The sequence below is a fragment of the Dendrobium catenatum genome, unplaced genomic scaffold (genome assembly GCF_001605985.2).
Source record: "Dendrobium catenatum unplaced genomic scaffold, ASM160598v2 fragScaff_scaffold_207, whole genome shotgun sequence".
NCBI lineage: Eukaryota > Viridiplantae > Streptophyta > Magnoliopsida > Asparagales > Orchidaceae > Dendrobium > Dendrobium catenatum.
In genome coordinates this window covers 236,511-308,599 of record NW_021318669.1, presented here as the reverse complement: position 1 = coordinate 308,599, position 72,089 = coordinate 236,511, and the positions used below count along the sequence as shown (strand labels likewise).

The 72,089-nt window shown below is 34.8% G+C and overlaps 1 protein-coding gene across 2 annotated transcripts; it reads left to right on the top strand.

The window, feature by feature from the left end:
• The first annotated feature begins 17,910 nt into the window (after positions 1 to 17,910).
• LOC110094271 (pentatricopeptide repeat-containing protein At1g74850, chloroplastic) lies at positions 17,911 to 51,349 on the top strand. Of its 2 annotated transcripts, none has more exons than XR_002302852.2 (5): positions 17,911 to 19,452; positions 19,558 to 19,970; positions 49,579 to 49,893; positions 50,427 to 50,508; positions 50,725 to 50,866. XR_002302852.2 is itself a non-coding variant. In XM_020819464.2 (5 exons), exons 1-5 carry the CDS (start codon positions 18,016 to 18,018, stop codon positions 51,062 to 51,064), a joined length of 2,613 nt encoding a protein of 870 aa, XP_020675123.1. In that variant the 5' UTR covers positions 17,913 to 18,015; the 3' UTR covers positions 51,065 to 51,349. The 2 variants fall into 2 exon arrangements, 1 of the variants encoding a protein (XP_020675123.1); XM_020819464.2 differs by having other exon boundaries at positions 17,913 to 19,452; positions 50,401 to 50,508; positions 50,725 to 51,349.
• Positions 51,350 to 72,089: the final 20,740 nt, after the last annotated feature.

The following is a 72,089-nucleotide window of genomic DNA, read 5'->3' as shown; positions in this document are numbered from 1 at the left end:
TATCACATTTTTTGTTTAATTAAATTGTATACTGATGTATGCCAAAATTTTAATATCACAGCCAATACAATATATACACAGTGGTATTTAGTAGACTTTATTTAAGAATGTGGTTTTCTATTATCGGTGGTGTCTTTGTTTTTCAATAATCATCTATAATGAAAAAAAAAAACATAAATAAAACAAAGCATCTTCATCTTCCCACTAAGTTTATAGAAAAAAAATTAATATACAAATAATACTTCAAAATTACATATTTCCTAAGTGTACATAAAAAAATATTATTTCACATTTCTTCATCGACTTTTCCTCCAAACCAATCTTCATTTTCATCAGCTTCTCCTCCTCCTAACCAATCTTCATCTTGGAAAAGCAATGATTTCAGAGTATTCCACTAGATATGAAGAAGAGGATGGTAATTGGAGATGGTTAAAGAATCTGAAACTAAGACCAAGGGTTGAAATTTTTTGGTGGAGATTGATGAACAAGGTAGTTCCTTCAAATGAGTTTCTCATGTATAGAAGAATTAGTAAACAAAATGGTTGTCCGAGAGGATGCACTGCTGTTGAAGACTCAGAACATATTGTTGTCCATTGTTTTTACTTGAAATAAGTTTTAAAGTTAATAAACAAATGGGGTTACACAATTCCCAACATACATATTTGAAAAGTTGTTATAAGGAGCTGGAGGATTTATCTAAATCAAATCCTTTCATGGGAAATTTGTATTGCTCTATTGTCTTCTTCTCTTGGAAAGGTAGGAACAGGTTAGTTCATGGAGATAAGGAGGATTGTCTTCAAGTAATAGAAGCCAATGTTATCAGCTTTGCTTCTTCTTCATTCAATTATGATCTTATTACGGTCAACTGGGATTCTAATCAGCTTAGGCTGTTTTCTTCCACTTGGAATCCCCCCCCCCCAACCGAATGGATCAAATTAAATGTTGATGCTTCTCTTCATAAGGATTACACGGCTGGAATTGGAGGCGTTATTAGAGGTAGTAAAGGAAGATTTTTGTTTGCTTTTGGTTTCAAAAGGATTCATTGGGATATCATGGATTTGGAGATGAAAGCTTTATTGCCTTGAAGGAGGTAGTCCAAGAATGGATGTATGAAGCTAAAGGAATCATCATAGAGGGGGATAATTTCAACGTTATAAAGCACATCCAAGATGTTATTAAAGAAGGAAAAGCTGAAGGTAACATTCATAGCATAGAAGATTTTCTCTTTCTTAGAAATTTCAATCAAGTCATTATTCAATTTGTTAATAGGGATTGTAAAAAGTTAGCTGATTGTTGTGCTAACTATGCTTGTGTAGGTAATTTTGTTTGGGATAGTTTGGTTAACTGTAACATTCCTCCCCTTTTTCACAAAGTGTTGAAGGAGGAATGTGATAGATTTTATCCTTCCTAGGATTTTCTTCTTGATGTAATAATATTGCTTTTTGCATTTCTTCAAAAAAAAAATATAAAAAACCAATCTTCATCTCATTAGCTTTTCCTTTATCCAAACCAGTCTTCACCTTCGTCGGCCTCTCCACCTCCAAATGAATCTTCATCTTCATCGATTTAACCTCCTCTGGACCAATCCACATCTTCGTTCAACTTGACCTCCTCTAGACTAGTCTTTATCTTTATCACCTTGACCTCCTCCAGACCAGTCTTCAACTTCATCTTCATCAATTTTTTCTCATTTTTCTTTCTCAACAACTATGAAATATTTTTTGAACTAAAATCCTAAAAAATAGGATGTTTTCATAGTATTTCATTTAAAAAAAGAGTGACAATACTCAGCCCTAAAATTTGAACATGATTTGTCTAAGTTGGGTTAGTCAGGCTGGCAAAAATATTTTAAATAAGAAATATAAAAGAATATCCAACTGTACAGTGCAGGTGTCATGATTTTATTGGAGTCTGGACATGAATCTATGTCCAAACTCTGAACCTAATAAAAAATCCCTCGCTGCACGGAAGAATTATTTAGTGCGGAGTTCATACGTAGCTCTACATCTAGACTCCAATCAATGATAAAAACATAATTTGTATTTTAATTTATTAAATTCATCCACGTGGATTTTTTTCCTAACAATGTGACCTGAAATAATGTTCACTTACACCTCATTATTTTGTAAGAGAACATAATATGGCATAAGCCAATTCAACTCTAATTAATGCCATTTTATCTTGCCAATTCTTACATTGTTCCCAATCGACATTTTCATGCTTGACAAGCTTTTCCATGTACTTGCACACGAACAAGCAATCAATGCTATTTGTTTGTGTAGGCACACCACTGGGATACTTAATAGGCCATGCTCTTATATCTGTATCAAATGCTTCAGCAACATCTTCATGTAGTTTATGTACAACGTCATTAAGTATAGCCCTATGGGTGGGTTTGGGCAAAGAATAAAAAAATGCTCAATATTTTTCTTTAACTATTCCTTCAACTAATGTCCAATGTTGTTCATGACATAATGTGCACCTAATATAATCAACTTCCTTTACTACATCATGAGTAATATGTTGTACGTAGAGGATGCTACCGAACTTATAATTTTGTATTGTGTAACTCTAAAAAAACAAATAATAAGAATTGGGTGATTATTTGTGCAAGATAATATAACTTTTAAATATTAAAGATTAAAAACTTACATAATACAAATAGGAGATATACAAAATATTTTATATAAGCCAAGTAATAATTTATTTTTCTTAGTTAAAAGGTAAGAGAAAGCATCAACGTGGGCATCTCTGAGGTATTTCCAGTTATTAGTTCATCAATTTCTCCCCTTGAAACAGAGATGTTCCCAGCATATAATATATTTTAATGCTTGAAAATTGTACATTAAATTGATAAAAATTAGTTTTTAATATTTAGAAAGTTGTACACAATACAGTGTGTACAAGTTACAAACTGTGTACAGGTTGTATACTGTGTACAGGTTGTACACAGTGCATATAAGTTGTACACAGTGTGTACAGGTTAACAAGCTCTTAGCAGCATTTATAAAACAAAAAATACTCTACTTTCATTAGTATGATGTTACTTGTCTGTATGTTTAGCAAAACACGAATCAATATAAGCAGGCATTATCTCGCTTATAAGTTCCCTTCCCTTAAAGTCCATAAAAGAACTTGAATGGGTCACATTATAAGGAAGAGCATCAATATTGAACAAATCTTTAAATTGTACACCATCTTTAAATACATCAGGGACATGTAAAGACATGATGGGTCATATTCAATTGAGCATCAATATTGAATGGGTCACATTCCTCAGAGCCTCTTCTTTCTTTCACACGAAGATGAACAGGGTCATGAGGAGATTCATTAAATACATCAGAGACATGTAAAGACATGTCAACAGGTTTTAGACTATCAACAAGTGGAGAAGAGTCATAAAAAGCAAGATCAGAAGATACATTAATTGGACTGGTGGTTAGGTCAGTAGGATGATGAGGTATAGAAGTGGTAGCCGGGCCAGCATGCTTAGGAGGCTAAAGAGGAACATAAGTGGCAGCCAGGTCAGTAGGATCAAGAGGCTGAATAGGTACATAAGTGGTAGCTAGGTCAATAGGCTCATGAAACTAAAGAGGTACAGAAGTGGTAGCTAGGTCAGCAGGCTCATGAGCTTAAAAGGTACATAAGTGGTAGTTAGGTTAAAATGAGGCTTTAAGATCAAAAAATTATATTTAAATTCAAAAAATTGATCATAAATAGAGGCTTTAAGATCAAAAAAATGAGGCTTTCAATTTTTCAAATTTGCTACCAAAATGGGTACACTTAGTATCTAAACGTGCAAGCCTCATATTAACATAATCAATTTCATTTGTTAGAATATTAATAAAAGTATAATATCAGTTTGTTCTTTCTGAATGTTCTTGTTGGGTAATTAGGGTACAAGTGGAGAGTAAGTGTGATGTTTTGGAGATTAAAGAGGGGATCGAGGAGATAGTTCTGGCAGATGCGAAGGAGACTACATTGCACCTTTCTCAGGAGTTTCATAAATAGGTGTAGCTTTTGAAAGTTCGTTAGGGATGTTAAGCCCTATGAACTAGTCCCAAGGCTAACCAAGAGGGGGGTGAATTGGTATTTTAAAAATTCTTTAAAACCAAAAGAACGATTATCACAAACCAAAATCACCCCCTCACAAGATCCTCTCTCTCTCTCTCCTTTAGGTTTTCTCAGGTCATGACAGTAGCCAAGGATGTTCAAAAATAATGAACAAGAGCTCTTAAATAGAAGAGCTTCAAAGGAGCTCATTAATTTTAAGTTGCCAACTTTATCGTCAAGGATGATATGTAAATCATCCTGGCCGATCAGCACAAATCTTATAAGATCGGCCAGAGCATCGCCCTGAATGCAAACTGGATGATTGAAAATTTGCTTGATCATCCCGGACGATCTCACGATCGTCCTGGCCAATCAGTTCAAATCAGAGGAAAATCATCCAGAGCATCGCCCTGAATTTGAGATGGCTGATATTTATCGTCCAGAAGAACTAAGGATTTTTAAATAGATCGTCCTGGCCGATCCTGCGATCGTCCAAGATGATGTGATCGTATCAATCATCCTTAATTACTTCCTTAATTTCTGGATCAATTTAGGCATAATTGTGTGATATCGTCCAGGCTGATCTCATGATCGTCCTGGTCGATGTCCAAAAATACAGAATACCTAAATTGATCATGGTGGCAATTTCTTTCTGTATTGAGCATATCGTCCTTGCCGATACAGGTATCGTCCATGCCGATCAGTTAATTACAGCTGCCTTAACTAAGAAATCCTGATTATATCTTCTATTTTGAACTCGATCGTCCGGGACGATGTGAGTAAAAACACAAGTTCTAAATCTCTGAAGTGTGTGTGTAGGGTTACTTAACATCGGTCACTTCAAACAATTACAATTGACTCAAGAGAAAAAAGAAAATTACATACTGACTCAACCGTAATCTACCCAGTCTTGAGTTGGTTCCTATTATCGTCCAATCTTTGAGTCCTGAAAAGTCAGTAAAAAAAAAAGACAGACGTACTGAAATAAGATTTGTTTTCTATCATCAAAATCATAATCCAAAAAACATGTTTGTAACAGCTTTCTTTGTAGTTTTAGAAAGATGGTAAACAGGAGAAACATGGGAATTATGGGAAACAAGAGAAACATGAGGAAGAGTTTATGGGTTTGGAAGGGTGGGATGTGTTGGGAATGTTTGTGGGGTTAGGAAATCTTCAGCAATTAATGTTGCTTCTTCTTTAGTAACATCTTGAAATTATTCAAAAATATGGAAAGTATAAGATTCATTAAAACTATACACAACATTATCATAAGGATTTAGATAATATGTAATGTTTTGTACACAGTGTGTACAAATAGCTTGTACATATTGTGTACAAGTACAAATCTCTGATTGTAATTTAAAACATGAGCATTCTATAGCTAAGCTCTATATACATCTAAACAATGTGTACATGCTTTTTAAATATAAAACAAGAACTATATTCAAATTACCTATAATGAAAAAAAAGTATAGTGAATGAATATACCTATTCATCATTAACATTGAATATCTCAGAGATCTGGACAGCCGATAAGAAAATATTACTATCTTATCGAATGAAATGTTGCCTTGCTTCATGTAGTGTAGGTTGCATATATGATTTGTGCTCTAGAAACCAAATCTACATTAATAGGTAATATTAGAAAAATAAATAAATTCACATGTAGTACATAGTGTGCATCATTAGAAAGATAATTTACTATTAACAATGGAACAAAGACACTAATATATCGTAAGGGTGCATCCTCAACATAATTTACTTTCATTCGATCAAATTGACTAACCAAGAAATCTCGTATTGAAATAGCCCAATTATAACCATTAAACTCATATTCTAGGCAATGGAAATGAGTCTCCTAGGGGCTCTATAGTTACTATTTGGAAAATAAATAAATTGGACAACAAAATTTTAATATGCATGTCAACAATAACTTCAGGTGATGTTAATTTGATAATATTCTTCATTTCATTCCTTATTTGAATCCTAGTATAGCTTTTTAGTGGTTATGCTTCCTAGTCAATCAAATCATGTATGTTTGGTAATCCTGTCAGTAGAGCCACCTCATTTGCTGAAAATTTAAGCATGTGTCCTTTGATGTCAAATGATTGCTTACTCACATTCTAGCATAAAAGAAGCATGTAGATCAATGGCGTACTCTATTAAAATTGTGGGAACTCAATAAATTGTAATATATTAAGTTTCTTTAAAATGTCCTTAACTTCATCAGTTAATAATTCTTTTAAACTATGGCAGACATTTTCTGAATGTTGATGATCTGCAACAAAATGTAACCTTTGGGATATACATCTGCAAAAAGAAAATTGAATTTATAAAAAGTAAATATTCTAAATATTTTTAAGGTTAAAATTGTCTACTGAATTTCTAAACAATGTATACAAGTGCCTTTTTTTTTTTAAGAAAAGCAAAAATGCTTCAATACTAAATAAAAACCAGATTACATCCTAATGTCATTTTATTCCTCCTTTAACACCTTAATAAAAGCGGGAGGAATCTTATTCATCACTAAGTCATCCCAAAAGAATGAACTAAAAATTGCATAGTTAACACAAAGATCCGCTAACTTATTGCTTTCTCTTTTAACACAATTGAAAATGACATAGTTAAAATCTTTGATAAATGATAGATCTCCCAAGTCATTGCTTCCTTTCCTTATGATGCCTTGAATAAAATTGATCACATTTTGGTTGTCTCCTTCTATGATTTATCCCTTGTAAGCATACATCCACTCTTTAACCACTTCCTTGATGGAAAGTATAGCTTGAAGCTCCAATGAAGAAATATCCCAATGAATCAACTTTTGACCAAAAGCCATAAAAAGTCTTCACTTATGGTCTCGAAAGACCCCACCGATCCCGGCCTTATATGAAGAACATAGGGAAGCATCTAAGTTAACTTTTAACCAATCGGGTGGAGGAGGATGCCAATTATCATTAAACAACCTTACCGGTTGGTTAACATCCCAGATACCTGAGTTAACACCATTTAAATGCTTAGACACCGCATCATAACTCACAAAAACCATCATGAACAAGCACATTCCTAGCTTTCCATGATAAGTAGACAATGTTGCAAAAAAGATTAATCAACCACTGATTTTGGCTATGCAACGATATGCTACAAGTTTCGAATGAATTGAAACTAGGAATACCAAACCCCCATTTGTTTAAATGCTGAATGACTTCATTTAATCTCCTGTATTTTATGACTACGTGCTCAATGTCTTTAACAGCCTCACACCCCCATAGGCAACCATCAATACTTTGTAATCTTCTGTAGCTTAGGAATTGATTTGTTGGAATTGCCTTATTAAGGACTCTCCACCAAAATGTCTCCACTTTTGCACTGAGTTTAGCCTTTTTAAACCAATCCCATCCATGAAAAACTATAATGCACTTTTCCAAATACTCGGTTGTCGTTGCTGCAATTGATTTACCCATAATCATATGAATGAATTCCAATTGATCCTCAGCATAATCTGAAGAGATCTGAATATTAGGTATCAGCTTTATAAGATCTGGACCAAAGAACTCTCCCAACTTCTCTTCATCCCAGTAGCCATTATAGATAAATATGTCAACTGTGAGTTCACTACTTTCCCTTGATTGCACAAATGTTGGCCATTTATCAATACTTCTATCCAATAACCAAGTATCTTTGATGACATTCACAGATTTACCATTTGCAATTCTCAATTTGACAATTGGTTTAAGGAATTCCACTCCATTGCTTATCAGTTTCCAAGCCACTGAACCTGATTCATCCGAAGACTTGCCATCAATAATTGGGCCATATTTAGGGAAAAGAATCTTATGTATCAACGATTCTTTATCTTGGCAATACCTCCATGCCAATTTTGCTCTCAATGGCCTAGCTTTCTTTGAATAGGGGACTAATCCACGTCCTCCTTGGTATTTTAGTTTACATAATGAATCCCAGCTTACATAGTGAAGTCCATTTCTTCCATCACACTTGCCCCATATAAATCTCCTGCAAAACTTGTCAATTTCATTCAAAATACCTCTTGGTACCAAAGAAAGGGGGGAGTGAAAAGTAGGAAAGGATAGAAAAACTGATTTGACAAAAGTGATCCTACCGGCCAAAAATTGCGAAAAAAAAAGGGACCCCCGCCCCAAAAAAAAAACCCCCCCCCCCCCCCCCCCTCCCATACACTTAACATACTCAATGCTTTATCTAAGGGAAACTGAAAATCAGCTTTAACAAGTCTCCTCAAAGAAACTTTGATGCCCAAGTATGAGAATTCCTTGATCTCCTTTAAGTTCATGAATCTAGCTATTGTTTTCCTCTTTCTTCTCTTGACTGATTTCCCAAAAAGAATTCCATATTTTTTAGAATTCACCCTTTGACATGTCCAACCACAAAAGTCCATAAGTATGCTTTTAACCTCCTTAAACATCTTCATTCTTGCTTCAGAAAAAATAATAATATCATCGACATAAAGTAAGTGAGAGATCTTAGGCTCATTAGGAGAAATACGAATACCAACCGAGTCCTTTTGATAAAAAGCATTTGAAAGTAGTTGTGCACATAAAATGAACAAAAATGGAGACAACGGGCATCCTTGGCGAAAACCACTCTTTGTTTCGATCCAATTGGAGAAGTTCCCATTAATAGATAAAGAAAAGCAAGGACTATAAACACAATCCATAATAAGATTAGCAAAATTAATTGTAAAACCAAAATACTCCATTGTCTTGCATAAAGTTGGCCATCCCATTGAATCATATGCTTGTTCCATGTCTATCTTGAAGGAAACTAAACCTTTAGAAGATTTAGAGTACCTAAACTTCTGGAAGACTTCATGAGCTACCAAGACATTATCCGAAAGAGCCCTCCCTCTCAAAAAAGCCACCTGCTCTTCCAAAATTAATTTAGGTATAACAAGAAGTAATCTGTTTATAATCATCTTTGCAGCTATCTTATAAATAAAGTTGCATAAACTTATCGATCTAAACTTAGAAGGAGATAAATGATTCTTTACCTTTGGAATCAATACCACAATTGTTTCTTTCCACTCCTTACACATCTTCCCAGTTTTGAAGAAGTGATCCACAATATTCCATAAATCTTCCTTGATTATAGACCAATATGATTTGATAAAAGAATACAAAATTCCATCTTGACCCGGAGCAATGTTCCCACCAAGTTCTTTGATTACCTTCTCCATATCTCCCAAAGAAAATTCTCTATTTACCACAAGTAAGTCTTCTTCATTCAATGTCTTCCACGGAATTGGCCATCCCATCAAAGAACAATCCCTTTCTTTCCACTTATCCTTGAAGTAGCTGAGTAGTACATTTTCAACTTGGTGTTGCTCTTCAACAATCAAACCATTCTCATCCTTTATTTTGTGAATGAAATTTAAATTCCTTCTCGCACTATCATATGCATGAAAAAATCTAGTATTTGAGTCTCTTTCCATCAGCCATTTGACTTTGGCTCGCTGCCTCCACCATGTACAAAGGCGAGCCAAAGTAGAATTCAAACCGTCTATTTTTATTTTCAGTAGCCATGTTTCCTCCTCTAACAGAAAACCGATTTCAACCTCCTTTGTTTGCAATTCTAGAATTTGTTTCTTCAGATCATATTTAAACTGATTTAAGTCTTTATATTTGTCTATACTCCAATTAAACAAAGCCTTTAATGCTCTATTCATCTTCTGATTCAGAATTTGAGGTAGTTCTCCACCAGCTTTTCTCCCCCATGCTTTCCTAACAACAGCCGATGAAGCTGGAATTGAGGCCCATAAATTTTCAAACTTTATATTCTTCTTACATGGCACATTGAAATCCAATAAGTTCAAAAAAATCAAACAATGGTCCGATGCAACCCTGGCCAAATGCCTCACCACCAATCGGTGAGAAGAGTTCAAAGCTGATGAAATTAGAAGACATCTATCCAACTTCTCAAGGATCCTCTCAGCCCCCTTCTTATTGTTGCACCAAGTGTATTTGGGACCAATACACCCAACTTCATGTAAATCATTACATGTTATAAAGTACTTCATTTCCTTAGGACCAAGTGAATAAACAAATTTCTTTGCTCCCTTCTTCTCCTCCCTAGATAGCAAACAGTTAAAATCGCCACCCACTACCATAGGGATATCTTTAGACACATGATATTCCAATCTTTCCCAAAGAGACATACTTTTATAAATATCCCTGCTTCCATATACTGTAGCAATCTTCCACTTTCCTTTATTAAGAACCTCTAGCTCCCCTACCACAAGTTGGGAAGAGGATTCCAATACCTTGAATGAAGCCATCTTGTTATTCCATAAAACCATGATTCCATCAAATAATCCTTCAGATGGGACATGAAAAAAGTCCCAATCCATGCCTATCAACAAATTCACATCTCTTCTATCAATAGAAGACAACTTTGTTTCAAGCAACCTAAGAAAAGAACACCCCATGGTAGAATTTACCGGAGACTCCTTCAACCCATACACCCAAAGGCAAACTATTCTCTAGATTGATCCTTACGCAAATTCTGGCAAACTCCCTTCTTCCCCATTGAAACATGTTTTTATCAATTAAATACGGAGTTCCAACCATTGAAGCAATTCAATAAACATTAACTTCATCCCAACACTATAATGGGAGATTCGGCATCATAATCCAAACTGGTGTCGTTAAACCTTTTAGAGAAGTTGGCTGTAATGATGGAGTCCATTTGTCCAAACCAATGATATGCCCATTCACATACCAAGGTCCGCTAGAAAGAATAGACTCAAGAGCCTTTAGATCTTCAAATGCACATAAAACCCATCCCCCTCCAAGTAGAGTCATATGGAACTTCCCAAATTGAGTCCATTGTCTCCTTAGCTCCATCCCAATAGCATGATAAGGTACAAAATCTCCAAATACTTTCACCACCAAAGATTTCATCAGTTTGTTTGTATTTTCTAACTCTTTTGCGTGTTAAGCTTTACAACACCATCTTCAGATAAATAGTCTCCAAAATCAAAATCAATTAATTTGAAATTTGTTTTCTTATTCCATGCATTGGTGATCACCTTAGTTGATTGTAGAGGTAAATCAGAAATCAAACTATCCACTGTATTACAATTGCCCAGACCAGCTGAAATGCATTCGCGTACCTTAACCGAATCAACAGAAGAAATTCACACATCATCAAGTTTCCCTATTACAGAAACCTTCTCGACAGCTATAACTTCAGAAGCATGGGATGAACATCCACATACATAATTCTCTTTTCCCATATGTACCAAGGCATCAACAGACAGGACACCCTTTGACATTATCAAATCAGATTTTAATACAGAATAATCATAATCACTATTAGAAGATTGGAGACCAAGTTTTACTTCTTTTTGCAAACCAGACAGATTATGGACTTTATCCGGGACCTCCATAAGCACCTTTTTACCCTTTCCAACACAATCCAGTTGTTTCTTTGGCTGAATTAATCCTCCTTCATTAATAACCAAGGCTCCGGTAGATTTAAACCTTAGTTTGGCCTCATGATCAATCATCAAAATTGCATCACCAAAAGTAGGGGGAGACGAGCCATGATTTGAACGTGGAAGAATACGAATAGCATTTGTTGATGGATGACGACCATCAGTGGCGTTGGAGGGTGGTGGCTGACGACCCTCCACCGTCATTGGTGGATTACAAATTTTACGAGAATCAGAAATTCAAAATGAAGGTTTTTATCTCTCTAGAGAATCCGGGACTCTCTCTCTCTCTCTAGACAATCTGGGACACCATTTATATCTAAGAAACACTTTTTCAATATACAAGTGCCTATTTGAAATATTAAAAAAGGAGTATTGTATAGCTTCAAAAAAATAAATAACACTTATAATCAGTGTGCACACTATTTCAAAGTATATGTTAAAATAAATTCTATTTGTACACACTGTCTACAAAGTTAATAGCAATAAAAAATTTTAGAATACCCATACATAGTGTGTACTAGGCTTTGTATATACTGTGTAAAAAGTTTTATTTGCAATGTAAAAATTGGACAATGTTTTAATGTATATACTATGTAAAATAGTTGCAATGTAAAAATTTGAAGATTTTATAGCAACAAAGAAAAATAGAACATATGTACAAAGTTGTATACTGCTTTGTACATACTATGTACAAGGGTTGCAATGTAAAAAAATAAAAGATTTAATAGCATCAAGGAAAAAATAGAGCACTTGTACATAGTGAGTTGTAGGCATTGTCCAGAACTCCACACATAACTCAACAAAAATACTTTCAATTACACTTAATACAAGTTCACCATTCATTGTTCTACTACTGATATTACAATATTTGAAGAAAATAAAAACGTTGAGATTTAGAGATTTACAGTATGGTGAAAATCAAAATTATTATGAAAAACATTTTCTTAAGAGCGAGCTTGCCCTAATCAGTAAGGAGGATGGATTGAGCTTACCTTCTTGAATAAAAAGAATGATTTCGAACATTAGAAGTCATTCATTCTTCGAGATACAAAACCAGCTTCGAGAGAACTTCAGGAGAGCAAAAACACTAATTTTTTTTCGCGTGAATTCTGGATGATGACAACACTTTAGATTTTCTTCAAAAGATTTACCATAGTATCAAGTTGAGTCATCGAGTGTTGTTGTTGTAAAAATATTGACCCACCCGCCCCTTTAAGACCCGTCAAAAATCCCCCCTCTAGCCTCATATTCCGTGAGGAGGAGGAGTAGGGGCTCGAAAGAAAGAGGCGAATGAGGAGCTGGGGAGAAAGATATTGTAACCGTGAGGAGAAGGGTAGGAAATCAGAGTCGTAGTATAAGACGATTGTTTGGGACAAGTAATGATCTTCGAGGATAGACTAAGGAGATTGTAGATAAGAAGAGAAGAGGAAGGTTGCAATATTATAGCGAAGCATAAGAGGTTGGAAGAAGATGAAAGAAGCTTGTAGGAGGAAGAAGAGGTGATGGTGATGGTGATGGGAAGCTTGTGCCATGAATTGAAAGGAGTTGTTCTAGTAGCCGGCTTCAAATAGGCTCACTGAAATCATTTGAACTGAAGTCATGGAGAATCAAAATATCACCACCCAACACTAATCCAAATGGATTAGCTTCTTCAACACTATGAAGATAATTTTTGTAGTAAATTTTCAAAAGAATATACTTTTTTGTGCAAATCTTGCTAGACAATCCAACAAGAGATCTCGAAAGAATGTTTTGACAGGCACTAAAATAGGCCATGCACTACACACTTAAAGCAACAGGAACTGGACCCTGCAGATTGTTCAAGCTCATATCCAAGTAAGTAAGATTCCATCAAGGTTCGCCTTTGTAGTCCAACAAATCTCCAGGCTGGGAATTGAGAAAATTTTAGGTCGGATCGCCCCAATGAAGGCATTAAACTCCTCAGTGTTATTCAAGTACAATTGTGAAGAGCTACCAGTAAGGGAGTAGTTAATCAAATTATTGCCATCAAGAAGCAAAGTCTGGATATTGGAGCATTTCCCAATATCTGGAAGAATTGCACCAACTAAAAGATTGCCATAAAGCTTAAGGTGATTTAGCAAGTTGTAATCTCCAATGGGACTTCAAGTTACCTATCTGATCGAGGACCCACCCAGAGAAAATGTTGCAACAGAGATCCAGAAGCTCTAGTTGCCGAAGCGCGCCAATCGTCGCCGCAAAAATCCTGCCGGATAATGAATTGTAAGGAAGAGAGAGGAACTTGAGCTTCTTAAAATTCCCGATGTCAGAATTCAGCATTCCAGCAAGCAGTGAAGCCTTTGTGCCAAAGATTGAGGCCAGTGACTCTGCTGGAAGTCGTGTTACAAGTAATCCATACCGCTCGCATTGGTTACTCACTGTTGGATACCATCTAGAAAGAATTTCAGAGGGATCAAAGGTGACAGAGCTCTTAAATGTTAGGAGGGCAGCCTCATCCCTCGCCTTTGAGTCCAATGCCGGCAGCCTCTTCCCTTTGTGTGGAAGAATGGATTTCACGTGCAAAAGGCAGAGTCGGAGTGAAGGAGTTTTGACTGGGCGATAATTTAGATGAAACATGATGTATTTGAGTGGTAGGTATGTAAATAATATACTTTGGATGTTAGATACATAAATATAATAATTTAAAGTATTATGTAAATAAAAATCATTAAATTAAAATACAAAATTATGTGTCTATCGTTCGCACCGAATAATGCTTCCGCTGCACGACTCGTATTCCACAAGCTATGCCTTTGCCGGGAGAAATTATTCTGTGTGGAATCCGGTCACAGAGGTGTGTTCGGTTGCCAAAAAAAACATTACGCGTGTTGTGCTTACGTGGAAAGTTAAGATCTGACCCGTTTACTGCATACGACAAGACACCCGCCCGCCCATCGAATTTAACAGTAAAAGATGAAAAAGGCAGAAAATTTTCACATTTCGGCCATTCGCTCCTGTTCTCTCCCGAGGTTCCTGCAAAAAAAATATTCTCAAAAATTTCCAGCAATCTCTTCTGCTCAAATGGAGGAGGGGAAGGATTCACCTGCAAAGAAAAAGGTACGTTATTGCTTACTTTAACATAAAATGTTCTACGTATTTCTTTGGTATTCAATGCGTATTTGATGAAAAAAAAAAAAAAAAAAAAAAAACATTCTGAGAACTATAAAAGATTATATTTATCTCACCATTTACGTTCTTTCTGCGTATTTTATTTGTATACAATGTGTATATTTTGCGTATATTTTGCTTATTTTCTGCGTATATGTTGAAGACAAACCCTAACATTTTATAATAAATACTTTGGATCTTTAAATCATAAAAATAAACTTCCAATAAAGAAAAAACGATTAATGTAAAAAACCCTAGATTTCTGCAGATATTTTTCATATATTTTGCGTACTTTGCGTATCAACTGCGTATGATTTGCGTATGTAATGCGTATAGAATGCGTATACATTGCGTATTTTATGCGTATAATATGCATATAATATGCTTATGCTTTGTGTACTTAATGCGTATCACCTACTTCTCTAAATTAATTTTAGTTTCTTAATTTACGCAGATTTAAGTCCGTCCTATATCTTATCGATGCTATGTTTCGACATTGAGAATAATTTGTGATACTTTTTCCGAGATAATTCCTCTTGAAATTGAAGAAAAATTGAAGGACCTGAATATTTACCAATTTCTTCATTTTTCTGGATTTGAGCAAAACGCCCCACTAGTCTACAAGCTGCTGACAATGTGGAATATTCAAAAGCAAAGTTTTATTATATAGGGTCATGTTGCACCTTTCACAGCTGATGAAATGGCCCTCCTTACTGGTCTTCCAAATAGAGGTGAGGAGATTACCTGGATGACCTTGCCCACTAAAGTTGTACGCATCCCTCCTTGTGAATCTAATATTTTCGACTCCTCCAACTTCATCAGCAATGAAGGAAAATGCATCAATGGTTCTTATCCCAGCATCTGTCATTGCTTTAAGAACGAAAGCTTTTTCATCACACATATTCCTGCATGATCTAAGAAGATGCCGGTCTTCTAACCTAGGCAAATCATGATAGTGATTTTCAATAAATTTTTTCACCTTCCAATATCCAGCTTCATCCACTGTAAACCTAATCATAGCTGGACAACCAGTTTGGGTATCTGATTTTCGATATTTTCTTTGGATATTAAGATCAGCCAACTTCTTGAAACCAGCTTTTAAACAAACAAAGTTCTTGGATTTTAAATTTCTGGAATTTGGCCAGTAACTGTGATGATCCTTACGAACACTAAAACCAAGATTTTGGCCATAATTACGATAAGCCTCGTATGCCTCTTTCGCATTAACATAAACATCATGATAAATATGCAATAAATGAATTATCCAATCCGCAACCAATAAGCAGTAATTAAGCAAAATAATACGCACGATAAGCCTCGTATGCTTCTTTCTCATTAACATAAACATCATGAGAAATACGCATTAAGTGAATGGTAAAATACGCAAAAGATACGCAAAAGATAAGCAGCAATTAAGCAACACAATACGCAATGTATACGCAATGTTTACGTAATATATACGTAGAAAATATTCAATGTATATCAAATAGATACAAAATACATACGCAAATAATACGCAACAAACCTTTGAAATAAAAAAATCGAACTACAAAATCTTTATTGTAGCCTAGATCAATAATGCTTTAGAAGAAGAGAACATCGAGTATTCTTTTTAAATCAATTACAATCTTACATTATGCACATTATTGATAAAAAACCGCATCTTTATTAAACAAAATAAATGAACAAAGAAAACTTGGAAGGAGGCGAACTTTTAGAAGAAGAGAACATCGAGTATTCTTTTTAAATCAATTACAATTTTACATTATGCACATTGTTGATAAAAATACGCATCTTTGTTAAACACAATAAATACATCAAAAATCTTTATACCCTAAAATAATTACATCAAAAAAATGGCTATGTAAAGAAATTTAATTGCAACATTGCTATAAAGAAAACTTGGAAGAAGGTGAACTTTACCGATAAGCTGAACTTTTCGTCTAGTCGCACTGGTTTTAGGTTTTCTGCTTCATGTGCGCTTGTTTTCTGGACGTCGGCATTCTCTAGGTTATCGGCTTCCTCCGAGACCTGCGAAAATATTGTCTGCTCATAAAAACCAACATCCTCCTCCAGATCAATCTCCATCTTCATCGTCATTTTCTCTGCGAAATTTTTGGCTTCTCTGCGAAAATTTTGGCTCTAAGCATTATATATTGCGGTGATTCGCGCGCGCCTTAAATTCTGAAAAAAGAAGCACCAACCTAAATCTCCCGGGTCGGGCTAGAAGTCGGGTCGGGTTTATGAGGTTTACCCAAGTCAATTGACTGTTTAACCCTTTCCACGTAAGCAACCGAACACATCGTTGTGATCGGATTCCACACAGAATAATTTCTCGCTTGATCGAGGAGCTGCTGGTTGATGGGATTTGATCAGAGCAGCTTTCGACGGATTTTAAGGGATTTTCAGGATATTTGCAAAGATTTGCAGATAGCTCTCGATACATACGGGGTTAGCAATAAACTCCTGATCTGATCTCCATTTTGACTTTTGATTTTATTTTATTTTTTTAAATTGAAAACTAATTTAAAGTTTTACCATGATTAATCCATGGCAATTATTAGTAACTTCCACTTCTCAATATCTGCCAAGAGGGATTAGGTTGGGGTAATTTGTGATTTTCAAGCAACTCAGTGACGGTAGCCTTGTTATTTCCTCGGTTTTAGCTTAGAAAGCATAATGGGAAACTCTTTCAGTCTTGGGTATTTAAGTAACTCTAGTTTAATTAAGCAAGTGAACGAATGCCCATCTTCAGCAGCTGTTCTTGCCTGTAGCCAGTCCTCAAACACTTTTTTTAAAATTTCAAATAGGTGAAACCTTTAGCATGCATCCTTCCCATTAAATTTACTCTCAAGCCATTTTTTCTTTAAACATCCTATTTAAATTTTAGTGACTTGAGAAAAAAGAAGTCACCCAAAAGCGGAAGCCAAATCGCGCCAAAAAATGAGAAATATCGAGCAAATACCGAGCAATACCAAACAATAACGAGGAATACCATCACGTGAAGACTCAATACCGAGTTATACTGAGCTATACCGAGCAATACCGAGTTATATAAAAGTTGTACTAAGTTTTTCCTAGGAAAAACTCGGTACAACTCGTATTGCACGGTATAGCTCGGTATAACTCGATATTGGTCTTTACAGAGCGGTATTCATTGTTATTATAAAATAATACCTAACAATACCGAGCAAATATCAAATTTTTTCGCAGGATTTTGCCTCCAACTAAACCTTCCTCTACGTCCTTACACCGGACCTAATAAAAGTGCCAAAAGAATAATTTCTCCTTTGCCGGAGTTATTCGCACATTCCGAGTTAAGATCTCATCTCCATCATCTTCTCCTCCACTGAAACAATCCAACTCCCATGGCTCTTGTCTTCCAGACCCTACCTTCGATTTCCAACTCTCCTCCATTCTCTTTCCAAATCCTGCGCAATCCCAACTTCGTTGACCATATTTCACTCTCCCGCCGTCCATTGATTCTTCCTCCGGCATCCACATCTGCCGCTGCGCTGGCCCTGTCGCCTGTGAGCAGAGCGAAGCCAAAGGAGCTTGTCCTTTCAAATTCGTCGGCGCAGGTCGAGAAGGGCAAGTACAGCTACGAGGTGGAAACCCTAATAAACAAACTCAGCAGTCTCCCTCCACGCGGAAGCATTGCCCGGTGCCTCGAGACATTCCGCGGCCGCGTCTCCCTCTCCGACTTCGCTCTCGTATTCCGTGAGTTTGCCCGCCGCAGTGACTGGCAGCGCTCCCTCCGCCTCTTCAAGTACATGCAGCGCCAGCTCTGGTGTCGCCCAGATGAGCATATTCACGCTATCCTTATCGGCGTTCTCGGCCGCGAGTCCCTCCTTGATAAAGCCCGTGAGGTGTTCGACGATATGCCTGCCCATTCCGTTCCCCGCACTGTCCTATCCTATACCGCAGTAATCAATGCCTATGCCCGCAATGGACGCCATGAATCCGCCCTTGACCTCCTTGCCCAGATGAAGGCTGAGCGCGTTTCTCCCTCTGTGCTCACTTACAACACTGTCCTCAATGCCTGCTCTAGGGCGAATCTATCGTGGGATGCTCTTCTGAGCCTGTTTGCTGAAATGCGGCATGCTGGGATTCATCCTGACATTTTTACTTATAACACTCTGATTGCTGCTGCAGGGGCAAGGAGGCTTGCCGAGCAGGCGGAGATGGTGCTAAGGACAATGCTTGACGCGGGCGTTAACCCTGACAATTCCACACATGCATATCTCGTTGATACATTTTGGAAGCTCGGCCGGCTTGGACGGGTGTCTGATCTCCTTGCAGAGATGGAAGCTGGCGGCCATCTCCCAGATGCTGCAGCCTACAATGTGCTAATGGAGGCTCATGCACGTGATGGTGAGGTGAAAGAGGCAATGGCTGTGTTGCGGCAAATGCAAGCAGCTGGTTGCAATCCTACCGCTGCCACCTACAGCATCCTGCTTAATCTTTATGGTCGCAATGGGCAGTATGAAAATGTGCGGGAACTTTTCCTGGAAATGAAGGTTGGAAATACTGAGCCTGATGCCTCCACCTACAATATTCTCATTCAGGTTTTTGGAGAAGGAGGATATCTTAAGGAGGTGATTACTTTGTTCTATGACATGATTGAGGAGAAGGTGGAGCCAAACATGAAAACTTATGAAAACCTCGTTTTAGCTTGTGGTAAGGGCGGCCTTCATGAAGATGCAAAATTTATTCTCTCGCATATGAACAGCAAGGAAGTTGTGCCTAGTTCCAAGACTTACACAGGTGTTGTCGAAGCTTATGGACAGGCGGCTCTGTATGAGGTGAGCCTCCTTAATGATGTGGATACATTGTATGTATAATTGAGCATTTTAAATTTAATGACCTATATTCGTCAAGCATATAATGACCGGTTCTTTTTATGCCAGGAAGCTCTTGTAGCCTTCAATACAATGAATGAGATTGGTTGTGTGCCTACAGTTGAAACATATAATTCCCTTATTTTTTCATTTGCAAGAGGTGGGCTGTTCAAGGAAGCAGAGGCAACGATGACGCGCATGAATGGTGTTGGGATTCAAAGAAATGAGGATTCTTTTAATGGTCTAGTTGAAGCATATTGCCAGGGTGGGCAGTTTGAGGACGCTGTGAAAACATACGTTGAAATGCAGAATTCTAGTTGCAATCCTAACGAAAGGACCCTTGAGGCACTTCTTAATGTTTACTGTACTGCAGGGCTTGTTGATCAAAGCAGAGAGCATTTTCTGGAAATCCAGTCAGCTGGAATCATGCCTAGTGTTATAGCACATTGCATGTTGCTGTCCGTGTTAGCCAAGAATGACAGGTACATCTGAAGAAATTCGAGCTTTCTGGTGAAATGCAATTTCTTATGTCAAGTATTATTTTGCATCTGCGTCAATTTAATCAAGAAAATGTGTTCTTATATAGTTTATCTTTAGCAGCATTTAAGGTTTTTTGGTTGGAAGTGAGGTTTAGTAAATCTGGATTGAATAAAACAAGCTAATCTATTAATATAATAGTATTTGTGAGTTAGTCTGTAAATCATTTTGGTGGCTGATTTCTATAAACTAGCTAATTTATTACTTGCATCATGAATTCTTATGTAGTAAGTGGAAGACTTAATAGGGCACTCATGTTTGATCGAGGTATTAGTAATTATGTTGCTAATAATGTTAGTGTTCAAATTTATTACTCAAATCATAAAAGAGTTTCAGTAGTAAAGACAATTTTATAGATAAATCAATAATGATTAAGGTATGAAATAGCACTTAATGCTTCTAACTATGTTGTTAGTACAACAACATCAAGCATTTATCTCATTGTGGGGTCGGCAACATGAATCCTTTTTCTCTATTGTATCTTGTTAAGAGTCAAATTCTCAGTTAAATATAATAAAAAAGGGTCATTTCTAATACTTTTTAACGAAGTTTTTTTAGGTCTATATTTATATTTTTTAACATTGATAAAATCTAATACATCTACTCTCCTAATCGGGTCATTGGAAGGCTGACGTTTTATGTGACTAAACTATCTAAGGCGACTCTCTCTAATCTTATCTACCATTAGAGATACTCCAACCTTTTCATGTATATACTCTCACATTCTATCTCAAAGTGTAAAGCCCTTCATCCACCTGAGCTTCTTCATTTCTACAACACTTAACTTAATTTTATGCTTCTCTTTTAATGGTCATCATTCTGCATCATAAAGTATTGTAGGTCTCACCACCATCTTATATAATTCTCAAGTTGTAGAGGTTTTTTTCTATCACACAAAAGGCCTGATGCATTCATTCATTCAACCATCCAACTTGAATTCTATTAATAATATCCCCATCTATTTCATCTTCACTTTGAACAATAGACCCGATATATCTTAAACATGTACTTTTTTTAATGACTTTATCGCCCAAAGTCACAATCCCCCACTAGGCCTATTACTATTAAAATTACACTCCATGTATTCAATTTTAGATCTACTTAAATAAAAACCTTTAGACTTTAATGTTGATCTTCATAATTCAAGTTTTCCTTCAGCTCCCTCTCTAGTCTCATCAACAAGAAGAATACCATCAGAAGAAAAATACATCAGGATACATCCTCTTGCAAATGTCTGGTAAGAATATCCATGACTAAAGCAAAAGGATATGAGCTGAAAGCTGATCCTTGATTTAATCCAATTGAAATTTGAAACTACTTGGTCAAACCACCTTATGCTTGAACACAAGTAGCAGCACCTACATAAATATATTTAATGACTTCAATATAAGCATTATTAACTCCTTTCTTTTCTAAGACTTTTCAGAGCACTTCTCTTGAAACTTTATCATATGCTTTCTCTAAATCAATAAATATCATATGAAGATCCTCCTTATTCTTTCTATAACTCTCCATCAAACTTCTCAATAAATGTATAGCTTCCATAATAGGCCTACCTAGTATGAATCCAAATTGATTTTGAGAAACATTAGTACTACGCTGTAACTTATGCTCAATAACTCTCTCCTATAGTTCTAATGAATAACACATTTAACTGAATTTCTCTATAATTGAAAACTCTTGTGCATCACCTTTATTCTTAAAATAGGAACCAACACACTCAACTCATTTGACATTTTTTTAGTTTTCAAAATAATATTAAAAATTTTCATAAGCCAAGCAATTTCTTCATCTCCTAAACATTTCCACATCTCTATTAGAATATCATTAGGTCCTACAGCTTTTCCACACTTCATTTTCTTTAAAGCATCTCTAACTTCGGTTTTATTATTACGATGATAAAAGCAAACATTTCTATTTTCATTTAGGGTGCTAACATCACTAGGTTGTTAGTCTTTTAATAAAATTAGAACTCTAGCTAATAGAGTAATGATATGGTTTTAGATATGATGGATGAGCAAATGATTAAAATTTTTAAAAAGGTCATAAGGTCATTCATTAATTGAATATTTATTAATTAATTTTTCTTAGTAAATAATGCATGGATCTGGGTGTAATAATCAAAAAATGAATTATGCCCCTTAATAAGTAAGTTGTGAATAAGAAAATGACCATACACTAATTTAAATATTGATTGATTATTTTTTAGCACCCAAACTAATGTACTACTTAATTAGTTAATTGTAAATCAGGCTATTAATTGATTAGGTTCCTTTGCTACCTTTATAACAACTACTTTAGTTTTAATATACAATTAGTAGTGCTAATATGATTATTAGGCAATTAATTACTATAAAATAGATATTGGATTATTATTTTTATTATGTAATTTGCAAGTAGTTAGTTTTTAAATCTATAGGTATGCAAACTACGATGAGTTAATAAATTTGATAAGTAAACATCATAAAAGCCTTTATGAATTACTTTTAATCACCAATGCTTTCCCTTGGATGCAAAAATAATACCAAAATAAGGTGAAGAATGGATCAAGAACTCAGAAGAACAAGCTAAAGACTACAATTCAAATGCTATGGTATTTCTCCGAAGAGGATGGAAGAAGATAACTTCAAAGGACAAGCTACTAGCTATATGAAATTATCAAATACCTCAACCAGTGCCGCAATACAATAACTAGCGCAGGACAAAGAGACCAAAACCCATCAGGCCTGTTTAGGGCCGAAACCAGCCATGGTTCTCTAAGTAGCTGGTCTATCACTTGTAATTTTGGTTTATTTTTGTTTAAGCAGCCGACCCACCCTTTAAACGCTTATGTAAAAACATATAAATAACTCCAATTGATGTAATTTTGATTCAGAGAAATAAAGTTCTGTTTTTTTTTTTTTTTTTTTCTCATTTCCTCTCTAAGGAGTCCACGTGCACTCTAAAGGTGCCCCATCCTTCTTGAATCATCAAGAAGCATATCAATTACCTACCATGAATCACTTAGAGCACGGTCGTGATCACTTTCTGTTTTTATTTTGTCTTTTTTTTATGTTTTAGTATAAAATAAAATCATGTTTGATATCCTGAATAAGTTGTTTTTATTTTTTATTAAATTTTGCATAAGGTGATGATAGCAGCCTGCAGCGAGGTGTAGTTTTCATTTTAAAAAATAAATAATGACATTTAAAAACACCCAAAAGTTGTTTTGAGTATTTTAAAAAATCAGTGATTATTATAAAAAAATAAAAAAGAAAATGGAAAAAATAAATCAAATATATTTTTAAAAAATAAAAATAAAAAATTATCTCAAATAGCCCTATAATCTTTTTTGTAAGCAATATCTATAACTTTTTATTGTTCTCTACTCGCCATCAAATTATTATGCCCACATACAATTTCCAATCTGTCCCACTGCCATAATAGATGAAAAAATGGAAGGCCCCAGTTCCCCCCCCGCACGGTCTTCTATCATTTATCGAAAACAGGTTTTCTCCCTTCTTCAAGCGACCTTTTTCCCTCTTCGTTCGGCGTCCTATCACATCGAGTTGCTCTTCGTTTATTACTTGGAGTTATCTTCTACCGCAACCTTTTACCGAGTAGGTACATGCTCGGTACCGAGTAGGTACATGCTCGATACCGAGCTAGTACCGCTCGGTACCAAACAGGTATATGCTCGGTACTGAGCAATACATACTCGGTACCACAGGTCGAACCCCGCTAGGGGACAGCGCCCTCTTTGACCCTCGGTAGACCGGTATATTGTTGTATTCATCATCTTTAGTAGTAGTTGTTAGTGTTAGTCTGCTTCTTCATGAGTGCATGTTTGTATAAGTTTTCTTAATATAAAATAAGTGAAGCCTTATGTTTAGGGGTTTGATATATTGCACTAATATATTCTTCTCATAAAGGATGATCAAAAGTAATGATAAAGCTGCGTCAGGTCATAGAAAATATCTAGCATGGAAACATAACACTCGGGTGGATGTAGGGGGAAGTGATAAAAAATATATCTATCTAAAATGCAGTTGCTGTGATAAAGTTGTGAAGGGTGGTGTGACTAGGATGAAAGATCACTTTTTAGGGTCTCACAAGAATGTTGCCCCATGCTCCTAAGTTCCTGATACTATAAGGGAGGAGATAAAATCATATATGAATAAGTCTACCACGTCAAAACATCTTGCACATAAGCAATTTGAGGATAGAGTTGATGTTGGCTCTTACTACGGGAATGAGCACGACGTTAGGGATTCATCTTCTTCGATGAAACCCATTTCATCTAGGGGTGTTAGGGGGCCCATGGATCATTATATGGTGGACACATCAAAGGATATGCCTCATACTACATAGAAGATGGCCCCAGAAAATGCAAGGGAGGCACGGAGAAGAGTGTGTAAGGATATAGGCAGATTTTTTCTACGAAAATGCAATTTCATTTAATGTTGCAACATTACCTGCCTATTACAACATGATTCGTTCAGTTGGAGCATTTGAGAGAGGGTTCAAATCTTCAACCATGTATGATTTGAGAACATGGATTCTGAAGGAGGAGTTGGAAAGCACTGATAAAAGCATCGAAGAAATTAAGAGTACTGGACCCAAACAGGAGTAACAATTATGTCAAATGGGTGGTCTGATATTAAACAGAAGTCTAATCAACATTCTCATTAATAATCCTTATGGTATTGTGTTTTTAAGATCAATTGAAGCAATCTGACCAGGTCAAAGATGCTGAGTTCATATTTGGATTATTAGATAGCATTATTGAGGAGGTTGAGGAACATTTGGTTGTACAAATTGTGACAAATAATGCAAGTGCTTACAAGGCTGTAGGTAACAAACTTATGGAGAAGAGGAAATATCTGCACTGGACTCCATGTGCTGCACATTGTATATATTTGATTCTTAAGAAGCTTGGCGAGCTACCTCAACATAAAAAATGTGCTTACTAAAGCAAAAAAAATAACCAAGTTTATTTACAACCACTCTTGGGTTCTAGCTCTTATGAGGAAATTTTCAAAGAAAGAAATTCTAGGCCAGCAGCAACAAGATTTGTCATCGCTTACTTGACCTTAGAGAGCATGCTGGATGCTAGACAACTTTTAGAGGCTATGTTCACACCTACACAGTGGTTGAGTTGTGCTTGGGCGAAAAAGGCTGAGGGAAAATAGATTAAAAAATTGTTTTAAATGATAGATTTTGATAAAGTATCTTATATGCCATTACTACCACTAGACATTTGGTTCAAGTTTTAAGGATGGTGGATGCTGAGAATAAGCCTACAATGGGTTTCATCCATAATGCCATGAATGAAGCCAAAGAAATGATTGCCTCCAACTTAGGAGGCGAAGAGGGTGGCTTTAGGGAAATTTGGAATATTATTGATGATAGATGGGAGCTACAACTTCACCGGCACATGCATGCAGCTGGTTATTATCTAAACCCTCAGTATCGATATGCAGAGAATAAGTCTACAAACTCTGAAATAAAGTTGGGATTATATCCTTGCATGGATCGGTTAATAAGTGATGCAACTGAAAGATCAAATGCTGACATGCAATTGGTACCTTCTAGGAACAAAGAAGTCTTTTTTGGATTACAACAAGCAAATGATACAATTACCAAACGATCTCTTGGTAATTTTACTTAATGTTTTAAACATTTATTTAAAAGTTATTTTTTTCGCACTAATTAAACTCTCTTATATAAATATTAGTTGAGTGGTGGATTAAATTTGGCGATGAGACTCCAGAATTGCAGCATTTTACTGTGAAGGTTTTGAACTTGGCATGCTCTTAATCTGGCATTTTTATTGGGATATTTTGATTTGGGAAAGATGGAGTTTGAGTTGAACTATATTTCATGTTGTCTTATTATTGGGATATTTTGATTTCACTTCATATCTTGTGCATTTTTATGTTTTATATATTATTTACTCATTAGTATATACAAAATTTATCATTTTATGTTTACGTAATTTTTTTATTTTAAGGCTTACGCCTCAAAACGCCTCTCGCCTCATAAACGAAAAAACACCTCAATACCCGATTACGCAATTTTAAACATTGGCTCCAACCAACTCATGCTTATATCTATAAATAGAATTTGGGGTAGAGTTCTTGAATTTTTTTTTCATGTACAAAACCAAAGAGAAAAAGAGAGGAAAAATAGAGGGAGAGTGCGGAATGGTAGAAACATTTCCAATTTTCATAATTATTTTGGAAAATAATACAATACAATTTGTTTCATTCCTTTTATCAAATGAACTTGGGAAGCATTTCTTGCAACATATCTTTTCCATGTCAGCCCTCATGAGGTGATTTGGGGATTAATGAAAATAATGAAAGAATATAATTTGTTTAATTCTTTCCACCTTAAATGACTTCAGTAGTTTTCACATGATATCTTTTAAATTCCAGCACTACATGGTGCCCACAGTTGCAGAAATATTTGAATATTAATGAATATAAGTGATAAATAGTTAAATTGTCTTGAATACACAAATCATTTGATCATTGAAGTTTGATAGGAAACGCTTGAAGATTTCAAGTAAATCCTATCAATTTCGGAAAAAACAACGAGAAAAATTCTTCCGAACTCAACGAAAACCAGAAAAACAATAGTTTTTATTGCAATAATCAAAGATATAGACTAAAAATACCAAGATACAATTGATCCTCTATTCGAGAGGAGGATTTTTCTCCCCCAAATCTCTAGATGCTGCTAGAGCCCAAAGAAATTAAGAGATCTCAAATTTCAGCCAAATTCAAGATGCCCTAATACTAGGAAAATAAGTTATTTAATGCATATAATTCAAAATGAAATATCTAAGCAGTCAATATATTCAAATTTTCCTCCTAATTCTCTCAAAAAAGCTTCCCAGACAACTCTTTTGTAATTGAAGGCTTGCGCGGTGCGTACGGGAGGTGGAGAGTTCCTCCCTGGTTAGCGTGAGCTGGTCCTGTATGGACTGGCTGGACCGGTCTAACAATACTCCCTTCCCAAAGACCCACCTTGTCCGCAAGGTGGAAAGAAGACACCCTCCTTTATTCCCTCCTCATCACAAATGGTAATAACCTGAAGAGTTTGGTCCTTACACCTGTGCCCCGATATATACCTCTCATCATATTTGAAACAAAGCCCCTTCACTCTCTTCTCCTGTAATTCAGTCTCTGTGACTTCTTGAAGTTGTCCCCAGGTCTTCCTCATGCATCTTTTCCTTCGAAGTCCCTCGAAGAGTATCTGATGTTGGCTCCTTGGATTTCAATAAGGTGGTGGTCATCCTGTATGAGCCTCCTGAGCTGCTACCTCCAGTCTATCTCTCTTCAGATGCCTCTAGTCCTCTACCAATTGAGCTAGCTCCATAGTCTCTCCCAAGTCACGAGATCTCATTATTCTAACCGCTGCCCGAATCTCCGGTGTCAATCCCTTCATGAAGTTCCCTTGTCTCAGAAAGGCGGTCCAATCGGCTAGCAAGGTATTTGAACCTCTCTCGGTACTTTATCACTGAACCATCCTGCGTCAAGGCGAAGAACTGCTCGTAGAAGTCTCCTCCCCTGCCAGTTCCGAAACATTCTACCAAACAATCCTTGAACTCCCTCCAACTTTGTATGGGTTGTCGCATGTCCCTCCATTGGTACCAAGCCAAAGCCTTCCCTTCCGAACATAGGTCCGCTGCCGTCAGTTTCTCCTCCTCCGTCAACCCATTGACGGCGAAATATCTTTAAATCTTGTAGATCCAACCGTGCGCATCCTCCCCCTTAAAGATTGACATCTTCAATTTCTTCACCCTCGGATTTCCTCCGTTCCCTCCATAATTTTCCATTCCCCAAGGGGGTGGTTTCCCCCAAGTGTCTCAATCATCCATTCTATGTTAATACCCAAGTCTTTAATCAAATTCCCACCTCTTTTCAAATTCAGCACCCCTTGGATCATCACAAACTCCTCTTTTCAATTCAGCCCTCATTTAGTCAAAATTCCCCCTTTCCCTTTCAAATTCAGCACCCTTCCACTTATGTCCAACCCCCACACTCTTTTACACATATCCTTTACCCGACTCCGCACTAAGAATCCTTAAGGGAGGCATTTTTTCTATTCCCTCCAAATTCTCCACCTCTTGATCTCTTCTTCGTCTGATCGGCTTAGGGTTTTCCCCAGTTCCTTGGCCGTCGGCGCCTTCCCTCACCTCCGACGGCGATATTTTGGTTTAGCCCTCATGCATTTTCTTCAACATCTCCTCAAGAATGAAAAATTTCGAATCTAACTTATCATGGATGGCGGAAATATCTTTTTTTATATTTGAAATTTGAGCATGGAGAATTGAAATTTCAGATTTCATGTGTCCGATCTCCCCTTCTAATACTTCCACCTTTCTTCCATTCATGGGAATCTAAATTTAGGCTCAAATAGCAAAGATCAACAAACTTGACGCGGATCTAGCCTCTCAAACAACAAAAACAACCAGATCGGAGAGGAAAACACAGTAGAAATCAACGAGGAAGACTTCTATTTCAACCCAGAAAATTGCTTTGATACCAATTTGACAAGAAACACATGAAGATTTCAAGTAAATCCTATCAAGTTTGGAAAACAGCGAGAAAAACTCTTCGAACTCAATGAAAACCAGAAAAACAATAGTTTTTATTGCAATAATCTAAGATACGGAAAATACCAAGATACAATTGATCCTCTATTCGAGAGGAGGATCTTTCTCTCCCAAAACTCTTGATGCCGCTAGAGCTTAAAGAAACTAAGAGATATCAAATTTCAGCTAAATTCAAGATGCCATAACCCTAGGAAAACAAGCTATTTAATGCATACAATTCAAATGAAATCTCTAAACAGTCCCTACATTCAAATTTCCCTCCTAATTCTCTCAAAAAACCTTCCTAAACAACTCTTTTGTAACTGGCGGCTTGCGCGGTGCGTATAGGAGGCGGAGAGTTCCGTCCTATTAGCGTGAGCCGGTCCTCTATAGACCGGATGGACCGTTCTAACAAAGTCACGATCAGGTGAAAGCTATTTGATTTGATTGAGTAATGAATGATCTTCAATTGTGTGCTTAGCCATAACAAGCAACACTAAGTACGACTCTATCTAGTTTGACTACATCATGTGATTTAGATGAGGTCTACATATTTAAAACCACAATGGTATCCTTTAGTTTGCTTTTCTTTTGCACTTCCAATTATTGCGATGGTGGATAAATCTAAAATTCTAGAATGATGTGGGTTAATTTCTCCTACCAAATAATCATGGGTTTTGAAATCTTTACCAATAATTCAATGATTCTTGATAAGTTATTGAAAACAGTTTTTCAATTGATTGCGATTAGATATAATGAATGCAAAAAATGGAGATTATGCAATGTTATGATAGGTTTGTTATAAACTAAGCATGATCAAGTACTCAAGATTAAGTGGGAAAAATAGCATATTAAGAGATCTAAAATAAATCTAAAGGTGTTGAAATGATAGTGTAATAAGACGAAAAAAATCCTACTACAAGAGTTTTAAAGGAAGAAGAAGAACTTGGAAAGGATTGCACTTAGGGTAAATGTTGATAACTAGAAGATCCTTCTCACAAACAGTCCTTTATCGTGACAACACTCTTCATCCTTCCAAGGGGTTGCACACTCAACAAAAGCCCACTATTGACCCCATGACACCAACTATGAACCATTTAATTTCAAAGCAAGGTAGATTGATGGGGTGTTCAACCACTTAAGAAGGATAGGAAAAGAGAAGAAAATTTAAGTGGAGGGAAAAAGAAAAGAAAAGGAGGAAAAATAAAAAGAATGGTGGTGACTTCCATATTTTCATTAAATAACAAGTCACAATTTATGGGGAGATGAAGGGGTGGATAAATAAGCAAGGAAAAAAGAGGTTAAATTATTGAATTGAATGGCATGACCCAAATAACCCACTAAGATATGATGACCTAACATGACCTATTTATCCAAATATATGAAAAAGGATTTATATATGTTAAAATAACAGAAATACAAAAAAATACATCACCATACATAATATCACTCAGTACCTACAAATTTCCCAAGCACTATGTTGTGGGTCCTAGGCATATGAAATCTAGACTTACACAATACTAACGTGATGACAATGCAAGATATGGTTAAGATGCCCCACACATCAAAACCCTCAACTTTGAAAAATTCAATTTCGACGAATGAAGATCTTGTACAGTTGAAGCAACTAAGACTAAATATATTGTAGCTACTTCAGCGTTATTCATGAATCCTCCAAAGGTGAAAATCCTCTCCAACCAATTAGATATTGATGCACTTCGCCATCAACAATATTGGGAATTTGATCCTCCAAAATTTGATCTTGCACATGTTATCTCAAGCGGCAAGTCAGTAGCAAAGTATGAAAGTAATGCCTGTGGTGCGTATTTGTATCTCAGGAGGTGATATGGGTAGAGATGATTCACAATGAGGAAAAAACAGTGTTAAGGATTGGCCCTTGATATAGTATTAAATCAATGCTGCTTTGAATACTAAGGAAATAGGTAACAAATGATGCAAACTTGTTATTCTTATATGAAATAAGCAAGTGAACTAAGTCTATGGGATTGTGAGGTTAATATCATATGACAATGTGAATCAGCTTCCTTTCGATTGATATATTAATGGAATTATTATAAGCAAATTTGATAGCAGGAAAAATTACAACCCAACCAAAAGTGTGGTCACTACTTGGACATCCATGTAAGTTGTCTAATATTTTAATTATTTTCTTAGTTTGACCATTAAATTGAGATTTATAAGCAATTTAAAATAGGAGTTTGGTACCTACATTCTTCTGGAGGGTTTTCTAAAACTAGTTTATAAAATGCACATCTCGATTAGAATCAATGGTTTTAGGCAAACCATGCAATCCACCCACTTCTTTAAAGAATTGAGATGCGATATAAGATGCATAAGAAGTTTTATAGTAGTTAATAAAATCTGTAAATAAAATTTGCAATCTTTAAGAAGTGACCCATTACTATAATAAAATGATTCATACCTTTGCATGCACTAGGCTGACTAAGGATAAAGTCCATACTCAATTTTTATCGTAGTTTTTGTAGGATATGATGTAGAGTATAGAGATCGGTGTTGTGTTCCCTGTTTTTCTTCATTTGTCAAATGCTATTTTGGACAATCATGAGTGTCACATCTTACTTAAGACTAGGCCAAAAAAATTGGTAGCTTCTCAATAAGAAATTTATGAAGCGAAGAACCAAGGATGCAAAGGCAAGTACCTTGAAAGAGATAATGCTTTGCACTTGTAAACCAAAATAGGAATAGGCTTATCCTTAGTCAAGGATGTATGAGCTTGATCAAAATCACTACAAGAGTGGTATTCTAAATCAACTTATCAAACACAATCACCTTTGCACTCATGGTATGTAAAAGTGAGCATACCCTACCTAATGCATTGGCTATTTTAACATCAGCTTTGTGTTTGAGTACACACACACACACACACATATATATATATATATATATATATATATATATATATATATATATTAAGAATTATACCTGTTTGACATTCTAAGAATTCAACTTCTTTTATGAATCTATATATTTGAGAGCTTCATGAGCAAAATTGAGCAAGAACTCCTTTAGTAGAAGATAGTGAGATCAATAGCACAAAGCTTGCACTATGAAACAATACTCTTGATTATTAGTGTAAGGTAAGACAAGTTTATTATAATTTTTTATGCATGCAAAAATTAGGAAAAGCCCCTAATTTTTGCAAGCAAGAGAAACTCTTTCTAAGAAATAGAATATAACACAAAAATTACAACAAACTTGGACACCTTCCAAAATACCACAAAATTAATAAAATACAACCATTAAACGAAGACACATCATCACTTTTATAATATAAAAGACTTACAAAACGACGCTTACAAACTTTTAAATAAAAGCTCTTAAAGTTGCATTTCCATGAATCGAGAAGAAAGATACAATTGGAGTGGACACTTGCGGGGAGAAGAAGGAGATAAGAAGCCAAGATGAAGGAGAATAAGCTCGCAAGCTTTCCTAGAAGAAGAATGAGAGAAAAGGCATAGCTCGCAAGCTATCCTAGAAACCCGCAGGTTTAGTTCCAAAAATTAGCACACATAACACACCTTTTTTTGCTTACAAAACATATACTATATATAGAATAAAAAGGGCAGCCAAACAGCCATAAAGGGGGCCTGCATTAAATCCAAAACATATCCCAAAAAGGCCACACAGAAAACAAGGAAAAAGTAGCCACGGGACCAGCACCTGGGGAGAAACCGAAGGGGCAGCGCAGGGACCAAAACCAGCACCCAGCAAGGGAGAAGGAACAGATCATGGGAAGAACCGAAGGGGCAGCACAGGGACCGGAATCAGCAGCCAGGGGAGTCGAATCAGGAGGGAAAACCGAAGAGACCAAGGGAAGGGGAAGGGGAGTTAAGTGGGGAAACCAAAGAGCCTTTAGAGAGAGGAGTAAAGGAGGGGGGGGATGAATCTAATTTAGCATTAAATACACAATAATGAGCTGATTAAGAAGTAGAAGCTCATTAATGAGATGACTCTAGTAGAAACTTACAAAATTTTCAACTCAACATATTTTGACCCTCCCCCCTCCCCTTGCCTACATCAAATTTTCACAAAAATTATGCTATGTGGTCTCCTTTTTTTACTTCAGGACTCCATTGATGCATTCGTGAAGAAGGGATGTATTTTATAAATTTTCTTGTATCCTGATGAGAATCTCATCATGTTTGTGATCCAAATGAAAATCTTGATAAGATTGTCCATTGCAGGTGGCGATTGTGAGCGTTTTGTGGTGGAAAGAGAAATCTAAATGATGTAAATGAAATGCAAATTATCTAAAAAGGCTCCACTATAACAAAGCAAGTAGTCCAGATGATTTAATTCTAAATATGTTGTATAGTCAAGAGTAGATTCAAATTTTTTGCTTAGTAGACTCATACATTGATGATTTTAAAAATGTAGTCAATTTTCTTTTATCCCTACTTTGAAACTAACATTGGTAGTTTTAAAAATAGCTTTATTCCAACCAAATCTTATAATCATTACATCATTCCGAATTAAATATACATGATTTTTAAGTTGTGTTTGAGGGAACTCATGATTATGAGGTTGGTTGTAGCAATCTATATCTATTAAATTACCGCCTCTTAATCCTCGTGATACGTCGTGGAGTAAAATCAGCGAGAGAAATAGCAGAAATAACAGGAAACATTAGCAAATAGTTGGAATAAGAGAGGGTTTTGGATTAATAACTCAACAAAAAACATGATACAAGTGATCTATAATTAGAGTGGTAGATCGATTCTCCCAAACAACCTAGTCGCCGGTAGGAAGCCCTCACGAAGGAAAAACTACAGCTTACTCAAAACATGCATGAAGAAAAATAAATCCTAGACCGCTCCTTAAATAAGCTCTCAAATTTCCTCCAAAACAAATTTATTTCCTTATTAATTTCCCTCTATAATTTAAATTCAATTAGGAAATCTTTCCATCTTTAATTTGAATTCAATTAGGAAATCTTTTCCTCTTTAATTTAAATTCAATTAGGAAATCTTTTTTTAATTGATCCTTTTTCTTAATACCTCTCCTAACATAATGAATTAATTTCTTGCTAGGCCCCACAATAGGGGCTGAAATTTCCCCCTTGATTGCTGTCGTATCAATGCTCCCCTCCTCGAATTATATCTTGTCCTCAAGGTGGAAGGATGGAAATTGTCTCCTGATAATCTCATATGGCTCCCATGTAGCTTCATACTCAGGGAGATCCTTCTATCAAACTAGGACCTCTTTTGCTCCTATCATCCCTTATTGTGCATCAACGATCTCCATGGATTCCAAGGTCACCTCCAAGTCCTTTGTCAATGTCGGTGGTAGAGAGGAGGGCGTGTGATCTCCGATAGTTCGCCTCGGTTCTAACACATGGAATACTAGATGGATGGATGATGATGCTGGTAACCCCAAACGATAGGCTATTGCTCCAATATGCTCCATCTCCTTATAGGGTCCGAAATATCGTGGGGATAACTTCTCATTCCTCCTCTTGGCCAGTGTCTTATGCTTATATGGTCTTAGGTTTAGATAAACTCTATCCCCAGGCTCGAATTGCACTTCCCGTTTGTGTTCATCTGCCTTCTTTTTTCATAAGTTGTTAAGCCCTCAACAAATTCCCTTTGAGTTCTTCTAGCATTCTATCCCTCTCCTCCAAGTTTTAATCTACACTAGACACTGATGTAGTGCTCTGCTCGTAGTGTATTAGATGGGGTGGGTCCCTCCCATAAAGAATCTTGAAGGGGATTTTCTGTGCGGCTGTGTGGAAGAATGTGTTTTACCAATATTCTACCCATGCCAACCATTTGGCCCATAATTTTGGTGTGACAATGAAACAACGCAAGTATGTCTCCCCGCTTTTGTTGATTACTTTTGTATGGGCGCCCGCCTGCGGGTGATATATTGTGCTCCTTTTTAAGATCGTTCATTGCATCTTGAACACCTCCCTCAAAAAAAGACTAAGGAATACCTCATCTCTGTCTGATATTATAGATTTTGGAATGCCATGTAAGCGCAGTATATCCCTGATAAAGATTGTGGGGGCTGATATAGCGGTGTAGGGATTTTTCAGTGGAATAAAAGGGCATATTTACTCGGTTTATTACAAAGTATTACAGAATAACCCTCCTAATGTGGTAATCCCTTAATGAAGTCCATGGTCACTTCCTCCCAAACCCTTTTAGGTAAAGCTAAAGGTTGCAGTAACCCTCCTGGTGTTTATGCCTCTGACACACATCTCACCTCAAGACCATGTTTTCCACATCTCGGTGCATTCCCATCCAATATAACTCAGTGGCTAGTCGACTGTATGTCTTATGAACTCCTCAATGTCCCCCTATCACATTGCCATGAAATTCCTACAACAGCTTGGTAATATAACTTGAGGACATGGTAGTACAAACCTCCCTTGGTAGAGTAGCTGGTTCTCCTTCAGAGCTTAAGTGCTGTGACTTTCTGAGTCCTTAAACAATTATTCTGTGATTTTCCTCAATCCTTCGTCCTGCTCGCTCTCTCTCCTTAATACTCCCCAATCTAAGATCATTGGTACTGACAAGGCTGCCAATTGTTGCTCCTTGACCCTCTTGGACAAGGCATATGTTGCTTTATTTTCTAAGCCTGATTGGTACTGGATCTTAAGGTCGTATCCAAGCAATTTGGATAGTCATCTCTTGTGCTCCTCTGTGACCATCCGCTGCTCCAACAATTACTTCAGACTCCTCTGGTCTGTCCTGAGTATAAAATGTCTCCCCAACAAATAGTTTCACCAGTTCTAAATTGCCAGGACAATCACCATCAGCCCCCATTCATATATTAACTTGAGCCTTGCCTTGGTTGTGAGTACTTGGTTGAAATATGCAATAGTTTGCTGGTCTTGCATGAGTATTGATCCTAACCCATAGCCTGATGCTTCTATCTCCACCACAAATGGTCTCCTAAAATCTTGGAGCGCCTGTACAAGTACATGGGTCATAGCATCTTCAACTCCTGGAATGCTCGAGTCGCTTTCTCGCTCATTTGAAGTTATCCTTCTTTAATTGCTCTGTCATGATCTTGCTATGGTGATGTATCCCTTCACAGACTTTCGGTAGTAACTGGTGAGTCCTAAGAACCACCGCAACTCCCTCGAGTTCTTAGGAAGAGGTCAGTCCACCTTGGCTTGAATCTTTAGACTGATTAGTTGACACATGTGATTGCCCAAATGTGCACTTTTCCTAGTAAATAAACAACTGATGCTCCCTCAAGGTCTCCATTAATGTCTTCAAGTGCTCCAAATGTTCTTCCTTTGTCTTGCTGTGTATCAAAATGTTATCAAAGAATACCAAGACAGACCTTCGGAGATGTGGCTAGAACACTCGGTTCATAAGTGACTGGAAGGTGGCAGGGGCATTAGTGAGGCCAAAAGGCATCACCATGAAATCGCAGTACCCTTCATGTGTCATGAAGACTGTCTTGTGCACATTAGCTGCCTTCATCCTGATCTAATGGTACCTCGACTTCAAATCAATCTTGTAGAAGATTACTGCTCCAAATAACTCATTCAAGAGTTCATAAATCATTGGAAATGGAAACTTATCTAGCACTATTTTCTTGTTTAGAGCCCTGCAATTCTAACATAACCTCCACCTATCATCCTTCTTTTTCACCAATTGGATTGGACTAGGAAGGGACTCACACTAGGTCTGATGATCCTTGGTTCCATCATCTCCTTGATAAGCCTTTCTATCTCATTTTTCTGAATCTGGCGGTAATGGTATTGTCTGACACTAATTGGAGAAGTCCTCTCTTTTAGGTTGATGGCATGCTCGTGCTCTCGTGGCGGTGGTAACCCGATAGTTGGCTAAAATATGTCCTGATATTGTTGCTGAATATGTTGGACCCCTACTGGAATTTTCCTTGTATCCTGGTCCTGCACTCCTTCTATGCCTTGTAACTCTACCAAATACCCCTGATACCATGGTCTTGCATAAGCTAACATCCCCTTGAAGCACTGCCTTCTTCCTTTCCACTTGTATCTCCATGGTCAATGATTTCCAGTTCACTTTCATATCCCATACTGTCTGTAGCCACTTCATCCCTAAAATCACATCCATACTTCCCATGTTCAAGGAAAGGAAGTCTTCCACCACCTAAATGCCCTGCAAGGTCATCACCACCTCTTTATATCCCCCGGCTCCTCTCTGTCTTGCCTGTTCCCATCATCACCCTCATCGTTCAATCCTCACTAACTTTAACCTCAATCTATCCACTACCCAATTTGAGATGAAATTATGTATAGTTTCACTATCCACCAAAACCACTACTGATTGCTCCCGAATTTGCCCCCTTTTATGGTGTGATTTGGGATAAATCCCACCACATAGTTCAATGACACCTTCGTCACATCTAATTGTAACTGCTCCATCTCCTCTATGTCATCTTCCAGCTCATCCTCGTTCTCCTCTAACCCTTCATAGACCATCAAGACCTGAAGGGTTCAATTCTTGCACTTATGCCCTAGTGTGAATCTCTCATCACACCTGAAGTATAATCCCTTTGCTCGCCTATCGTGTACTTCTTCTTCTGTGAGGCACTTGAAATTGCCTCCAAGATGAACTTTGGTGCTCTTCTCCTTTTGGGCTTTCCGTTGAAATGATACCATCTGGGTCCTTGGTATCAGGGGCATGGAGATTCTCTTGTAAGCCCCTCCTATGGTGTTGCTCCGACGGACCTTCTTCCTTTGGTGTTTCTCTTCCAACTTTTATGCCATCTCCATCGTTTTCTCAGTCCTCTAGGCCTCAACACCCGCAGTTCTGCTCGTATGTCTTACTTAAAGCCTTTCATGAAATTTCTTTCCAACCCTTCCTCAGAAATTCTCCTCAGTCTTCCTAACAGTAGCATAAATTTCTCCCGATATTCCATAACGGTTCCCTCTTGTGTTAAGGCCTAGAATTTCTCGTAGAGGTCTCCTTTCTGAATGGCTTGGAAACGTTCTAACAAAAAATCCTTAAATTCTCCCTAAAAGTAGATAGGATATTTGGCCTCCCTCCACTGAAACCAAGCTAGGACTTTCCCCTCCAAACATAGACCCTCCTCCATGAGCTTCTTCCCTTCTATTAGCCTATTTGTAGCGAAGTAATGCTCCACCCTTTACACCCAACCATGATAATCTTCTCCTTCAAAAACCAGCATCTTTAATTTCCTTAATCTCACATCCATACTCCAATGACTTCTCCCTCTATTAGTTTCTCCTGTGTAGTGTGGTGCGATTATCTCCCTTCTCTTGGTGGATTTGAACACCATGGTTCAGCCCAACCATTGTTTTCTCCGGTCCACCTTCCCTCCGGCTTGGGTGGCCTCCAAAAGGGTTCAGTCTCACCTCCTCTCGCTGCCCTTTCTTCCGGATACCCCAATGCCACTCCCCTCGACATTCCTCGGGGTGATACTTGAGGAAAATACTTTCCACTTCAACCTCTTTCTCTTGAACTTTCTTACCCTTCCAGTCATCCCTAGGAGTTGCCGACGAAGCCTTTGATTGCATCTCGATAAACTTCTTCATCATATTTTCCATGTTTCCAAAGCGGTTCTCCATGGTTGAAAGCCGTCCTTCCACAGTTATGAACCTCACCTCCATTTCGAAAAACCTCTCCTTCATTTTGGAAAACTTCTCCTCCATCCCGGCCTGGAGTTTGCCATGTCGCCTTGTAACGTCTCCATCTTCTTTGCTTCCGTCTAACTCCTCCATCTTCTTTGCTTCCATTCCCAGATCTAGGTTCCCAACCGTGAAAAAGTTCGAAAAAATTGGCGATTCTAGTCTTCAACTAGCGAAATCAGCAAGGTTGGAAGAGAAAAACTGCAGAATTTAGCAATGGGGGCGTAATCTCCACCCAAGACACGGCTTTGATACCAATTTGATATGTCGTGGAGTAAAATCAGCAAGAGAAACAACATGAAAAACAGCAGGAAACGATAGGAAGGCTGATTTATGAGTAGTATTCAACAAAAAATAAGATTCAAGTGATCCACTATTAGAGAGGTAAATCGGTTCTCCCAAACAACCTAGTCGCCGCTAGGAAGTCCTCACAAAGGAAAAACTATAGCAAACTCAAAGCATGCATTAAGAAAAATAAATCCTTGACCCCTCCTTAAATAAGCTCTCAAATTGCCTCCAAAATAGATTTGTTTCCTTATTAATTTCGCTATATAATTTGAATTCAATTAGGAAATCTTTCCCTCTTTAATTTAAATTCAATTAGGAATTTTTTTTTATTTGATCCTCTTCTTAATTCCTCCTCTAATATTATGAATTAATTTCTTGTTGGCCCCACAAGAGAGGCCGAAATTTCCCCCTTGGCTGATGTCGTTTCACCTTGTTCACCATTGTACAAGTTGAGTGCAATTTTTATTATTGAAGTCTAATTCTTTAATTCTTAAACACACATTATATGCCGATGTTAATTATTCAGTTTTTTAATCAAGATATAATTTAAATTACATTCATTTTAAAGTAAATTCATTAGTTTTAAAATTTACTAATATGAATAATCAATCAAAATTTACTTCTACGTTCAATTCAAAGTAAATTCAATATTAATGTAGCCCACTTAATGTTCAATTTGAGAGTAATTAGTAGTTAAAAAATTGAGAGCTCCTTGCCCAAATATTCACCATGACATGAGTGTTCATTTAACCAAAATTATATGTTATTTGATAGAATTGAAAAACAACAATGTTTATCTGAAAACAATAATAATTTTAAATACTTTCTTGAAATCCAAAAAAGTATTATTATTTTCTTAGTACAAACTATAGATAAGATCTTACACCCTTTATTAAAATATATTTTTTTTCTAATGCAGATCACTCTTAAACAAGAAAACCTTCTATTTGGATTAAGAACAAAAAGAGATTAGAAGCAAAGAAAATTCTTCATTCAAATTTAAGTACTATTATATGAAAAATAACCCTTCATATACACTCCATGATACAACTACCAACCATTTTAATTCAATGTAATGTAGAATGAGGTGGTGGCAGGCCACATGAGGAGGTGCCAAAAGGGAAGAAAATCAAGTGGGAGATGTAAAAAATGAAAAAAGGAGGAAAAATGTGAAGAAGGTGGTGAATTTAATATTTCACTAACTAAGAAGTCGAAGTTCATGGTAGGGATGAAGTGGGGTGGATGGAGGTAAGAAAAAAGGAGAGAAGCATTAAATTGAATGGTACAATCCAATAACCCATTAAGACATAAAGATCCAACAGAACCCTTGACCTAGAATGACCTAAATAAATAAGATAGTGTGTATCACCATTAGGGGTGTAACCCAGTCAAGCCGACTCACGAGTCGGCTTGGACTCGACTCGGTAACAGGCTCGACGAGTCGAGCTTATCGATCTCGCGAGTCGAGCTTGAGCACAATTTCGAGCTCGACGGTTTATCGAGCTTGAGCTTGAACAGACCTCCGCTCGACTTGTTAGCTCGTTGAGCAGCTTGCATAGGTGACTAGACGGGAAAAAGAATTCTCAACCGAGCGAGCGGGAGGACGACTCGAAGGTCTGGCATGAAAACCAAAACAACGGAGCACGCAGATCGCGACGGCAGAGCTCGGGACGACAGATCTCGATGGCAGACGCGACAACGAGCTTGAGACGACGGATCTCGACGGCGGAGCGGACGCAATGAAGAGCTCGGAACGACGACAGAGCTCAGGATGACAATGGATGCGATGACGAGCCTACTCGGGACGGAGCTCGATAGTAGAGCTCGGGACTAAGCTCAACAAGACACTAGAAATGAGACGAGCTCGAGCTTGGTATTTGGCAGTCGAGCTCGACTCGAACACCTCCTGGCTCGAGCTCAACTTGGCTCAACTCGTTTACACCCCTAATCACCATATCTAAGTGGTTGATAACCTTTTCTAAAAAGAAACGTTGTAAAGAAATGACTAATGATTGTTTATATCTAGACTTTTAGTCACTATATGTTGCTGACTAGTACCTTTTATATGATTATCATTAGTTTATGAAATTGTATAATTTGCTAGCATGCCTTGAGAATTTGGGATCCTTATTATTTTGAACCCAAAATAGGATTTGATTTAAGGATTGACATTCTAACATGATTGTTGAATTGTGGATCTTACTCATGAACGAAGCAAAAAGAGAAAAAAAAAACATAGTTACTTTCAAATGTGGAGCTTTAAAACCACAGATGGTCTGTTTTCAATTACAGGGAAAGTAATTTGCTTTCAAAGATTTAATGATAATTCTAGAATAAATTTTTAACCACACAATGTAAAAAGTTAAAAGGTGTTTATCCTAGAAGCATAAATAAGCAACTCTAAGAAATAAAATTATGGGATGAGATTATGGTACTTAAGTAATGTTAATTGTTTAGAATTGAATCGAATTGATGGGATGAAGGGGCTGATTACATTGATGAGTTGTCATAGTGGTAATTTAAAAGTCTAGATATAATATATAACGAGATTTGATGTGGAGTGTGGAAATACAAAAATTTATAAATTAAAAAGTGTTTCTTCGAAGAATGATAAATACAATTGAGGCATTTAATAGCTATAAGTTTTGAAATTTACAAAATGATTAGTAAACAAAGCCAACGATATTGGTTTAACTGATTTGTATACCAGCCAGAAACTTATGAAGGAGAAAAGCATATCCATTGCATGCAGCTCCCCCATTGAATTTGCTGTCTGGGAAAGGGGTGATTTATGCAAAATTATTTCTATATTTATAGAGAGGTTATTTAGCCAGAGAACAGTGTACGAAACTAAAATAGGACTTGATACTTTTTGATAAAAATATAGGACATAGATGCAATTTTTATTTATAAATTTAACAATCTTCTTTTTCAATTATAATTTATTTTGCATCGAATATGACAACCATGAAAGTTAAATTATGCTCATTTTTCTATAGGACTTCTAAATCAAATATATGAAAAATTAAAGTTTTCATATTCTTCAAGTGATTTCGAAAAGCAAAGTGCAATTCAATTCATAAGGGGTTATTTTTCCTTCAATACAAAAATCATTTAGCGAAGTGACACTTTTACTGATTGGGGGGGCGGAAGCCCCTGTGGGCCCAAGCACTTAATGTAATGAGCTTTAGGAGGGAGAATTTGAATTAAGGGGCTGTTTAGGGATTTTTTAATTAGTCCTTTTGCTTTAATTAGGAGTGAAAGTGTGAGTTAGGGTTTCATTTGAGATTTGCTGAATTCTTGAGATCTCCTTTTGGTTTTGGACTCTAGGCTTTGCTAGAGAGTTTTGGAGAGTTGTTCTTCCTCTCGAATTGAAGAACAATTGTATCTTTGCTATTTTACTTCATCGTCTAGTATAATACAAGTCTTCCTTTGAGTTCTTCTTCAGTTTTACTCTGGATTTCTGCTGTTTTCTGCTGTAAACAGCAGTTTGCTAGTGTTTTCCTGCTGTGGACAGCAGTCTAGTCGCTGTTTGTTCACCGAATTTGGTTAGGTTTGCTTGCGAACTCAATTATTACCTTAGGGTTACTTGCGAACTCAAGTATTTCCTATCAAATTGGTATCAGAGCATCGATTTAGGACCGTCGGCGGCTAAAATCCTGAAATTTCAGCGGAATTTTTTTTAACCGAAAGAAGATCTTCGTGATTCTGGGGAAGCTAGATGGCCGGGAAGAAGGTAGTGATCTTGGAAGGTGAGATCGGTCAATTAAAATCAGATCAGATTTGGAGGAGCCCCACAATTTCATTTCCAACCAGTTCGTTGAGCTGTTGGGAATGGAGTTGGTGGATACAGGAGGCTATGGGGTGATGATGGGCACGAGAAAGGTGGAAATGGCTAGAGGAGTTTGTAGAGGGGTGGTTCTAAAGATTCAGGAGATCTAGGTGAGGGAGGACTTCCTTCCCTTGGAATTGGGAAGCACTGATGTCATCCTAGGGATGAAGTGGTTGCAGACATTGGGGGAGACTAAGATCAATTGGGGTACACTGAGGATGGAGTTGGTGGTGGGGAGAGAAGGGGGGGGAGGCTGCAGCCCTTGTGGGCCCAAGCACGTAATGTAATTAGCTTTAGGAGGGAAAATTTGAATTAAGGGGCTGTTTAGGGATTTTTAAGTAGTCCTTTTACTTTAATTAGGAGTGAAGGTGTGAGTTAGGGTTTCATCTTGAGATTTGCTGAATTCTTGAGATCTTCTTTTGGTTTTAGGCTCTAGGCTTTGCTAGAGAGTTTTGGAGAGTTGTTCTTCCTCTTGAATTGAAGAATAATTGTATCTTTTATATTTTACTTCATCGTCTAGTGGAATACAAGTCTTCCTTTGAGTTTTCCTTCAGTTTTACTTTGGATTTCTGCTGTTTTCTGCTGTAAACAGCAGTTTGCTAGTGTTTTCCTGCTGTGGACAGCAGTCTAGTCGCTGTTTGTTCTCCGAATTTGGTTAGGTTTGCTTGCGAACTCAAGTATTACCTTAGGGTTAGAACTTAAGTATTTCCTATCAGATTTCTATATCATTTGTATATTATCATGTGAGTATAGTACCCTTTTATTTATCTAAAGATAACCGCATCATATAACAGCAGCCCTTGTGGGCCCAAGCACTTAATGTAATGAGCTTTAGGAGGGAAATTTTGAATTAAGAGGCTGTTTAGGGATTTTTAATTAGTCCTTTTGCTTTAGTTAGGAGTGAAGGTGTGAGTTTGGGTTTCATCTTGAGATTTGCTGAATTCGTGAGATCTCCTTTTGGTTTTGGGCTCTAGGCTTTGCTAAAGAGTTTTGGAGAGTTGTTCTTCCTCTCAAATTGAAGAACAATTGTATATTTGCTATTTTACTTCATCGTCTAGTGGAATACAAGTCTTCCTTAAGTTTTACTCTGGTTTTCTGCGGTTTTCTGCTGTAAACAGCAGTTTGCTAGTGTTTTCCTGCTGAGGACAGCAGTCTAGTCGCTGTTTGTTCACCGAATTGGTTTGGTTTGCTTGCGAACTCAAGTATTACCTTAGGGTTACTTGTGAACTTAAGTATTTTGACTATTTTCTATCAGATTTCTATATCATTTGTATATTATCATGTGAGTATAGTACCCTTTTATTTAGCTAAAGATAACCGCATCATATAACAACTTTCAATGAATATAATGGCACATGCAATTTTAATAATAGAGCATGAATACCTTGATTAACAAGTTACCAAAAAAATCAAATACATTTATAAATGAGTTGCAAAAAAGTACATATAGTCCCACAGAAGTATAATTTTAAAAAAATCAATTAAAATTAATAAAAATAAGTACGCAGTGCATTCTTTTTTTGAAGCCTGCATTTAGGATTCAACCTATAAATCTGCCAATTTCCACTATGCATAGAAATCAATGAAATATGATAAGCATAGCAAAATATTAATAAATTATAGGAATTCCAAGACTATAACTATGCCAAAATTAAAGACTTAAAAGTTCAAAGTCTTATCAAATCCATAAAAAGTCCAAAGTTAGTATTTAAAAATCTAAACAAAGTCAAAGGAGTTTGTTCTCATCATAAATGTAAAAGTAGGGAACAAAAAATAGTAGTTATCATCGTCTCTTTCTTTCACATAATCTCTTTATCTCTATGAACCTATGTTGCACCGATACACCTATTTATGAAGTATCCGTATCGTGTCGTATCCGTGTCGCCGTATCCGTATCGGTGCAACATAGCTATGAACTTATGAAGTCTAAATTCTTATTCTTCAAACCTTTCCGTTTCTTCTGATGATATAACTCCTACTCCCTTCTCTCTTGTAGTACAATAAAAGTGGTTGAAGGCCGAGCTGTAGTAGTTGATGGTGGCCTCTATTGCTTCAAACATGAAATAGCATAAAATTAACATAAGATATAAATATAATGGAAATGCTCATATATTCATCATTGATAGTCCTCTGCTAGTAAAAAAACTAGCAACTTACATTTCAACGCATCAATTTATATGAATTACTTAGATGTTTCTTTCATTGTCAATTTTCAACTACATCATGTCATAAATTGCGGGCCAACAATAGTTAAATCCTTAAACAACACATATTGAATCATAAAAATAGTAGATCAATCACAATAAATTATTAATCTAAAGTTTTGCAAGAATCATGTTATGCAACTCATGGTTCATCAAAACCATTGATCTAAATGACAGTTTATTGTCCATGTTTTGTAAGTTCCACATGAATAAAAATTGATCTAGAGGTGGTTTTCCTACAGTTGAAAAAACTTTTGTCACTTTTCTTTTTGATTTTAAACGATGGAATCGTCCATTACGATATATAAAAAATAAGAAATTAGAAAATGCTTTACGCAATGAAATGGCAAAAATTTTTTTTTTTTAACATGTACAAGTGATGGGAAACAAATATCATAAAAAGGACATTGTATCCAATAGCTTACCTTAGATATTGACCTGGTTTCCTTATCCGATAGCTTATATTGATAACTTATATTTCTTAATTTTTTTTTTCATGTCAGCTTATTATAAAATGACTAAAGATAGCCTGCATTAGGATATATTCTTTTATGTTGAAGCAAATGAATTTTCTTTCTCCTTATATTATCTCTCTCCTATTATTCTCTCTACCATATTTCTATCAAGGCTCTAATTTCAAGGTGTTGCATGAATTGCAAAATAATCCAGGATTCCCAAATCATCAAGACAAATCTCATGAAAAAGCTAAGCATCCACCATCTTTCTCTCTATTTGGCAAGAATCAACCACTATTTCTCTCCTAATTAAGACTTACCTTCACGCATTCATAGAAACCCTAATTAGGCTATTAATTGATAAAAACTAATCACCCCGAGATTAAAAAAAAAAACTAATCACAATGAGATGATCAAGAAGATGATGGTTGAGTCTCAAATTCAATATGAGAATCACATATTAAACGTAAAAGAAGGGAGGTATTTTGAATGAAATAGCAGCTTTTTTATAGTTATGTTATTGGCCATTGTTTGCGTCATGATTTTTAGTATTTGTTGTTTCATTTTCAGTAGTGATTCCTCTCTCTCTTCTTTTGTAAAGAGATGATTAGTTTTTTTACTTTGCTTATCTTTTAGCTCTTGTGCGGTTTGGGGAACTTACATTAAATGTTTATACCTGGTTTAATGGATAAAAGGTGCTAGCTTATATTTTCTTGTGGAGGCAAAAATTAAAAAAATAAATCTCATTCTCCTAGGCTAATTAGATGCCAAACTAGTCACAATAATTCTCATGCTGACTTTGACATTTTAAACTTAGCAAATGTCTGAATGTGGGCCCGTTTCTCTCTGCTTAGGTGGATCTTAATCACTTAGCTTTTAAGTTATATTGGATAAATGTAATTTATTTGTTTTCTTTTTATGTTGGCAATTCTTTGTGACCACTTGCTCATGTAACATTCTCAATAATTGGTTGTAAATTTTTTTCTTTAAAAAAGAAAAAAATTGTTTGGCAATAATTCTATTTTGGTCCTCTCGCAATACCTTCATAAATTATTTCATGTTTCTTTCAATCTTGATTCCTAAAAACCTTGGATTCTCTTGAAAAGTTAAATTACATGCATGTGGTCATTTAGGCAACCCTAAATGCTCTACCATAAAGCTTTAACCTTAGATATCTGATGGTCCGAGTAATTTGATTGGGATGGAATTAGGAAAGTTTATTTAGGGAATGATGGCTGATTTGATTGAGAGGAAATTAGGAAGGTTTATTTAGGGGAAGAGGGTTGATTTGATTGGAAGTAAATTGGAAAGATTTATTTAGGAATAGAGGGCTGATTTGAATTCAAATTTGGGAGAGAATTATTTTGGGAATGATGATTGATTTGAATTCAGATTTTGGAGGGAATTATGGGAGCTTATTTAAGGCTAACAATAGGGTGATTTCAGGATTATGTTTGGAGTTTGGTGAAATTAGAATTTCTAAGGTTGTGAGGGCTCTAGTCGCCGGCTAGGGATTTGGGAGAGCTGGATCTTCCTCTCCAATTGAAGATCCAACTGTATCATGCTATTTTCTTTCATATATCTTGCATTAAAAATAGTTGTGATGTATTCTTCTTCTTAATTTCTTATTGTTGTTCACTGATTTCAAAGAAATTGTATCCATTTCCTATCAAATTGGTATCAGAGCAGTGTCTTAGGGTGAAATTGAGGCCTTCTTTTGCCAATTTCTGATGTGTTTTCCCCTCTGAAGTGCTCATTTTTGTTGTTTGAAGATCATAATTACTATTTTTGCAGTTTGGAGCCTTGATCTGGGTACCAATGGCGGGAAGGAAGGTAGAAGCGTTGGAAGGGGAGATCGAACACTTGAAATTTGAAATTTCACATCTCAAAACTCTATTTTTAGATTTCATAAGTCAAATTTATGCCATCCATATGAAGATCGATGGAAAGTTTTTCATCCTGTAGTAAATGTTGAAGAAGTTGCTCGAGGGTCAATCCAAGACGTCGTCGTCGTAGGAGAGAGATGCCGCCGAGTGCCAACGAAGTGGGAAAAACCCTAATCCGATAAGACGAAACAAAGATCAAGAGGTTGAGATTTTGGAGTGAAAAGAGAGCATGCCTCCCATGGAGCCATTTCCTAGGGAGGAGTTAGGTAGAGGGTATGAGGAGAGGCGTGAGGGGGTTGAGCATGAAAGAAGGTGTGTTGAATTTGAGATGATCAGGCAGAATTTGAAAGGAGAGGGACCGATTATGGTTGAAGGGGTGCTAAAATTAAGATGAGAATGGCTGATTATGATCCAAGGGGTGCTGAATTTGAAAGGTGAATGTGAGATTTTGACGAAAGGTTTGAGTATGAGCATAGAAGAGATGATTTGTGATGATGAGGGATAGAAAACTATGGAGTAAATATGTGGAATGGAGGAGATCCGAGAGTGAGGAAGTTGAAATGATTATTTTTGAGAGAGAGGATGCACAAGAAAGGAAAAATGCTTTACCGTCAGTAGGTTGACAGAGGAGGAGAGTCTGACGGTGGCTAGGATTTGTTTGGAGGGGAAAGCGTTGACATGGTACCAGTGGAAGACCCTTACGGACCTAGAGGGAGTTTAGGGACTGCTTATTGGAATGCTTATGAACTAGCAGGATATGAGACTTCTATGAGCAGTTCTTCGCCCTGACACAAAAGGGGACAGTGGTGGAGTATCGTGAGCAGTTTAAGCAGCTGACCAGTCGACTAGACCAACTTTTAGAAACTATACTGGGTAACTTTATGAAAGGGCTTAGATTAGAGATTCGATCGGCAGTTAGAGTGATGAGGCCTCGTGATTTGAGAGAGGCTATGGAGGTAGCCAAGTTAGTGGAAGATCAGAGGCACTGGATAGAGGGGTTGGAGGTAGCAGGCTCAGGAGGTTTGTATTGGATGACCACTACCATTTTGGCATTAGAGGAGCCAACATCGAGTATTCATAAGGAGACCCCGAGGAGAAGATTGTAGGAGGGAGACTTGGGGAAATTTTTAAGAAGCTCATAGAAATTGAGTTATAGTAAAAAAGAGGGCGAAGGGGCTATGTTTCAGATGTGAGGATAGGTATACACTAGGGCACAAGTGTAAGGACCGAACTGTTTAGGTGCTGATAATTTGTGATGATGAGGAAATTAGGAAGGAGCCATCTTTCCACCTTGCGGACAAGGTGGGTCTTTGGAGGGGAGTATTGATGGAACCAATTGATTTGATTGGGAGAGAATTATGAAGGTTTATTTAGGGAAAGAGGATTGATTTGATTGGGAGGAAATTAAGAATGTTTATTTAGGGAAAAATAGCGGATTTGATTGGATGGAAATTAAGAAGATTTATTTAGAGAAAGATGGCTGATTTGAATTGAAATTTGGGAGGGAATTATTTAGGGAAAGATGGTTGATTTGAATTCAAAATTAGGGGAGAATTAGGGGAGCCTATTTATGGCTATCAATAGGGTGATTTCAGGATTATGTTTAGAGTTTATTGAAATTAGAATTTCTTAGGTTGTGAGGGTTCTAGGTGCCGGTTAGGGATTTGGGAGAGCCGGATCTTCCTCTTCAATTAAATATCCAACTGTATCTTGCTAATTTCTTTCTTATATCTTGCAATAAAAATAATTTTGGTCTTTTTTTCTTCTTAATTTCTTATTGTCATTCGCTGATTTCGAGAAAATTGTATTCATTTCTTATCAATATCCTACCGATTCTACAAGCTATAATACTTTTTTCTTTACCTTTACCAATCACAGCATCAAAATATTTCCTAAATTGTAGAACTTTTCAGCCAAATTCTGCTAGAGGATTCCCAGCATGTTTGGAGCCTGATTGTTCATCTATCGGCTTGCTATGCAATGTTTTTAATGATTTTTTTGTAAACTCTTACTTTCATTTAAAGTCCCAGAATTGTTTTCAAATGTCATTTCTAGGTCATCATTACCAAGCTAAGGGCTTATTGGTTTGCTTTTAGATAGAAAGCATGCTTTTGGAAAGTCTGATTTAAATGAAATGAGCACTTTTTAAAGGATTTTGAAGATGTTTGTAGAGCTGTATTGAGTTCTATCTGCATCCAACTAAATGATAAAATCTAATAGACTAATCATTTTTCAAAACATCTTTTATTCTATAGAAACCAAATGAGCACTGGATGATTTCATTGGTCCATAACATTCCACAAAATTATAGTGAACGGGATTTTTGACAATTAATTCATTTCGTGGCTTCAGTTAGATGGAAAACATTCAAGTTTAGATGCAAAGTACAGTGTTTATCTTTTCTTCCGCCAGCAGTTGGACATTTGGAAATGAATATGGAACTTAAACAATAAGATGATTGATTCTGGGCTTTGATGGATGAGACACATCTCATTGGCTGCATTCATTTCTTTGATGGTAAATTTTATGTGCATCTGTCTTGTGCCTCCAAGTTAAGCTAACTCTATCCAGATAATAGCATGGCTTTGAATGTTGCTGTAAGAATGTACTCTCATCTCAGAATCTTATAAGTAGTAGACAATTTGTATGATGAGTGTGCCTTGTTATCAGGTGGGATGATGCATATGAACTTCTTAATGAAATGAAATCAAACAGGGTTTCGAATGTTCATCAAGTGATCAGCTTATTGATCAAGGGTGATTATGATGATGAATCTAACTGGCAAATGGTGGAATATGTTTTTGACAAATACAACTCTGCTGGCTGTAGTTTGGGTTTAAGATTCTACAACACTCTTCTAGATGCACTATGGTGGTTTGGCCAGAAGGCACGTGCTGCACGTGTACTGCATGATGCAACAGGAAGAGGACTCTTCCCAGAGCTTTATCGTCGAAGCAAGCTTGTGTGGTCTGCTGATGTGCATAGGTATTTGTTTTTGCTGTTATTTTAGCTGTTGTTTGTAGCCTTTTTTAGAATTTTGAACATGGCATGATGCATAATTTAATAAGTAAATGATCAAAGTGGTCCCTTGACTTGTTAGGTGTGTTCATTTTAATGCTATATTATTTCAGATGTTTAATCTAAAATTATTGCTGCTGTCAAAATTATTATTTCTATAGACAGAAAAAAGTGGAGGGAAGTTTTTCATTAGGGCATATTGAATTTTTTTTGGATTAATCTCTCTACTTAGTACTATCTTAACTAATAAATTAACCCTAAAATGTCGTAGAATTTTATTGAAGCTTTTACGCAGCTTTCGTCAAAAAAAAAAAAAAAAAGACAGCAGGCCGAAATTTGTTTCATTTTGATGTGTTGAGAAACTAAATTGAACACTTGAAAATGTAATGTCTTGAACTAAAGTAGACACACCAAAAAAATATGAGAATCATTTTAATCTTTTGATATACCCATAACTTATAATTCATTACTTAGGATGTCTGTCGGTGGTGCTCTTACAGCAGTATCTGTTTGGCTTAATGACCTTCATGAAAGATTTCAAAGTGGAGAAGATCTTCCTCATCTGGCATCTGTTGTGGTGGCGTAAGTTTCTAATCTACTCTCTCTCCCCCCTTCTTTTTTACTGATAGTTGAAAAGATAGTTCTTACCAATCTGAATTTTGCCTTCTTCTGGCCATAAAATACAAAGATGAAGTAAATAAGGAATTTCAATATTCTACTTATAAAACTGAGTTTAAATTCATAATCCAAAACATACATTTTGTGCCTGATGATGATATTCATTGATGTCAAATGCAGACGGGGAGTGATGGAGAAAAGTACAGCAGCAAGGGCTTTGCCTGTTGCAAAGGCAGCATATTCATTTCTTAGGGACAATGTATCTCAGTCTTTCCATTTTCCTGGATGGAGCAAAGGTCGAATCGTCTGCCACAGATCTCAGCTTAAACGGATACTTACAATGGTGTCAGAAGAGTCTTCAAAGGATTCTAGCAACATGATAGTTCCCATGACCAATCTGACCTTTCCACTACCTGGAACTCAAGTAAACACTTTAGGTCTCGACGGCAAAGAACAGAGAGTCATTGATGAGGGACAAAGTGCCGAGATTGAACCAGAGATTATGGCAACTCTAGTCTGATTCGTAATGAATAAAGGCTGGAGAGTTGAATTCAAAGCACAAATATATTGAAAAAAAAATTATGCCTCCCATGATTATTCTGATATATTTTGCATCATAATGGAGCTAATTTTATGATGCGTGTACATGATAATCTGCTCTCCCCTGATTTCATGTTTTTATGTTGGTTCTTGTAAGTTTTTATATAATTATTTGTTTTTTATTCTGCTCATATTAAGATTTTTTTTTTTTTTCATAAGAGACCCAATTCAAAGATCAATATTTCTTAACATAGCAAACCTGTTATCTTCATTAGCTCCTATCTTCCTTATTTTTTTGTTAATTTTTTTTATTAACTCATATCTTCCTTACCTACCTTTTATTCTAGAGAACAGGTTAGATGGGCTAGTTCGGCTTTGAGTGAAAATGGATATAAAAGTGTATTAAATGTTCATAAGGCAATTTTGTATGTTTCTTTTTGTACAAATTTTTTCATTTCTATCAAGTGTAGTTGAAATGTTAATTTAATTCTGTACAAACTTTTTAATAATGTTAATATATGCCATATATTGGCATTTGATGTTCATCTTCTAGGTTGCCTAATCTCCACTATTATCATGAGAAGTAATAAGACAACAACTAATAGTTGTATTTTTTTATTTTTTTTTGTTCCACATTGGTTGCTGTTGTCACACCCCGGGATTTAAAATGGAAGATTTTTTTTTTCTTTTCCCTTTTATTATCTTTTCTACTTATTTTTCTTTTAGTTAACAATCAATAATCATTCAATTCGACCAAATTAACTTGACATCCAAAATTGATTAATTGCATTAAAGAAAATAAATAACAGCATTAAAAATATCATTACATTTTTATGGTCAATATATATAATCTATAGCTATTGGTCAAAATAATATGTATAATAATCATGATAGAACTTCTTATATACCTATTTCTTGCTCTATTGTGCTCAAGGATTAGCGCCTTAGTGCTTGTAGTTTCAATGCCGCAGTGCTCCAATTCAAACAAAAATTCAAATATTTTATTTTAAAATATATTTTCGTATTTTTTGGATTGTTACATTCACCTAATGCTAACCAAGAACCATCATCACTTAACCACTCACACCCATCTTCCTTTTTGCTCAATCCTCTTTTTATTAGGTGAACAATTAAGTCAACCTTTCACTATTACTGATTTTTTTTTTTTTTTTTTTACATTCCCCACCAATTTTCACCCTACACTCGCTCATAATTACATCCAACATTCGTCAATAATTGACGTCCAATGCCTACCTTTTTAATAATCTGAGCTTCCATAATATTGAGAGAACCATTGAAATAGTCACCTTATGTCATCTAGCTTTCATTACATCATTAATCATTTCTTAATGTCTACTAATGTATGATATATTCCATGCATTAACATTTAATGTTTGTCTTCAAGCTTGCTTGATCACCACTTTTTGATGAGAATAATCAAGCCAATAACTGATAATTACTTAACTTCTATTTATCTTCACAGGTAGATAGCCAATGATTGACTTGACTTAGCCAATGATGCCCATCATCCATGTCACACAACCCTCTTTCTATCAAGAGAACAATTAAGTCAACCTCCCAAAATTATTAAATCTTTTGGCATTCCTCCTCAATCGCCACTCGTCACTACTCATAACTTACATCCAACATTCGTTAATGATTGACATCCCATGCCTACTATATTAGTTGTCCAAGGTCCCATCATATTTAGGAAACCATTAATCTAGTCACCTTATATTATCTGACTTTTATTTCATCACCGATTGTTGTTCGATGTTCCTAATGTATAAAAAATGTTATATGTTGATATTTAACATTCATATTCTAAGTTACCTGATCTTCACTATTATCATGAGAAGAATTAAACAAAAAACTTAGTTGTTTAATGTTTATCGATCCCCATAGATCATCGCCTAATGTAAGCCAGTGAACCACATCACTTAGCCATTGACATCCATCTTCTCTGTCGCCCTATCCTATTTCTATCAAGAGAACAATCAAGTCAGCCCCTTGCCATTATCACATTTTTTGGCATTCTCCATAAATTTTTAATCAGCACTTGCTCACAACTTATGTCTAACATCCTTGAATGATTGACATCCCATGAATACTATCTTAGTAATCCAAGCTCCCATCATATTTGGAGAACCATTGATAAAGTCACCTCATGTCATCTAAATTTTATTTTTTCGATCATCCCCAATATTTTAATAATGATGTTAATGTCCAACTTTCATCTTCTTAGTTTCTTGATCTCTAGTTATTATTTGGAGAATGATGAAGTTGAATGTCCTTCATCATCCAATGCTATAAACAACTGATGCCTAACATTAAAAAGCCATAAAAATATTATGCTCATCCTCCCAATCAACCAATCTCTTATCATATCAAGAGAAAACCCATTATAATTCCACATGATCCCATAATTTCGAAATTCTTTGTCAAATGTTGGTCGACTCATGCTACAGATAAATGGTATATGTATATCAGCTATTGATATCTTAGAACACACATCTTCCAAGTTATGTAACTCTCTTATTTAGAGAATGGTCAAGTCAATCATCTATCTTTGCAAAACTTTTAATCTCTTTTTATTTTCATCTAACACATGAAAATATCCCATTACAAAATTCATCAACCTCTAATGCTAACTAGTTATTGACATCTATTGCCCATCATCTTAGTTGATTAGTCGATTGTTATTAGAAGAACAACCAAGACATCCTCCTACTAGCAATACAACTTCTAGAATTCCTCATTAACCATCATCCAACAATTATCATGGTATATGCTTAATAGTCACCAAATACCAGGGTCCAATACTCATCCTTTATATCTCTCTAGTATTAAAATAATGAATAAACTGGAATCCATTATTTCTCAACTTCTAATGTTTCCCCTTGATCATCATTTGATGCATGCTAATAATTAATATCTGGAACTAGTTATACACTAATATTTGATGCTTGTCTTCTTAGTTTCCTTGTCTACACACTTTTTAGAAGGTTGATAAAGTTGATAACCCTCTATCATCTAACTTATGACATTCTTTATTGATAATTGTTTAATGCTTATCTACAATTATTATTCAAAATCCTCTACACATCAATGTTTATTATTCATCTTCTAATTTGTTAGGTATTCCTTATCAGGAGAAAAACTAAGCTAATCACCCTTCAACACTCAACTTTGATGTTCACTATTGTCATCACTATGAAATTTAATGGATAATATCCAACGCTCACTAATTTTTGTCCATGAAATTCATGTTGTTGATTAGTATCTCATATACCATATATTTGACATTATGAAATTTAATGGATAATGTTCAATCCCCATTAATTTTTATCAATGAAAATTATGTTGTTCATTAGTATTTTATGCACCTTATATGTGGCATGATCCTCTAAAGTTTTACTTATTAAAAATTTACTCTTTTTTTTGTAAAATTATTACAACATCAATGTTGGGTAACTCTTTTTAGGAATCATTGCGACATTGATCTTGAGTAACTCTTTCTCTTAGGTATTATGTTTGAAAGCTCCATAACACTCAAAGATACATAATAATTGTTAGTATTGATGAGATTTATTATAATTATCATTAATGAGGATTAGTTAACATTAGTTTTCTTACAAAGTTCACTTCATCACCATAGAAATTTGATAGATATTCAAACCATACATTTTATTAATTGCATAACATGGTGTCCCATGTCACTGCATTAATATGCAATTTCAATTATTTTAATTATTAGTAGGAAATGTCGAACGTATGCTGACCTTCATATTATTTGACAGAGTCAATAGCACATTAGTGGACATCATTGACATATGTCATTTCATAAATATTTATTTTATGTCATAATGGCTTTTTGAGGATTCTTACTACTATATTCTCTAAGTGTACATTAATTTTTTATTAAAAATTTACTCAGTACATTCATTCTCTTGTCCTTTCACATTAAAATTAGACCTTTATTATGGATTCATTCCCATTGATCATCTCAAGAATATGTCAAGAGGTCTTCTCCACCATCAAATTCCATTTCATGAACTCAAATTCCACCTTACACCGTCTGTGTATACTATAAGAGTACTAGGTACACCCATCTTGAGTGATTTATTGTAAAACCACCATCATCCCTACCCAAAGTGTATGTGATGATAGAAGTGATACAAATTATAAGTTCTAAGATCAACAGTGACATGAATGTTGTTGGATAATGAGAATAATGTATTTTGATTGTATTCATACCTCTAAAGACTAGATATGTTCTACTTAAGGTGCACTAGGCTATGTCAAGTGATCCTAGTACATGAATGGTTTGAGAAGACTGAAGGTGCACATAGTGTGTAATAGGGTGATAGGAGTTAAGATAATATATGAGTGGACTAGAAATTCACATATAACTTAAGTAGAATTTTATGGTACTTAAGTTAGATTGAGTTAAATTATTGAGTAATAATGGATCTATTTGATTTAGTTAGGTTCATATGATACCTGGACCCAATTAGGTAGATAACTCACAATTAATAGTGTTATGTCGAACTTAACAAGGTTTATATTTTACTTAAACTAAATAGATCAAATAAATTTGGTAATGATGAGGTTATATCAAAACGGATGTCAACATATATCCTAGTATATTTTTTTATTGAAGATATTAGCAGTGATCATGAGCGGATGTATTATCTATTTTATAGTAAAGAAGATTTGTTAGATGAAATTATGAGTGGAATAATTTATTTATTATTCATTATAATAATTGGAAGAAACATTATAAAACTAGATTAAATAACATTGTTTAAATTGTCATAATAAGTATTTATTTATACAAGATGATGTTATCATTCATCTCTGCCAAAATGGGCTCATAAAAACATATTCTACCATGAATGTTAAAGTGAATCATCGAGTTAGAGAAGTGAAATGAAGTCAACACCACAATAATTCTTTGAATATGATATTTATCTTAATAAGATAAAATATGCTTATTGTCTCAAACTATGTCATCGCTCTGATTGAAATCAATGAAGTGTTAAATGCAAATGCTACAATATTTGATACTTTGATATTAAATGTTGATGAACCTTTGTGGCAAGTTTACAAGCTTCATTCAATATTATTGCTAGTTTCATAATTGATGAACTATAATTCTAAATTTCATTTACTTAATGCATATTACAATCATTGTCTTTGTATTATTATTAATAATGTTGTACGATGAGAAGCTAACATGCAATATGTAACAAAAAAATAATGGTAAATAGTTTTAGCCTTAATATTGAAAAAATTAATATGTATACAAATAATATATGTTATCATATAAATATATGACTCATATTTCAAAATATACACTATTTGACACTCTCAATTTAAGCCAAATAAGTTTTTAGGTGGTTGATGGAAAGTTGTTCACTACAAGGTAATTTATTAGTTGACATTGATATGAAGATTTTAAAAATTGTATATCTAAGTGAAATAAGCCATAAGGTAGTGTTGCCACATCCTTAAGATGGTGAAACCTGAAAATACTGAGATCATACTTATCCATCATTTTTTTCAAATGTGGCTAATGTCTGACTATGAATATATACATAGATAGATCTAATCCTTTTGGACAAGCAAGCATTCCATGTACATGGGGCTAGTTCGAGTTGTTGTTCAACTTATCGCTATAAATGGCATAAAACAATCTTTCATGTTTTTATAATTATGCATTCCTAACCAAAAAGTATGACAAAGAACATAAAAGTACTTTTATGATAGTTGATTAATGAGTTTAAACATCTATAAAATAAATTAGTGATTACTTGTGATAAAGATGACAATCAATGATTTTTTTGCATATATTATACTATATTATCAAAATGGGGTCCACATAAAAAAATGGTAAGTCCATATTTCTTAGAATAGAATAAAGCACTCCCATTAGTTCATTGTGACAAGGTAAGTTTCTTTGATTATCATTGATAATATTTTACTTATAATCATTAACAATGGACTATATACAAAAGGAAATGAGTGTGATGATCTTGTACTAAATTTCCATGGGAAGCTACATGAGATTCTTGAGTTGGCCTGCAAATGAACTAAACTGAGTTGACTATGAACTTGTTCATGTTTGAACTCTTTACTATTGAAATTATTAAACATGCTTTCAGTTTCATTAAAGCTTTACTGTTTGTATTCAAGTTTAGTTCATTTAAAATTATAGATGCTCAAGCTTGGTTTGAGCTCAACATACTTGGTTCAAATTATGCATATTGAAATCTAAACAAGTGGATCTTTTTTAAAAATAAATGTGACCTCACTAAGAAATAATGAGCTTAGCTATTGAACTATTTTTTGGCTTTCCAAATGAGACTTATGAAGCCTATTAATGAGAGTAACTTGTTGGCTAACAAACAATCATTATTAAGCCACTTACAAACAAACTTGTCATGTGTCATTTGAATGCAAAATCAAAGTAAACATTTTGATAGGAATAAATAAGTAGTTTATGCTGATGAACAAAATCAATCTAGAAAAATAATATAATACAATAAAATTTTTTTAGCTATCTCTTGTCAATATATTGCTAATACACTCAATTGACTAGCAAAGGAAACAAATACTTGAGACATGAACATCACCAAAGAAAGGAATCATTTTTGATAGTGATCTTAGTGGAAATGTCTTCTAAGGGCAAGATTCTCATACAATATTTAAATATGCCTAGTTGCATTGATAGGGTTCCGATACATTATCAAGAGCAAATAACATACATATCCTTTTAGTAAAGAAGGATCAAGTCTCATATTTTTTTCAAGAATTTTCCTAGTGATTGACATGTAAGCATTTTAGTATAATGTATGATTAAAATATCAAGTACATAACTTGAAATATATAATTGCATAGAAGGGTAGTGCAAACCCTTTTCCAATAGGAAACTAATAACTGCATGTGTTTCTAAGAGAGATTTATATACATAATACATAAAATATTATAGAGTATAGACCTAACCCACCATCACACTTTGAAAAAAAAATCATTAGAATTTTAAGATGGATAGAAGAAAAGGGAAATAAGTGAAAGGAGAGGGGTAGGTCGATTCTTGAATCCATCTCTTTGACTATATAGACTTTTTCCGTAGGATCTTACATAAATAATTGGTAGATGCAAAAAAAGAAGATGGAATCCATTCTTTGATATTAAAAAGGAGTCTCTCATTGTTCCTATTTGGTTATCTTTTTCATGTATAAAAATTCAATTTATAAATAATTGCATACTATTTATTGTTGCTTTGATCTTTGACCATGTTTTTCAAACGGATCATGCCACTACTATATTGAGACCTTTTGAGACCCACGTGCTAATGGAATTGGGGGTTACAATTGAACATTTTAAAGAAGTTTGGATAGACTAAAAAAAATAAGGTATAATTAGAAAGTGAAATTTGAAAAAAATTCATTCATTCATTTCAATTGCAAAATTCTTTTGCCATATTAAATTTAATGTTTTATCCAACATTTACATTTAAAGAAAAAAATGTGTAAATCAATTAATGTTAGCAGAATTGAGGATAACATGACTAATAAGGATTTGGTTAATCCCAAACTACAAACTAATAATGAAATGGTAGATATTTCTAATAATGATTTATATGTTAATTTTGATTTGCAAGAAAATATTGCTAACTCAACTCATAATAGTAATATGGATGAAGAATTGTCTTATAATATCATTAATATCCCTCAATTAATGATACATATAGGATCATAATAAAATTATTGTAAATCATTTGATAGCCAATAACTCTTTGTTTCATATTGATTGTCATGTTATTAACATTCATGTTAATAAAAAAGATATTAATATAATAGTGTTATGTGCGATAAGAATATATATTTGATTTTGATGGGAAAAGAGGACCTAATGCCTCGAAATAGCTAAGTATTCCTAACATTATTTATTTCTTTTAAATGAAGATTCTATTTGACCTCCATTAGTTTGGTGGCAATATGTTCTCTTTTTTTAAAATTTGGGAACTTTTGGCAATAATTCACTATCCTTTGCAGATGATATTTTCATTTTCATTCCTTTAGAAGAGACCTTGTGGTGCTTCTCTTAAATTAATCAAGCATTTTCTAACTATATGTATTCATTTGTGATTTTCACATTTTTTTTATTTATTCTACTTTTTTAGAGTAGATTTGTTTGTTATGCTTCTAATTTCCCTTCATATTATTTTTTATTTAGTTCTTTCTTTTTTATTTTTCTTAACAACGAGGGGTTTATCCTTCATTGAAGGTAGCTAGGTAGATTTTGGAGTAGAACCTTATAAATGTTAATATTATTTTATTTTCTTTTGTTAAAATAAAGAACCTAAAATATTAGGTTTTACATTTTTAATACCTAAAAATTGCTATTTTCTTTATCTATCACTCTAGAGTTTGCCAAACATTCATCATATCTTGCCACTTATGTCTTATCCATTTGAACTCATACACATCATGCACAATTTCTTCTTCTTTTGTAATACCCCAAAATCATAAAATGAATTAATTTGAAAATATGATATATATATATATATATATAAGAGATGTGCATATATTGGAAAATAATAGCATTTATATTTTTTACTATTTATATTATATGGACAATATTAGTAAGCTTTTCATTGATGATTAACAAAAAGATTATAACTATTTTCATATTTGGCCATGGGCCGTCACATCTTCTGTGCGACTTCCTCACTTCTTTATTTTCCAATGATTTTAAAATTTTTGGTAAGAGTAGAAGAGGATATATATATATAAAGTAATACATGTAAAATTTATAAATAACTTGACTAGAGGGCTGACTTTCTAAATTAACTTTATTAAGGAACTAAGATAGTGACTCATAGTGAGAGACAATGACCTAGCCAGTTCCTCACACATTCTATTCTACTCTTAGTAAATCTCTCTTCCCATAGCTCTCCTAAAGGACTTATGTTCTCTACTACCCCGAGGAAGTGCTAATCTCGACAATATTATTTTCTTGAAAGCCTTCTCATCAAGCATCCCCATGTGTCATTGCACATGTTGGATCTCTCCAGGTCACAATCTTCAACATATTTCACCTACCACCGCTAAAAGGAGTTAGAGGAAGGGAAATAATCAACAGTGTTTGTCCTTTTAACTTATTTAGGGATGGTAATCATTGACTATAAATTTTCAAAAATAAAAATAAGGCATAAACTATCATTTCAACAGTGACCAAAAGAAAAACTGAAAGAGAAGCTGAAATATCAGAAACAAAAATATGGAAAACATCAACAAATAAAAATCAATACTTAAAACTAAAAACAAAAGAAAGAACAGAAAACAACAATAAAGAACAAATAAGAAAACAAAAAATTCAGAGTTCAGAAAGCATCAAGTTCATGCATTTATGTTAAGTACACCCAATCTGGTCCTTAAGATACTGAATGTGTCAAAGACCAGTGGTTTAGTAAAGATATCAGTTAGTTGATTCTCTATTGCCACATGATGTAACTCAATGTCTCCTTTAGTAATATGGTCCCTAATAAAGTGATGACTTATGTCAATGTGCTTGGTCCTTGAATATTGGATAGGATTCTTAGATATGTAGATGAAACTAGTGTTGTCACATAGGATTGAAAATGTGCCTGCAGGTAATCCTAAATCCAAAATTTGTTGCTTCAACTAAAGGACTTGGGCCACACAACTTCCTAAGATAATATACTCAGCTTTAGTAGTGGAAAGTGCAACAGAGTTTTATTTTCTAATTGATCAGGTGACTAAAGACTGTTTTATGAATTGGCAAGTTCCAGAAGTGCTCTTTATATCCATCCTACACCCTGGAAAATTAGAATCAGAATATACAATAATCTCAAAATAAGTGTTGTGCCTAGGATATCAAATTCCTAAGTTTTAGGTCCCTAAGAGATATATAAGGATTCTCTTAACTGTAGTCAGGTGGGATTATTTAGGATCAACTTAAAATCTAGCACAGAGATAAATAATAAACCCTATATCAGGTTGACTAGCAGTCAAATAAAGTAGTGATCCAATCATTCCTATGTACTTATTTTGATCAACAGATTTTCCATTTGAGTCATTATCCAATTGAACACTGGACCTCATGGGAGTATTTATTGGCTTAGCTTTATCCATTTAATATTTCTTCAAGATATTCTTAATACACTTTATTTAATTTAGAAAGATTCCATCATTCAATTATCTTATGCTAAACCCTAAAAAGCAGGACAACACTCTCATCATACTCATCTCAAATTCCTTACTCATTATTTTAGAAAAATCATAACATAAATTTTATCAGAATATTCAAAAAGTATATCATCAACATCGATCTGAACAATGAGTAACTCATCTCCTACTTTTTTCAAAAATAGGGTGGTTTTTATGATCCCCTTAGTAAACTCCCTCTCTACTAAGAATGTGATAAGCCTCTCATACCAAGATTTAGGTGCCTGTTTTAATCTATATAAGGTCTTTTTTTAATTTATAAACATGATTTAGAAATTGAAAACTCTCAAAACCTGAGGGTTGCTCTACAAACACATCATCTTTTATCACCCCAATCTAGAAGTCACTCTTAATATCTATTTGAAAAAGCTTAAATCCCTTATAATAGGCAAAAGCTAGTAGCACTCTAATAGCTTCCAATCTAGCTACAGGGGCAAAGGTCTCCTCAAAATCAATCTCTTTTATTTGGTTGTACCCCTTAGCCACCAATCTCACCTTATTCCTAACCACCACACCAAAATTATTCATTTTATTCTTAAAATCCAATTTGGTTCCCACTACACTTTAATTCTTAGGTCTTTATACTAACTCCCAAACATCATTTCTCACAAATTGATTAAGTTTTTCTTGTATAGCTAAGATCTAGAATTCATCTGAACGGGCTTGATTGATGTTGGTGGGCTCAGTTATTGAGATAAAGGCTGAGTGATTCACTTCCTTCATAAGTCCATGCCTAGTTCTAAGACCTTCATAAGGGTATCCTAAGATCAGTTCTTTAGGATGACTCGAAGAGTATCTCTAATCTCTAAGGAAAGTGTGTCTAAGTTCTACCCTTTCCTCCAGATTTGCATTTTCTACTCCTTGGGTAATCTCTTCTACTCCATCAGTATTTTAAGTCTCTACTCATTTCTCTAGATTTTCTACACCTTGGGTAATCTCTCTAACTTCATCTTCTTCCTCAACTCTAGACTTCTTAGGATCATATTCATCAAACACTACATGAGTAATTTCTTCTACAACTAAAGTCCTCTTTTTAAACACCCTAAAGGATTTCCCTACACTTGAATATCCTAAGAACACTCCATCAAATTTTGGGTCAAATTTTCCTAAAAGTGATTTTCCATTATTAAGAATAAAAATCTTACAACTAAAGATATGGAGGTGGGAAAGCTTGGGTGTCCTACCTTAATGATCTCATAAAGTGTCTTATTCAGTTTGGATCTAACATTCATCCTATTCAACACATAATAAGCTATGCTTATTGCTTCAGCCCATAAAGATTTTGGAAGTGAATACTCAACAAGCATGGCTCTAGTGGCTTTAACTAAGGTCATGTTCTTCCTTTCAGCTATCTCATTCTACTGAGGGGTTCTAGGAGCTGAGAAGTTATGACTAATCCCTTGATCCTCACAAAAGTTTTCAAATCTATTATTTTCAACTCTTCATCATGGTCACTATAAATGGTCAAGATCTCACAACCTATTTTTTTTTTCTGAATTCAAGTGAAAAAGGATTTAAACTCATCAAAAGACTCACTTCTATGTGACAAAATTCTAATCCAAGTGAATCTCGAGTAGTCATCGATAATCATAAATCCATAGACTTTTCTCCCTAAGCTAACAGTACTAATGGGTCCAAATAAATTCATGTGAATAACTTTTAAAGGTCTAAAGGTGTTAATGTCCTTAATGGAATGGAAAGAGGGTTGACTTGCTTCCCTAGTTGATAAGCATCATGCATGTGATCCTTAGTGAACTTATAGGGACACCTCTAACTAGATTCTTTTGGGTCACTTTCTTAAGGGTTTTCATGCTGGTATGATACAACCTCCTATGACATAGCCAAGACTCATCAACATCAGTTTTTAAGCAAAAAGAAGCAGCACATTCAATGTTATTTAAATCAAACTTATAAACATTATTTTGGTATTCAAGCTAATGATGTATATGTTTGACAAAAACTTTATGTTGAACCCTTTGTCATAAAGTTAACTGATGCTAGGAATGTTGTGTTTCAATCCATTTACAAGCAAAATATTTTTGATTAAAAAGTTCTTGGAGTTTTTGATTATACCTGCACCAACCCTTTTTCTAGTGGTGTTGTCTCCAAGAGTGGCCTTTCCTCCAGCCCTGGCCTCCAATGAAATGAATTAATTGGCATCTCCAATCATGTGTCATGAGCATCTATTGTCTAGGTACCACATGCTCTCACAAGGTCTTTGGTGAGAGCACACTTACAAAATTATCAAACGTCGGATTTAGGAATCTAAACAAGTTTGGGTCCCTTCTTATGAAAAGAATAATACAATACATGTGTGTTATGCTGTGAATCATGTACTTTGGATATCCACACCCAATGTGCACTAAGGTGAACAGTGTAAATATTTGAAATATGTCCTAACATGTCATATGAAAAACATCTAACATCAAGAAAAGGGTTTTCTATCTACTCGGGTGGTGATGCCTCTTCCTATAGTTATATGATGCTTACAATGATGGTTTATCATTTTTAAATGCTACGAGGTTTTCTTTCAATGCTTTATCATATTTATAAGTTGTCACTTCCACTTTTAAATCAATATTCATTATTATTTATTTCCCATACAAGTTCATATAATTTCTTAAACTCTTTTTCTAACTCAATATGTGAGGACTTCAAGGAATCATGTACCTCAGATAATTTAATATGCTTCTTATTTAATGTATCAAACTCATCAAGTAATGATATGTGATTGCTATCAAGTGTAGAGTGATCTTTAAGTAAAACATCAAGCTCTTTTTACAAATTTAAAAATTCCAATTTTATGCTAGCATGCAATTTCTTAAGTTTTCAATATGATGCATGAATTTTCTCAGAAACTTCAAGTAATTTATCGTAGGTTAGTTCACATATCTCTTCTTGGTCAAACTGACCAAGTTGATCATCCACCATCAAACACAAGTTTGTAGTTTCCTCTTCAGCTTTAGTCTTAGAGGAGTTCGATGCAGAATCCGCCCTGAACGCTTTTTGGACCCGCTTCTTATCCTTTATGAATTTGGATTTATCCTCACCCTTCTTCTTGCTTGAGTGAGCCTTAAGTGTAAGATAACCAGCTTTAATATATACTCGTTTCCTATATTTAAAACAAATCATATGAGAAGAACTTCTAGAATTCTTATTACTCTTACATTTATTCCACTTCAGATGGTGCTTTTGTTTCTTCCTTAGAAAGCTTTTAAATTTCCTAGTGATTAACGAAATATTGTCACTTTTAGGCTCGAAAGAATTAGTATCCGTATCGTTAGCCTTCAGCGCCATAGTTTTCTCATTAATTTTCTTACATGCATCAAGTTGTCTTTGGTTCACTCTTTGCTCGTAAGTAATGAGTGATTCAAGTCAATTATCAACATAATTAAGTATTCAAATCTTTGAATTCAATGATTACAGTTATCTTAGCATCATAGGAAGAAGGTAAACATCTCAAATTTTATTAACTTTTTTATAGTTAATGAGTTCTCTTCCTATGGCATGCAGGGATGTGACAATTTGTATAAATCTTTTATACATTTCAAATATTACTTCACTAGGTTTCATGTGAAATAGTTCATAGTCATGAATCAAAATATTTAACCTAGATTGTTAAACTTTGCTTGTGCCTTCATAAGTGATGCATAATCTATCCCATATTTCCTTACCAGAAGCACAAGTCGAGACACACATGTAATCTTCTGATTTCAAAGTACAAAAAAAATATTTTAAGTATGTTACATTAAGTTGTGCTAAATACCTATCATCAAAAGTCCATTCAATAAAAAGAAGTTTAATTTTTATGCCATTGATTTCACGTGATGGTGGTGAATAACCTTCTTTAACAAGCATCCACATGCGATAATTAATTTATTGTAAAATTGTGACCATGTTAGTTTTCCAAAAGTTAAAAGGTATATTATCAAACAATAGTGGTTGGGTAATAGAATACCCTTCCATAGTATTTCAATTACCAAAGTTAGCCATAGATCAAAATTCAAAAGTTTTCAAAAACTAAACTTTATGAATCCCGCTCTGATATAACTTAAAAGTTCATTAGGGATGTTAAGCCCTTATGAACTAGCCCAAGGCTAACCAAAGGGGGGGGGTGAATTGGTGTTTTAAAAATTCTCGAACAAAAATCATGATCTAAACAAAACAATCACCCACATAAAATAAAGTGTGGAAATTAAATGAAGAAATGTAATAAGAAAGAATACACCATATTTTATAGTGTTTCGGTCAACTTGACCTACATCCACTCCTCGGAGCCTCTCCTTTGGGTATTGCACTAAACTCAGTGACTCTCCTTTTACTCTCACAGCAAGGTGGAGAAGCCTTTACAAACTCCTTTCCACCCACTCCGGTGAGACAGAGAACTCGACCTCCTTTCACTTCCTCCTAAAGCAGACAGAGAATCTCGACCTCCTTTTGCTTCCTCCTTAAGTAGGTAAAGAAACTCAATCGATAACTAAAGCAGATCTTTCTAGAACCTCCAAGGAACTAGGGATAATGATTGAAGAAGATGACTTGGATCCTTTCATAAAGCAACCTTTGTGAACCCCTCACAAACTCCCCCTCGCAAAATCATCCATCTCTCCCAAGATCTCCTTCTCCTTCTCTTGGCTCTCTCAGGTCAAGACAGCAGTAAAAGATTTAATCTTAAGTAGATAAGAGATCTTACATAAAAGGGCTTCAAATTTTTCCTAAATTATAATTAACTGACAAACATAATCCAGGATTAGGGTTCATTATAAATAGAGTCTATATTTTTTCACTTTTATTGAGCTAAAAGAGTGTGATTGTAATTGAGTAATCATACACACACATATCAGGGGAGCAGTTAAACGAAATATGGGAAGAAAATTTTCTAAGTACAGATTGTACTGTATGAAGAGTCCTTCATATAGATGACATCCAATATATGAAATAGGCACCCTCTTGTTCATCCCGACAATAAAAAAAATTTCTTAACTGTTTATACTGTATGAAGTGACCTTTATACATACGACGTCTAGAGTATGAAAAGAACGGGTCCCTTTTTGACCTGAAGATCTCTAAATTTTTTTGAAATGATCATACTGTATGAAGTAACCTTCATACATATGACATCCAGAGTACAAAAAGAATGAGTCCCTTTTTGTCCCGATGAACCACAAAATTTTCCTAATTGTTCATAGTGTACTATCCCTTTTTCATACAGTCGACATCTAGAGTACAAAAATGTTCAAGAGAATATCTTTGAAGAAGATCTGGAACTCTGTCAACACTTAGAGGGTGTGAAAAGATGACGATACTTTGTCAACACTTGGAGGGTATGAAAGAATGACGGTACTCTATCGCACCAGGGATTGGTGGAAGAGAGGAAATTTACAAAGGCTTCTCCACCTTGTTGTGGGGAAAAAATGAGAGTTACTTTGGTAATAATGCAATACATGAAGAGGGAGTCTTCAGGGAGTAGACGTAGGACTTGTTGGACCGAACCACTAAAAATTTTCTGTGTACTTCTTTTTATTTTCACCTTTTATTTTTAGCATTTTGTAGTTGTGGTTGAAAAGCTTATTTGAAAAAGAAAAATCAAATTATTAAAATTATTAAATGGTTTTCTATTAAAATTCAAGAGGGAATTTTTAAAATTATCAATTCAGTCCCTCTCTTTGTTAGCCTTAGGACAATTACATATGTCTAATAACATAAACAAACTTTTCAAGTTGTATCATATATTTGTTCAAAATTTAAAGTTTAGACTACTTTTTGAAAAATGATTATGGCTAATTTTGGAAACTATAACACTCCTGAAGGGTATTTGATCACTAGACCCCCATTGTTCGATAACATCCCTTTTGATTTTTAGAAAACATGAATGTCTACTTTTCTTCAATCGCTTGACTATCGCATGTAGATTTTAGTTCAAGATTTGGCCAACTAGACTTGTTGATAGTATTATAATTGAAACACCCTTTGTTGATTAGACTGTATAAGAATGACTTAGCATAATTAAATACAAAATATTTAAATAGTTTCTTTAATTCACTTAAATATGAAGACTACATGTAGGTTTCTACTTGTAAAAGTGGAAAAAAATTTAGGATAGGCTTTGTATTACATATGAAGGGACTAACAAAGTGAAACAATCTAGATTAAATATCTTGTTATATGATTATGATTTATTTTGCACGAAACCAAATGAATCATATATGATATATACACACAATACACTCAAATAGACACTTCTTTGTATGCATTAGGTAGGAAACTAATGAATATTGAAAATATTAATAAGATACTTCGTTGATTGCCTACTATCTATGATGCTAAAATTACTATTATTACAGAGTCTAGAGATTTAAATGTTTATTCCATTAACAATCTTCTTGGTTTACTAATTTCTTACGAGCAAGGAGTGACTCAAAGACAGATTGATACATGAGAAAAGGAAAGGAGAAGAATATAGCTTTGAATGTGGATAACTCAGAGAGTGATCAGTTACAACCTAAGAATGAGGATGACATTGCCTTGATGATAAGGAAATTCAGGAGTTTTCTAAAAAGGAAGCAAAGGAGACGCTAGCAGTAGAAAAAAGGTAAGTTCAAAAAAAATGTTAAAATTTCTAATGATATTATTTGCTATAAATATAGGAAACATGGACATATCAAATTAGAATGCCCTAATCTTAAAGCCACTCCTAGTAAGGAGAAGGTGAAGAATAAAACAAATATGAGGAAGGACTAGAAGAGATTTCAACGAGCTTTTTGGACGAACATAGCTTCACATAAATCAAAAATAAAAAAAGAAGAAGAAGTCACCAATCTGTGCTTAATGGCCAAAAAACTTGATCAGTCGAATCAAGAGGAGATATGTGACTTAAGTTATGATGAATTAGTTGAAGTTTCTAAAATAATTCATATGGCATATAAAAAACTTAAAAAAATGCATGCTAGATTAAACTTAGATTTTCTTGAACTACAGAATATGTATAAAATCCTTAGGAAAGATCACGCACAAATTGATAACAACCACATGAAACTTTTGGATGAATTTGTTGATTTGAACAAATAGCATGAACAATTAAAATCATCCCACACTGAACTAGAAAAAGATTTTAAAACTTTTTTTGTATGAATTTGATAATAGAGAACACTATTTAAAAGTTGACAATGCTATATAAGAAAGTGCAAACTCATTTTTTAAAGCACAATTGAATGTACTTAACTAGAAAAATAGGATTCCATCTATACCAGAAGAATTTTTTAATCTTGATAAAAAGATAAAAAATTTAAAACCTAGGAAAAGATAAGTTTTCACAAATAGATTAAAAAATCCTTTTTTAGGAGATAAATGTTTTTCTTGTGGCATGATTAGACACATATCTCACACTTGCACTATTTATAAAAAATCTTATCTTGTGTGGAGACCTAAGATGCATAAAATAAGTCATATCATATATGCATATAGTATAATTTTGCCAAGAGGAGAACCCAAACTTATTTGGACTCCAAAGACTAAAATTTGATCATTTTATAGAGACGCTCTCATATAAGACCTCGTGAGAGCATTTAGAACTTGGACAGCAGATGTTCGAAATATATAACTGGAGACACTACATAATTTATTTTACTGGAAGCCAGGAATGGAGGCAAGGTTACACTAGGAGATAATATCATTAGGAAAGCGGTAGGTACAAGTATGATTGAAAACTTAAACAATTTTGTTATTGAAAATAATTTACTTGTAGAAGGCTTAATGCATAATCTTTTGAGTATTAGTCAATTATGTGATAAGGGCTATAGTGTTAAATTTTTTTCCACTAGCTGCATATCAAGCCAAAATGAAAATAATGTATTGCATGGAACTAGGATAAATAATGTGTATATGTTAGATTTAAATTGTATAAAGACTCATAATGTTTTTTGTTTGAAAAAGAATTTTTGATAAATCATGGTTATGGAATAGGAGACTTTGTCATGCTAGCATGAAAAATCTTAAAAAAATTACCCAAAGAGAACTGATTAGAAGTATATCAAAACTAGATTTACTAAGGATCACATGTGTGATGCATGTCAACTAGGAAAATAGGAGAAATCCTCCTTTCATTCCTTTAAGGGTCTTATAACTAATAAACTATTGGAGATTATTCATATGGATCGTTTTGGACCGGTTAGTACTATAAGTCTAGGAGGGAAGGTATTTGGATTTGTGATTGTGGATGCTTTTTTTAGAATCACTTGGGTTAAATTTTTATTTTATAAAAGTGAATCATTTGAGAAATTTAGAAACTTTTTTACTTGAATTCAGAGAAAACTAGGTAGTGAAATTATTTCAATTCAAAGTGATCATGGAGGAGAATTTAAAAATGAAAAATTTAAGGAATTTTATAAAGAAAAAAGAATTGATCATAATTTTTTCTACACCTAGGACCCCTCAATTGAAGTCACTAGAGCCATGTTGGCAGAATATTCACTTCCTAAAGATTTTTGGGCTAAAGCGGTAAGTACAGCTTGTTATGTTCTGAATAAGATGAACATTAAATCAAAATTAAATAAACATCTTATGAGCTTCTTAAGGGAAGAACTCCTAATTTATCATATTTGCATATTTTTGGATGTAAGGTGTTCATACATAATAATGAAAAATCTCCTTTAGGAAAATTTAATCTAAAATCTGATAAAAGAATTTTTCTTAGATACTCTAGTGTTGGAAAATTATATAGAGTGTTTAAGAAAAGAACTTTAGTAGTTGAGGAGACCACACATGTTTATTTGATGAATATGATATTTTGGAAGAGCCAAGTTTGGAAGAGTATCATATTGAAAATAACTCTTAAGGAATTGAAAAGATAAAATTGGAAGAAAATATGGAAAAAGAAAACCTTTTGCCTAGAGAATAGAAATATCTAAGAATTACCCAAATGAATTGATTTTAAGTGAACCTAATGAGGGTGTTCGGACTATGCATGAACTTAGCAAAGAGGTTAATTATTATGTCTTTATTTCAATAATTGAACCCACAAATATTAATCAAGCACTTTTGGATGAATTTTATGTTTTGGCCATGTAAGTTGAGTTGAATCAATTTGTAAGAAATGATGTTTGGAAATTGATTGAAAGGCCAAAGAATCAAAATATTGTTGGAATTAAGTGGGTGTTCAAAAATAAAATGAATGATTTAGGAGTTGTGATTAGAAATAAGGCTAGATTGATGGCTAAGAGGTATAATCAAATTGAAGGTATTGATTTTGAAGAGACTTTTGCCTCTATAACAAGACTTAAAGCAATTAGGATTTTGTTAGCCTTTATCTATTTTAATGAATTTAAATTATTTTAAATGTATATTAAGAGTGTTTTTTTAAATGAGGTGATACAAGAGGATGTTTATATTGAACAAACTCTAATTTTTGAAAATTCTAAATTCCTTAATCATATTTTTAAATTAAAAAAGACATTATATGGATTGAAACAGGCACCTGGGGCCTCGTATGAGAGAATAAGCGCTTTCCTATTATAAAAATCTTTTGTAAACGGAAGTGTAGATACCACTCTCTTTTTGAATAAATTAGAAGATGATATACTCATTGCTCAGATATCTATTGATGATATCATTTTTGGATCAACAAATAAAAATCTTTATAATTATTTTTCAAAATTAATGAGTAGTAAATTAGAGATGAGTTTCATTGGAGATCTAAGTTACTTTCTTGGTTTTAGCATTAGGCAAAATGGGGAGATAACTATTTCTTAATCAGTCAAAGTATATTAAAGGCATTCTCAAGAAATATAAATAGACAAAGTTAATCCAATAACTACACCAATGAGTTCCTCACTTAAATTGGATAAGGACCAAAGATAAAATCTATTGATCAAAAGAAATTTGGAAGTATAATTAGATCATTGCTTTATTTGACAGCTAATTGACCATATATAATGTTTAGTGTTCATTTGTGTGTTATATTTTAATATGATCTAAAAGAATCACATTTAATAGTAGTGAAAAGGATTTTAAGATATCTTTTGGGAACTCAGAACTTAAGGATTTGGTATCATAAGTACAACTCTTCATTTGAAATTATTAGATATTCTGATTCAGACTTTATAGGTTGTAGGATAGATTGAAAGAGTACATATAGAACTTATCAGTTCATAGGAAATTCATTAGTTTCTTGGTCCAGTACGAAACATAATTCTATAGCTCCATCTATTGTTGAAGCTAAAAGTTTTATGGCACAAGCACTTTGGTTGAAATAATTGTTGATTGATTTAGGATTTACAATAAGCACAATTCCAATTTATTGTGATAACACTAGTGCCATTTGCATTTCAAAGAATCATATCTAACATTCAAGAATTAAACATATAGATATAAGTCATCACTTCATTAGAGATCATATTGCCAAAGGAGAAATTAAATTGAATCATATTTCTACTAAAATTTAACTTGCAGATATTTTTACAAAATCACTAGCCTTTGATGACGACAACAACAACAACAACAATAACATCAAGCCTTTATCCCACTATGTGGGGTCGGCTACATGAATCCTTTTTCTCCATTGTGTCATGTTAAAAGTCAAATTCTCGTTTAAATCTAATAAAGAAAGGTCATTCCTAATATTTTCTAACCAAGTCTTTTTTAGGTCTACCCTTACCTTTCTTAACATAAGTCAAATCTAATAACTCTACTCTTCTAACCGGGTCATCGAAAAGCCACCGTTTTATGTGACCAAACCATCTAAGGCGACTCTCT

Bases quoted from the DNA above. Each gene is read 5' to 3' on its own strand.
- LOC110094271 (XM_020819464.2), top strand. From the start codon at position 18,016: ATGGCTCTTGTCTTCCAGACCCTACCTTCGATTTCCAACTCTCCTCCA. The intron at 19,971-49,578 runs GTACATCTGAAG...CCTTGTTATCAG, and splicing joins GTGTTAGCCAAGAATGACAG to GTGGGATGATGCATATGAAC. The intron at 50,509-50,724 runs GTAAGTTTCTAA...TGTCAAATGCAG, and splicing joins CTGGCATCTGTTGTGGTGGC to ACGGGGAGTGATGGAGAAAA.